This window comes from Colius striatus, chromosome 6 (assembly GCF_028858725.1).
Source record: "Colius striatus isolate bColStr4 chromosome 6, bColStr4.1.hap1, whole genome shotgun sequence".
NCBI lineage: Eukaryota > Metazoa > Chordata > Aves > Coliiformes > Coliidae > Colius > Colius striatus.
The window spans coordinates 34,074,036-34,134,983 of NC_084764.1; the positions used below are offsets into that span (position 1 = coordinate 34,074,036).

The 60,948-nt window shown below is 48.5% G+C and overlaps 3 protein-coding genes across 3 annotated transcripts; 2 read left to right on the forward strand and 1 right to left on the reverse strand.

Annotated features, from left to right (window-relative positions):
- Positions 1-38,661: 38,661 nt before the first annotated feature.
- On the reverse strand, positions 38,662-39,219 carry RPS29 (ribosomal protein S29). The gene is made up of 3 exons (XM_061998426.1): positions 39,108-39,219; positions 38,880-38,979; positions 38,662-38,781 (listed from the first exon to the last, which is right to left on the reverse strand). The coding sequence occupies exons 1-3, from the start codon at positions 39,167-39,169 to the stop codon at positions 38,773-38,775; spliced, it is 171 nt and encodes a 56-aa protein (XP_061854410.1). The 5' UTR covers positions 39,170-39,219; the 3' UTR covers positions 38,662-38,772.
- A 2,314-nt stretch (positions 39,220-41,533) lies between these two features.
- LRR1 (leucine rich repeat protein 1) lies at positions 41,534-50,595 on the forward strand. Its single transcript, XM_061998425.1, has 4 exons — positions 41,534-41,746; positions 41,855-41,953; positions 46,484-47,211; positions 49,605-50,595. Exons 1-4 carry the CDS (start codon positions 41,567-41,569, stop codon positions 49,855-49,857), a joined length of 1,260 nt encoding a protein of 419 aa, XP_061854409.1. The 5' UTR covers positions 41,534-41,566; the 3' UTR covers positions 49,858-50,595.
- An 8,243-nt stretch (positions 50,596-58,838) lies between these two features.
- MGAT2 (alpha-1,6-mannosyl-glycoprotein 2-beta-N-acetylglucosaminyltransferase) lies at positions 58,839-60,359 on the forward strand. The gene has a single exon (XM_010206149.2). It carries the CDS (start codon positions 58,903-58,905, stop codon positions 60,229-60,231), a length of 1,329 nt encoding a protein of 442 aa, XP_010204451.2. The 5' UTR covers positions 58,839-58,902; the 3' UTR covers positions 60,232-60,359.
- Positions 60,360-60,948: the final 589 nt, after the last annotated feature.

The window sequence follows — 60,948 nt, forward strand, 5'->3', positions numbered from 1 at the left end:
CGGAGAGGCTGACGGGAGCTGAGCGGAGTAAATCCCATTACAGTCACGCTCAGGCCTTTGGGCTCAGCTCCTTCCTACAGTCATTTGTCAAGTGCTTTTCATCTGAAACATGATTCTGGGATTCAATTACTTTATAAAGTCAATATTTTAGGTCACAGCTTGTGCATCAACAAAGACATCTCCAGGGATTAGAGTTTAGCGTGGTGGAGCTTTAAGTAATGTTCACTGTACTGCTCCAACAAAAAAAAGTCAATAAGGTAGGCTTGTTTCCCCCCACATTTCACTCTCTGAGGCTGGAAAATCATTGTTCACTTTTGTAAATTTAAACTATCAAGAAGAAGCAAATTTTCATGGCTTCTTTATTTCCATAGAGACAAGACAAGATCGTTCCTCCACCTCCTCCCCACATCCTTGGCAATCCTTCCCTCCTGCCAAGCTAACACACAGGAATGGGTCAAGCAATTCACCTGGGATGGGTTTTACCCATGCAAAGGGCCAGCATGAGGTCTGAAGCATCACTTAACCACCAGAAATCTGCCTCTGCACAGGGTATTTGAGATGGATTTTCAGTACTGGAGATTCTACCAGTCTTCCACCAATCTTCTAAATCTCCCAACAAGGTGGTGCTTAAACTGTGTTCCTGCTATGGGCAGCATATTTCTAAATCCAGTCAGAATGAGTCCTAAGCCCAGCATCTAAACCCTCTGCAGTAGGGTGCACGTGCACCTGAGAAAACAGAAGGCACTGCACTTTGGAATAGGTTCTGCAGTTAGCTGAGGTCTCCCAGGTAACTACTAGAGGGACTAAAGATAGCCCAAGATCAGAGAAATGTTTGGGCACAGTGAGGTGAAAGGAATTGTGCTGAAGACCATCTTACACAAGAAGCCGGAACATGGGTGTAAGGCAGCCCAGCTGAAAAGTAAATAAACTGCTTTCATGAACTGGACCTAGAGAAAGACTTCCAACAGTGATGGTAAAAGCTGACCTGGGATGCTGTGCAATCCAGACCACGCAGCAAAATGAGATGCACTGGACCTGGAGCACAAAGGAGGGTTAGGAGAAAGGCTGAGACCCAAAGAAGAGCCTCAGAGCAACCTCTACTCCTGTTCCTCTACTCCTGCAAAGGGCAGCTAGCAAAGGAAGAGAGAGTGGAAAAAAATATCTGTTTAGACTAAAAGACAACGTTGGTAAGGCAAAATACCAGGATAAGCTGATCACAGACACATTCAGGCTGGAAACTGAGAGTTAGTAATTATCAAAACAAGAGAGGAGCTTTATAGAGAGGAGTAGGAAACAGGAAAAGAGGACTACTTGGGGTTTGGGTGGCTCTCAGTGGGTTAAGGAAAGACAGTGGATGCTGCTGAGCAGCAATAACAGAAAACAAACTGGAGCCTCCCACCCTTAGCTCCAATATTTGAGGCTTTTTTACTAAGCAGTACAAATGTAATTCTACAGGGTTTTAATTAAAGGCTTAAGGCAATCTAAAAAACATAAATCACATTTCATTTGAGATGGGGGCTTTCTCCCTCCTTATTATGAAACTTAGCTCAATACTAAAATATTTCAAATTCTTTTTTTCCTCTGAAATCAACCAAACAGTAAGTTTTGAGTGTTTGTTTAACAGGCTATCTATTGATCTTTGCCAAGGCCACAGCACTTCATAAATCTCCACTGAACCCAAAAAATCATCCAAAAAAAAAACCCCAAAACAGGAATAAAGTTAATACAAGTCAGATCACATGCCAAGAAAAACTTCTAAGTCCAGAAGTGTGTTTTCAGCACAGACCCTGCAGAAGCCAGCCCTCTCAGTGCTCACCAAGGCATATCAGGGCCACAGTGCACAAGATGGTGCAGAAGCATGAATGCATCCATTGCAATCCCAGTTGCAGTGCTGGGACTCTCCCGTGACATTATCAGGGCATTGCAAGTGCTGCAATACCTTTCACAGCAAAAGCAGAACCTCAAACCTCTGCAACATCCTCCATGAAAGAACTCTACAAGCAAGAAGAGACTCAGGACGTTTTTCTGCTCCATCAGAACATGTGCAAGGCTTGATCCCAGGGTGCTGAGCCACAACTTGCCCCACGCTGCAAGGAGATATTTTCATCCCATGTCTATTGGGCTAGCATTGTTGGATTCTGACTAACATCAACAGCCCCTCCTCTCCTGCCTTGCATCTCAGTGAGGAGGAAGAAGAGGGATGAAATTGCCTTTATCTCTTCAGCAAAAGGAAAACCACAGTAAGAGAACCGATCAGCGTATTTAATTTAGGCTCATTAGAAAGGGAAAACAAGTTTGGCCAGCAGCTAATCAGAACTTGCTGTGGGCATCTTAATGTGATTGCATCAGCTGTTGTTAGGGCTTAAATCACCTCCTGGACCTGGGCATTGCAGGTAGGACTGAGGGCAGGCAGTTAACTATCCAGAATGTCCACCCAGAATTACTCCTGCCTAAAACCAGCCCCCACATGAAGGGATGGAAATCTTCAGCCCCTGCAGTGGATCTTTGTGTCAGCTTTCAGGAGTGCTTTAGCAGCTTGTTATCACCAAGACTGTTCAATTAATAGAAGTTAGTAAAATTAGAAGTTTTAATAGCAGCAGCAACGTTTAACACCAGATAGCAGAAACACTCTCCTTTGACACTCTTTACCCATTGATAAGGTTTGATAAAGCTCTAAGCTTCACAGGCATTTTCTGGCAAATGAGCCATAAAATAGGATAGTTTAAGTATTATCCCTAAATGGTAAACCTTCCAATTATGCTTGAAGAAAAATTACTATATCCTGCTAATTATAGCATCCATGTCTTGGATTTGTTTGAAGAGAGGCTCACTTCATTTAAAATAAATACCAACTTCGAAGGCAAGATGGGGGTGAAAAAAGAAGGAAAATGAGAAGTGAAAGACCTGGAGCATACAGAGCAACTGAGCTCCTGTGGGTGATGAGCACACGCTGCAGCAAGTGCACCCCACTGCATCCATCAGCCGTGGCAGACCCCATCTCCAGCAGCATTCTCCAAACAGGACCAGCCTGTTCCAAATCCAGCACTGTGGGCCTGCCTCCCTCTCAAATTGCTTCTGTCGTGCACCCATGCACCCTAGCTCCATCTGTATCCCAAAACAGGAGCCCTTCCCCAGGATCTCTGACTGTTGCATATCCAAGCTGGGACCTGCAGCCACCACAGAGGCAGCTGCAGCAGCAAGATGTCCTGCACGTGTCAGGATCTGCCCCAGTTTAGTGACTTTTCTGCTGCTGCACTGTGACTCCTGTCATCATAAGAATGGTGAGAAGCTCAAGTGGAAAGCAGAAGGAGAAAGTGTGAGTCTACAGACACCAAATGGCTCTTAGCACAGCAAAAGATTCTCCAGGACAAGCATGGATGCCCTCCTGCATGAGATAATAAAAGCAACAGGAGTCAATAATGAGGTTAATTTTCATTAAAAGAATAAATGGTTTAACAATAAAACTTTTTTCTTTATAAAATACCCAAGTCTGGCTTCAGTAGCTGCTCAGGAGGGAGATCCCATCAGCACACCTGGTGCATTAAGGGTGGACAGGACCCAAAGCAGAGCCAGGTTCAAAATAGCTGCATAAACACTGTTTGTTCATCACAGACTCTATTTTTAAGGCCATTTCCTCCCAGACAGATCAGGGGAAGGTTTGGGAGCTGCTATCGACTCTATTTACAGCAAGCTGGAATTAACCTCAGGACCTTCTCTACTCTCCAGAAGGCATCACAGTGTCAAGCCAATGGATCAAAATAAGCCCAGCACTGAAAGGCTGTCTGCAGCAGCTGAATTACAGGGAGAGCCAGGGCCACCGACAGCCACCCAGGCACAAGCACACACAGATCAAAACCAAAAATGCTATTGCCTTCAGTCATTAAATCTGCAGCACTAGCCTGGGCACAAAGGGATTTTTTGGGCACTTCGAGATGTTGCCCTGGGGTTTGCTGGTTGTCACCTGCTAAATTTGTTGGACTGTGTCACGCTTCATTTTCCAGCAGGATTTAGTGTCCCTGAGTGAAAGCAGACAGAGGGGTAAAGAGCAGTAGGCATAGGCAAGAGACCCATCACTGCCAATGGAAGAATTAAAGCTGTGACCATGCCTGGATAAACTAGGGCAGTGTTTTTTTTATTTCTCTCATTGAAACATCACCTCTGTGGTCCTGCACCCACTTCAGTCAGGGTTGTAGGCAAGAAGAGGTCATTCTTTTGTTTACTGGATGGGCAAATTTAGACTCAGCACTTCCTTCTGCAGAATGAACAACACCAAAGCTGTTGACCTTTTGTTGCTGCTTTTTCACTAGTCTTATGGACCAGATGGTGTCCTTCGTGTCAGGAGCCAGCTGCAGGTTTGACACGGGAAAAGTGAGCAAAATATGATCAAAAAGGCATAGTTTTTATGAAACATATTAAACCATCATTATGGGTTCCACATGCTGATCCTTTTGGGTTGAAAATTGTTACACTTTGTCAGGAAGGTCACAGGAGAAATGTTTCTGAAACATTCTGAAACGCCCTGTGTTTCCTCTTACTGCTTTGTAGGGCACATGCACCAGGCACTCTGGGGAGAGAAAGGAGAACTGATGCAGAAAAAGGCAATAAACTGAGAAAAGCAAAAATAAAACATAAGCAAAATAGAATCATAGAATCATAGACTTTTCCTGCTTTTGGATCATTTCTAAATAAAAACCTTAAAACCAAACTTCTAACCTTCTTCATTGCTCAGCCTCAACCTGAAATGTCACTCCAAAACTGACTCCTCTGCTCATAAACAGTGATACTGCAGTAGTTTTGAAGGAGGGTAAAGTTACTGGACTGGTAGACAGAGCTCACAGGACTGAAGGGGGCAAGGACTCAGTGCTCGTAGACAGAGTCAATGCCTCCCTCCTCCTGCAAGGCCATTTCCATCCATGCACATTTCCAGGAGCACAGATGCCCCACCCACACACTCGTCCCATGCCCATCTCCAGTGGTGCCACTCAGAGCAAATTTCTGGACACTTTTATCTTGGTTGTGAAAACAACAAAAAAATTACTTTCTGCAAGAATTCTCCAAAAGCCTCTGTTTTGACTGACAGTCCTGCCCAGAAACTCAGTTGCCCGAAACCAAAACAAGAGAGGTGTGCAAGTGGAGCCAACGGCAAATTGTTCCAAAATGGAAAGGGAAGAATATTCATGGCAATATTTTAGTTGCATCTAATCTATCTTTATAACAGATACTTCACTCCAGCACAGCAAGACTGGAGCTCTAAACAGCGACGGCAAGAAGGAACATAATTAGCATAAGGGCTAGTAATTATGGATGAAAATACAGTAGCTGCTGCTCAGTATTTCCTCAGGAGGGTGGGAGAGCTCTGGAGCTCCCTGGGGAGTGTGTGACGTGCTCCCCTCACCCGTTAAACACTGCATTGCACAGCCACGTGAACTATATGTACAAATGTAGTGTTTTGCTTTGCTTGCACAGATAGAAACACAGCCCAGCAAACAAAATGTGCCAGGAGGCTTCATCACACAGGGAAGGGGGGAGGCTGAATTTTGCATTCCCAAAGTGAATTGCTATGGTCCAAGAAGTGACAATGATGGCTTCACTGCACCAAGAGCAGCTCAAACGAAGCCCTGCAGTGGTACACAAGACTCCCCCAAGTTCATCTTTCCTGCCGAACCAGATGCCCGATGCAAGCCAAATGCAACGTGCATCCTTGTGGTACCCTAATCCTGACATGGATGCATTTTGCTGGAAGCCAGTTCATGTTGTTAAGTCATCAGGTTACGTGGCATCACACGTTGAAAGTGTCTGAATACTTTCAGTGATGTTCAGAAGTGATTACCAGTGTGTACAAATCCTTTATTTGGATGCTTATTTAACTGATGGGCACATAAATGCCAGTTTTACACTCTTGCATGGAAAGTACAGTGTATAAATGTCGGCTTCAGTGGGGCTGTTAAGGCAGATAGGTTCAGAAAGAGGGCTCGTTATGAGAGGAAAAAAGCCAAGAACAAATGGCATGTGCCCACAGAGACTTTTTAAAACAAAAACACGAAAAACCCAACTCACCCTAAAATTCAAGGTGCCTCAGTACAAGCAGTTCCTGGCAATAGGTTGTTTTTACTGACCCTTGCAGCAAAACAATACAAAGAGTGAAACAGGAGGAAATAATCTATTGCAAAGACTTATTCTATAGTACAGAACAGTAACACCCAGAGACAGCAGAGATCCCCTTCACAGACAGGCTCAAACACTGCCAGTACACTGTTTGGGATCTTCCCAATGGGCAAATTATTGCCTCAACAGGATAGGGAGATAAATTCTGTTAAAAGGTCCTCTAAGCATTGTAATATTCACCCAAACCTCCAAGCCAAGTGACAGCTCTCCCATATAAATGCACTTCCAGCTCCATGAAAGTGCTCATACTTTCTTCTGAAAAAGGGTATTGAGAAACCACGTATGTCACACAAAGACTGGCTATTTTGGAAACACTGAAAGTGCAGACTGTTGATTTTTAATATGCATTGAGTTTTATGGCTCAGCTACCAGGTTAATATGCAGTGTCAAGGATTTCAATGGGTCTATATTAATAAGTGTCATTAATTCACAGGAGTTCGTAATAATCCCATAATATGGAATTAGCAGCATTCAGGTTTATCCAAGCTACTATTAAGATATATATCATGCAGAGAGTAAGGTTATTCCACAAAGCAAAAACACAAAGCAAAACAACTTCAATAGCAAGTTATTATTAGATGCTGAACAGTTAAAGAAGAAGAAAAGCTTACTGAATTGAGGTGCAAGCTGTATTTTATGTGCTTTCCAGTATCACCACTGCTGTACCAGGAGGAATTAAAAAGCAGCTTCTAAAAGCCAAGGACACAGGAGGAACATTGAAACTCTCCAGGGTGCTGAAAAAGAGTCATGGAATCATAGAATCCTTTTGGTTGGAAAAGCCCCTTAAGCTCACGGAGTCCAAGCCCTCCCCTCACATTGTCAAGCCCACCACTAACCCATGGCCCTCAGCACCTCAGCTCCACGGTTGTGCAATAGCTCCAGGGATGGGACTCCCCCAGCTCCCTGGGCAGCCTGGCACAGGGGCTGACAGCCCTCTCAGGGAAAAAGCTCTTCCTCAGCTCCAATCTAAACCTCCCCTGGGGCAACCTGAGGTCATTTCTTCTTGTCCTGTCATTCATTATTTGGGAGAAGAGACTGACCCTCACCTCACTACAACCTCCTGTCAGGTAGTTGTAGAGAGTCTTCCATGAGGATGCTCTGGTGAGCAAGGCACGGCACCTCCAGCCCCTCTACTATCAACCCCAAGCCCAGGCAGCCCACACCCATCCCCACACCGCTCAGCTGCATTCCCAAACAGCACAGATCAAGCAAAAGAAGAGTTCAGCACCTTCCCAAAAAGTTCATTCAACTCTGAAAAATAGGCTCCAGCCCTGCTTGGGATCATATTAGTTATGCAACATTATTCAGCTGGGAGCAAAAAACCCTCCAGTATGCATTATTTCTTAACTGCCATTATGTACTCTGAGAGGGAAGCATTCAGGAGGAATTAGGAAAAAAGTAGATAAATGAGCAGGGAATTTAGGATCAGGCTCCTGGGACTGGAAGGGAAAAAACCCTGCAGCATTCACGATAAAACCTGTCTCTCAGGCTAAAGATGACAGCAGTCAGCTTTGCTTTTCCAGCTTTAGGAAAGGGATTTCTTTGCACTGTTTCACAGTTGTTAAGTTTGGGGAAAGCTGAAGAAAAGTCGTCCAGCACAGATTCAGTTCCTACTGATAGAGCTGAGCATCACCAAGCTAGAAAATTCCTGCAAACATCATGTGAACATGTCTGAGCTCCATCTCATCCACATGTCTGAGATCTCCCAAACAGGGTGGCCACAGGAACCATTCTAGTGATGTACCAAAACAGGCACCAGAGTTAAGGCACCCGGGGCTGTTCCCTGGGTCTGCGTAATTTGCTAAATCAGGAATAAGGTCTCAGTGGTGGAGCAAATTTACCTCCAGCTTTGCCACAAATTCACGGCATACAGATCAGAACTGCACTCCTGTCATTCAGCTTTTGGTAAACAGATGGAAAAGCCATTTTCTTTGATGAACATAGGGACTGCTGAGCTCAAGCATGGTTTCTTCAAAGCCCCATGTCACACACTGCTTCCTCTCTCAAGTAATTCACTGCAACATCTCAGGCCATCTCAGGCATCCAGCCTACTCTCCACTCCCAAAAACTTCCTCTCCACCTTGGTTTTTTGGCGTTTGTTTTGCTTTGTTTTGTTTTTTACCACCTAACATGTTGCTACAGCAACCCCAGCATTTTATCAGTGCTCAGGGGAATGTTCAGCTCCCGTTCAGCTGCTCCATGGAAACACGTCTCAGCAGCCCCTCTCTCCATCCCTGCTCTCAGAGAAGAGAAGCTGACCCCACCGCTCCATGGCTGCTGAAGAGTGGGGTCTACACTAGCTGGACAGAGACAGGGGTGTAAAAGGTGCTGTGGAAGGACTCTCTCAGCTTGGAGGAGCACCCAAAGCAGTCATGTAAGTAATTACTTAACATAAAATTACTAAAACAATGTATGCTTCTTCAGACTCTAAAGGCAACTTCATAGCATCACACAAAAGTCTCTCCATGGCAGTGTTTCCCCTCTCTGCTGGTCTCTCTCGACACCAGCAGTCTCAGGGTCATCCTTAGGTTCTGCATTCTCCATGGCTTTTTTTTGTATATCCAAATTCAAAACACCTTTAAGATTTCCTTGGCCAGGGCCAAAGTTCATTCATATTCCAAGCAAAATACTCAAGTGCTTAATAATAAGCAGAAAGGAAGTACAGTGTTGGTCTGCAGACAGTAAAACCATATGTCTCATCATGCCAAAAGCACAAGCAGAGTTCTTCCTCTTGATTTTGATTAATACTTTTTTTTCTTCATATCAGTCCTCTCATAGTTCCCAACATTCTGTTTTGTTCAAAGAATAAATGAATTCCCTCTGTGATACCTCAATGAAGGCAGGAGGACAGGGGTTATACATCCTTCCAGCCCCCTAGAATGAGTTTTCCTCTATTGTTTCCCCAATGCTTTGCTCATATCTCAACATTTTTCTTCTCTATGCTACTCATAAGCAGATTTTCAGCCTGTTGGAGTTTAAGATAAAATTAATATATTGGCAGATATCCACAGCAGCCTCTCAGGTGTTCATATTGAAAATTATTATTTTCAACAGTTCATGGCTCATTTCTTTAAAATTAAAATTAGTGTTGTGGCAGCCGGGGATAATTTCCCAGATGCCTGCCCAGAGGAGAGCACAAACCTGGAGGATGTGAGGGATGAAGCTCTACTGCCATCAGATGTGTCCATGGAATATTCTGTGTCTGTACCACTGAGGATGACCTTGAACATGGAACCCCAACCCAGAGACCAGTTGCAGATGAAGTAGAGGTGGTGATGCCCTTCATGTCTGTGTTCAGCTGTCATCAGTGAGGTGCTGGGTGAGAAGCATGATCTGAACTGGCACCACTGGTTTCATATCTTCATGCTACATCCTTTTCTCTTACCCACTTACATTTCATCATCCCGTGGAACTTTAGGCAAGGATTGGACCCAAAAGCTACACTAGAACACCAGAGAAGTGAGATCTGGTAGAAAATGTAATGAAAGGCAGGACTGAAAATAGTATGTGTGGACCAGCTCCCAGTTTCCCACGCCAGAGAGAGTTTAAGGAAGATATCTGGGTGCACGGGGAAGCACACTTAGGGCAAGTGTTTGGATTTGTTTGGATTTGGGGTGGCACTCTGTTAGGTGACCTGGCAGTAGAGAGGAGGACAGCTTCCATCTCCCCTAGTCCCTAGGGAAAACACAAGACAGAGACAGCATTTTGCTTAATTAACTGATCTTCATCCCATCATGCTGCACAGTCACCACCTCTCGCCACCTCCTGCCACAGCGTGGGGTCCCTTGGTCTTCATCGCGGTGAAGCACTGTGGTCAGGGTGGAGAGTTGGTGCCACAGTTGCCCCCATGGCACATGTCAGGGGCACTCAACATCCCAGGTATTCCCATGGGGAAGGTCCTGCTCCTGGCCACCCTCTCAGCCTCCACAGCAGAATCATCTGCTCTCCTGGGAAGTCAGGCAGGGGGTACAGCCTTTGCCTCATTCTCCCAACAGCCCCGTGCAGCACAGGGACAGACAGCAACCCTTCTCAAAGCCCACAAACACCTGCAGCCTCCACTCAGCAGTAAAGCTCCTTCTGCACTGTAAATCACTGGGAAACATTAATAAACAGCTCCATCTACTGACATCCTCACCTCCAAAATCCAGACCCCCACGGCAGCTGGGACACAGCATTCAGAGGCCAAGTAGGCACCTGCTTTCATCCCAGGTATGAGCCAAAACAGCCCCACCAGTCTCTTGCAGAGGAGCAAATCTCCCAGAGCAGCTCAGTGCCTCCTCCTGACCCAACTCTATTAGAATTCCTTTTGAATTTCAATTAGTTGTCATTAGTTAAATCTATTCTCATCTCATTGAGCGAAATAATATCTCTTTAATATTGTCTTTCAGACAAGATGAATATACATGATTTAAAAAAATCTAACAAGCCAAGTTGAAAAGCAGCATCAGGGAATGAGCAGCCTCATTACACCTGTGTGGACTGGGACATAAAATGCCTCCACCACCCAGAAGCCATCCTTTACTTCAACACAGAGCACTATGGTCCCTACGCAGTGCCCTTGGAGGACCAGAAATGGCACAACAAACCTCCCCATCATGCAGCCCTGCTTTCACAGCTCTGAGAAATTAGGCCAAAATCACAAAACCGCAGCCAGAGACACCCTGAGACATTTCAGCCTCCCTAAAGCTCACTGAGTAACAGCACACAGGCAACTCATAGAATCACAGAATGGTAGGAGTTGGAAGGGACCTTTAGAGATCATCTAGTCCAACCCCTTTGCAGAAACAGGTCCACCTAGATCAGGTTCCAACTCTCCCTCACCTCTGAAGCAACTGGACCTTCACTCTCATTTTTCACCCCTGCCTTTTCTAAAAAAAGGGGAAAAACCCACAAACGAATCAATGCTGACAAGGAGAACAGAGAGATTTGGGTTCAGGTAGTTTGATGGAATTGCAACAGTGCAATCAGACTGGGCATTTATTTTATAGATCACTTATTTTCACATTTGTAACAGGTCCTCACATTACTCTGAAAGCAGCCCTAACCCCAAGCACCTTCCTGGCCCCAGGGAGAAATAAGGAGGCAGGGTATTTGGCTTCCTGCAGCTTTCCCTCTCCTTGAGGTACAAATCCCGCTCTCTGCTCTACTGCCAAGCAGGATTTAGCTGTGTCAGATGCCCTGCAGAATGTGGTGATCAGTTCACAGAGGGATACAGTGACTCCCTGTCCACTTTGCCACCATGTCCATCCTTTATGGCTTTTTATTTTCCATTGATCAATGCCAACTCCATCTCTCAGATCCCACATTTGCATGCAGGCTCAATACAATAAGGAGGCTTTGGTCACTACGTCCCATAGGCAGCATCCTCTCCATTCCCAAAACCCTGGGCACCTCCAGGTTCTCATTGTCCATCAGCCAAAATTATAACTGTAGCTTCTTTCTTCCACATCACCTCTACCAAGCAGCAATTGCAAACCACCTGTGGGAGTGACAAGCTGCTCTCTGTGCTGCTCTGCCAGGGGAAAAGCCTTATTTACAGCTAACAACAGGATTACAGCTTCAAACTGCTTTTAAATTTGGAAGCAGGAGCGAGTGAAGGAGAAAGGAGGGGACTCTGAGCCACTTGGACTGAGCATCAGAGCAGCTGCAGCTGCAGCTTCCCTGGTGCTGACCCAGGGATGGGAAACATAGAGATGGGAAATTAAGATGGAAGAGGAGGGTGTCAATAGGACCACAGGTCACTCACAAAAAAAATAATCTGGAAAAATCTGTCTTTAGGGCAAATAGTAAAGTGTCTGGTATAAAAGTGTCTGAGTGTCTATCCTTCCTCATAGATATTTGAGTAGCAGCAGTCCTGCAGGGACTCACATTGTTTGCTTTCAAAGGGGTGGTTTTAAAAAGCCCAGCCCAATACATAGCTTGGTGCAGTCAGGTGGATCCTTATAGTTAGTCCTGATCTATTTATTAAAGCGTTTGTAACTTTTGCAAGCAGCTCAGGGGGCTAAACTCAATCCTCCGACAGGCAATGGCTGCTATGGAGTGGAAATGGCATCGCTCAGCTGTACTCATTCTTTCCAGAAAGGCTTTTGACCAAAATCTTCAGGCAAACCAAGAAGTGCCTGCAGAGCAGATGGTAAGCACTATCTAGGGAATTTCAAAACTGTCTTTCCTCACCATGCTGAGCAGCATAAGCTCTTCAATAGGTCTGCTGATATCCACCACGTCTCCTGCTTCCTTTAGGAACCGCCTCCCTACACGAATGTGGGATTAAGCCAATTCAAACTCCTTTTAAAAAGGGTTAAAACCCTTAGAAAAGGACCTGACTGTGAGCTGGCATCTGAGGAGGTGCTCATATCTCCCTGGCTGCATGTGGGCACAGTGAGCTCATTGCCCTTGTCACCAACAGCATCCTCAGCAGCTGTGCTGCCAGCCCAAACATGTTTCCCACTTTAGCTATTTGTGGCAGGATAGAGAGAAATGTGTCAGAGTTGTTAAAATCCCAGAAAAAGCATTTTGAGCTAATTATCACCTTATAGTCCCTGCCAAAAGACCTGCAGGGATGGAGTTGTGTTAATATAGGCAAGATATTCTATGATATTAAAAGCCGAAGTAAGCAGCTTGATGTGCGTATCACCCCCCACCCCAGGGAGCCAGGGATTCTCCCTCCTCCTGTCACATAGACAGCTCACCTGTATGCCTCTGCTTCACAGAGCTTCACCAAAATATTTGTAGCTGAGGAGATAATCATATTGGAGAAGCACCTGTGTCTCTAAGCGTGAGAGGGAGGGAGAAGCTGCTGGAAGAAAGGGAAGGGCGAAAGGTAGATCCCATTTGACAGCAGAAATCCTCACAGCAGCACTGCCATTCAAACATGCTTTGAGCCTGTTTTCTCAGGTGAGGTGTTAATGTCTGCACTTGAAGCTAAAAAACCCAAAACTGTGCTATTTTCTGAAACAAGCTTCAATTCACAGCAGCTTTGCTTGAGCAGCATGAGGGGCAGGCAACTGATGCATGATGCTCTTTCTCAAAACTAAACTGAGATGCCAGGGCTGTATCAAAGCTATTTGGGTTCCTCTGCAAGGTTTAAGTGTTTAATCCGGGTTTCATCCACACCCCAGTGAGGTGCAGCACTGCTGAGGGCTGCTGGGACACCCCCACCCTCTCAAGTGGGTTTTCAGCCAAGCAGAGATCACAGCAAATGCAGCACAAGAAAATGTTCCTTATGTAATTTTAACTCCATTTCCCAAACTTAGTTTCATTTACTTGTTAAAGTTTAATACATTCCTGGGAGATGGGGGGAGGGAGCTGTCAGCGCTGCTTTAACTCTCCCCATGGCTCAGCTGGCATTTTTTATGTGTGTTTCCACTCTCAACAGATAAATTTGCTTTTATCTCCTTCCTAGTTATCCAGTAGCCTAAAAAAATGACGAGGCAGGAGGAGGGGACAGACGTGGTGCAGGAAACTCAACGATGGCAAATTTACTGCAAGGAAACAGAAAATATGAGGAGGTGATTCTGCATCTTTGCTGAGGGTGACTTGAGCAGTGCAGGTCATTAGAAATATTAAAGTGAACTGAAAGTTAGCATGAAGGAACCCTCAAGAGTTTTGACCCCCTGTAAAACCCAAATGTAAGCTTAGGCTCCAAAAAGCAATGGAGGACTCCAGCACCCAGAGTTGCCACAGAAGAGCTGGGCTCTTAGAGCACATAAGCTAAAACACATGAAAACAGGGGAAGGATGTGAAGCCAAGTGCTAATGGACCTTTTCTTACTGAAACTACTGTCATGGACCACCTGAAATTCCCTTTGCCACTTCTCTTTATAAATGCCATCCTCAGGCAGATGCTCCACTATAAAGGGATGTGGGGTTTTTTTCACTTCTGAGTAGAGTACCTGTTTGTTTGAGCATATAAACAGTCACAGGCTCTGTCAGAGCTCCAGAGATGGCTCAGCTGACAACTTCTGCCCCTTGCAATCAGCATGCCCTGGCTTTCTCCGCATCCTCCATTCCCTTTCCCACAAATGCCCCTTCCCATCCTCCATTGTCCTCTCCTGCCAAAGCACAACCAAAAAGTTTAGCTTTGACCCATGCCTATATGTAAGGGTGACAGAGCACTGGCATAGACTGCCCAGGGAGGTTGTGGAGTCTCCTCTGGAGGTTTCCAAACCCACCTTGATGTGTGCTGCCTAATCTAGGTGGACCTGCTTTAGCAGGGTAGTTGGACTAGATGATCTCTTGAGATCCCTTCCAAACCCCACCATTCTGTGATTCCATGATTCTATAACAGATGTTACTGCTTGTTTTGGATGCAAAGTGGCTTTTCAGGGCACTCATCCTCCCCATCAGCAAGGAGGTTCTTGGCATGCTGGTTCAGGCTCATCAAGATTCACCACACAGCAATGGGGCTTTGGAGAAGGGAGGGTTTAGGAGGCGAGGGAGAGAGCCAGGCAATAAACATCTCTCTAATGGGCACATCTGTGACGGCAGTGGAGAAACACACCAGAGGCATTTTCTTTTTCAAGACGGCAGTCAGAGTTTACCCTGTGCAACGAGCCCCTGCAGCCTTTAATGACTGCAAGAGCCACTTCCAATAATTAGATTTTCATAGGTGAAATGAATTTAGGCAGGCGGCGGTGAGTGATTATGAGACTTAATGACGGTCACTTTCCGTGCCCACGAGGATGCTCAGGGAAAGCTCCATCCCCGTTATCTTCACCAGAGGCACGTGCAGCATCATTTGATATATTTTATGCAGTGAGTAGAATGGACTGCTGGTAGGCTCAACATACCTACAGCCCCTTACAGGCATGAGCGTTGAGAGACAGCTGTGATGAGGGAATAAGATACAACACAGGGAAATCTCTACCATCCCGGTGCATACATACACGACCTCCTCTGCCGCTGCCCAGGCAGACAATAGCAATTATTTACCCTCATTAACATCAGCTTGTTTAGCACCAATCTTATCCCTTCTATACCTGGGATGTGGGATACTGTTTCCTTAAGTTCCATCAACAGTCCTGCTATTAGAAATACTCTTTAAGGGAGCAGATTTGGTGTCTTTTCTGCTCACTCCATTTCTGACAGGGCTGTAGTAGCTCCCTGGGAAGCCAAAACAGAACCTATTTGGGTTTTCTTCTCCCAAAAAAATGCAGCCTGGGTTGGGGCATTTTTCATCTGTCTGCAGGAAGATAGCTTTCATAGAGCATCATTTTTTTTCAGCCTCCCTCATGAGCAAGATCACTCCTATTCTGACTCCTCCTGCATCTGCAGACTCAGTGTTTTGTGGATGTTGCAGCTTTAATACTTCTTTCAAAATGGGCTGTGGGCATAACGGGCCAGTTTGTGAATCCTTCAATTGCCCAGGGCTAATTCTGCTGCATTGTTGTGGTTTGTATTGAACAAGCTGGCTTTCCAAGAGCAAAAAATATTCTGTGCATCAATGCAGTGTTGCAGCCAGTCCTCCCTGATGTGGGCACGTTCTCCCTTCTTCCTTGGGAGTGGAACAAAAAGGTGACAAACCCACTAATGCAGTATCCTTAAATATACTCATTTTCCTTGTCTCTTCTGGAGTTTGTAGTCTCCTTTGCTGGCATCATGTCATCTGGAGAAGAGGTTGAGGGGAGACATGATCACTCTCTACAACTCCCTGAATGGAGGTTGTAGTGAGGTGGAGGTCTGTCAGACAAGAGGAAACAGCCTCAAGTTGCCCCAGGGCAGGTTTAGATTGGAGCTGAGGAAGAACTTGTTCCCTGAGAGGGTTGTCAACCCCTGTGCCAGGCTGCCCAGGGAGGTGGGGGAGTCCCCATCCCTGGAGCTATTGCAAAGCCATGGAGCTGAGGTGCTGAGGGCCATGGGTTAGTGGTGGGCTGGGCAGGGTGAGGGGAGGGCTTGGACTCCGTGAGCTTAAAGGTTTTTTCCAATCAAAATGATCCTGTGATTCTTTGATGTCACATAGTGTATAACTATGACAGCGCTATCAGACATGACAAAATCCCTCCTGTCAAAATCCATCCTTTGTGTCCAGTGCACAACAGGAGAACAGCTCTGTGATGTGGATTTTGAACTAGGGAGGGCTGCACCTGTCTGCACCCCTGTGTTCACCAGCTGCAGCCCAGGGAGCTGTGCCCAGGCTGGTACCACACCGCTCACCTTTGCCAGAGGGACTCCCTCCTGGGGATGCTGCAACATGCCAGTTGATGCCAGGTTTTCCATGGCTTTGGTATCCTGTTAAACCACCCACCTTGCCCCCATCACAGCACTTGCTTTGGGCTGGTTTTGTGCTCCCTGGTACCCACTTCAACCACAGCTTCTGAGATTTCCAAACTGTCAAGCAGAAAATGAGACATAATCAACTCTCAGACCTAGAAACACATAAAAATTAGCAATTATCTTTCAGATCTTATTCTTGCTCCTTCTTTCCCAAAGCCACCTCCAGCGGGATGCTCCTGAGGTGCTCCCTCACCTTTCACCATTCTCCCACCACCTCGTACTTCCTGTGACTTTCTATCCCAGAGTAATTCTTTCAGGAGGCTGTGAAAGGCAGTTTTACATTAACTAGCTTAAATAGCCACCCTGACTCCCTCTTCCAACAAATACAGCATTGTAAGGCTCCTGCTGGAAACATAACAAGCGCTTGTGGGGAAGTTCATGCCTGGGGGAGAACAGGGCTTTAAAAGAAAGAGAGAAATAAAGACAGAAACTCTTTCTGCAGTGGCAGTTGAATTAGACCTCTTCAAACACCAGCATCAAAGTGTGGAAACCGGTGCAGAATAACTGGAACAATCATCTACACCTGACTGCTGACCACTGACTTTCAAGAGAGAGCTATTTAAAAGTAAATTGTTGGATATTCCTTCGCCAGCATTTAGATGAAATGGCTGCCCTCCAAGGAAACAGTAAAATAATGACAGAAAAGCAGCCAGCTCTAAATACAACAAAGCACCAGAAGACAAAGTCAAGATTAAACCTATTCTCACGCTGGGGACTGGGTTCATTGAAGTGATGTATTGGTGTTCTCACTCTTGCCCAGAGCAGCTGCTGAAGCTGTGCAAGCCACGTGCTAGCAGGACATCCGTAATAACTAGGCTTTTAGATATGAGAGATGTATGAAATCGAGCATCTCAGGCTCTGCAGAGAGCAAAGATCTCTGTTCACTGACAGCAATGTAAAAAACGTGGAAGAGATCCTTCCAGGCTGTTTATTCCCAAAAATTCAGGAAGGCAAACAACTAGGTTTCCAGTAATCCCAGGGCTGATCCCTGTGGACATGAGCATGGGAGAGAATCAGAGCCCTATCAGAGCTGTCCATCCTGAGAATGCCTTCAGGGGGCGAGGTTTCTCCATTTGACCGTTGTCATCATTTTTTGTCAGTTTTGGCTGAGCCCATCCTTTATACAGCCTTGTGTTGCAAAACATTAAAAACTAGATTTTTCTCTGTTCATGGTGGCCCTTGCTCTTCTGTGCACTTTCTTTGCCTAATAAGGGCTTTGTAGATGCTTTATCCTTTGTGGCAGAGAAGTGTTATTAAAAGGCTTCTAACCAGCCAGCTGTCCTCATAAAACGTGGAAATTTAATAACTCTGATGAGCTCTGCTCTTCTGTCAAATAGAGTTGGATTTGGACAGCAAGTTAGAGAATTAAGTAAGAAGTCAGCAATTGCATTTGTTTCATTTTTTCAGGAATCCAAGATAGAAAACATAGAAACATGGACTCACAGAATAATTTCAGTTGGAAGAGACCTTTAAGATCATAAAGTCCAGTCTTTGTCTCAGCCCTATCAACCACTAGATCATTTCCTTAAGTGCAACATCCAACCATCTCTTAAACACCTCCAAGGACGGTAACTCCACAAAACATGGCGCAACCTACTAAAGGTCTGTCCTCACAGTCAGGACCTGGACCTCTGAGGACAGTGAGTCACCCCAAAGTGCTGTCCCACACACATTTCATGGGTGACCATGAGGCTGAAACATCCAGGATCACCAGGAATGTGTGAGTATGCTTGCACTGAGCTTTTGGTTCTGAACTTAAGAATTTTCATGTGAACAGTCTGTTATGGTTTTGCATGAAAGTTGCTGGTCCTACAGAACCAGCATAGACCTCAGGTGGCTGACCAGTCAAAGCTCTGCTCCAGCATTCACTCTTTCATGTTCTTTGTGATAGACAATAAAATTATTGCTGTCCTAAACCAGCTGAAAAGAAAAACATGATGCCTGGCAAAGCCCCTCTTGATCTCTGATGGCTGATAGCATCAGTGTTAAACCAGCCAAAAGCATATCCACATGAAATACATCACCTATTTCTGATTTTTGAGTGTTCAGATCTGAAGCCAACCCCAAACCACGGTGAGTTTAATGCACAGCCACATTTGGAAGCAGCCTCAATAAATCAGCTGTGAAGGAAAGGTGCAACTTTTGTTTTCTCCCTCTGCCAAAGAACTTTGAATAAACCAGAGGTAAATGAGTCCTTGGTGAGCACTGAAAACAGTTTTGATTCCAGAAGCATCCAGCTCACAGATGGACCACCTTAAAAACAAAAAAAACAAGAGTGCTACCACAGAGGTGTAATGAAAAACGGTGCTGTTGTATTTGATATATCATGAGCTGCATCTCCCCGTTGCGCCCACTGTAAGCGCAGCAGCGGCTGTAGCAGGTACAGCCAGATCTGTAAAATCTTCAAATGTCGCCTCCAGGCAAGCAGTTAATCTTCTTTCCCTTTGTTGATACTATTCCTTCTTTCTTTAAGTTATATCTGTTAAAATGCAATTTGCACTCCCCATATCCGAGGACAGCCTTCGTGACACAGAGAAGCCTCGTGCCCAGGCGCTGATGCGCTTTTTCCGTCTCCCAGCTCGGCAACATCGGCTGCCAGTACCACGTATTGTGTCTCTAAACACAATAAAGTTTCATTGTTCATTAGGACAGCTGCAACAAAGCATTGGCAGAGCAATCAAATAATTGTTTCTGAAAGCAGAATGTCTTTACGATGCCTTAACGCGACGCTTTAAAGCATTGATGGGAAACGAGTGCGGGGAGTGGGGGATTTCAGTCTTGTGAGCAGCATTATGCTATCTATAAATACTGAAACATCCATAGGGCTGAAGGTGATCAGGAAGTTACTGAGCTCATCCACCTCCTCAGCCACAATCAACTTCATCAAATCATTCCCATGAGAATCTTGTCTGACCCGTCTGACAAACCTTGTATGATTAAGAAGTCCCAGCCTCCCCGGCCATTGACCCCAGGCGCTTCTTCCTTTCTTTTTTTGTTTCATTAGTACAAATGCATAAATAAAACCAGCACATCTGAACAAACTTGAAGATTTAATTCCCACCCAGTACTGCATGTGAGTCTTCCACAGGAGCCCAGCAGAGACAACCTACAGCAGTTAAGGGACTCACACCCTCAGCTCTGCCCCTGGTCCTTCTCTACATTGCATTTCTACTGCTGAGTGCTCCTGCTGAAACCAGGTACTTCCCTCAATGTTGGCCATCCTTGTTTTCTCAGACCATTTTGTTTAGATAGTTTCGTTCCATGTTAGTTTTCCAATCTGGCTTCCCTGCACCTCCCAGGCTGATGCCAGCATGGTGAGACCATCCTCAGACTATCTGGCTTCCAGTGCCCCTGGTGACCATTTCCCCGCTGGTGTCCTTTGGTTCACATTTCAGCTTTTCAAATGTTGTTGACATAATCATTCTTTTCTGTTGGTTTTTAGTAATCAGGCTTATTGTCTGCTTCACATATACCTCTTTTTTTGTCTAAGACCAACGAAGATCTCATTGAGGAGTTGCTGATATTCCTTAACACCTTCCCCAGATAGTCCCATCTGTCATTTCCCAGAGCCACTGTGCTTTGTCTGCTGGAAAGACATCCCTTGTGCTCTTCTTTCCATGGTGAAGCTCCACTTTTCCAATCGCTTATTCCACTTTCTGTTATGCCTATGAAGATAAAAAAATCCAGCTTCTAACCACTCGCAGTTCTTGTGTTTCTCAGCTGACATCCTGCCAGGTGAAGGATATAAGATATAAGGATATAAGATGGTCTGTTAATTGTGTTTTCCAAACACACTAAGACACGGAGACTCCTGAACTAGCACATCTCCATCAGCTGTATGGGTTTTCTCTAACATGATATAGAGAGAACTGAAGCTGCCTTTCTCAGAACTTTCTGAACACGTTCAGAAAGAACGAAAATCCTTAATAGCCTGTGATTTGTCACAGGTGACGAGCAATGCAAGCTCACTAGCACATTGCTAATTACTATGGCCAAAAAAGCACAGAACTGGAGCCACCTCAGACTCTTTTAGGAGACACCACTGTCTGCTCAAGATGTCTGAGCAGCAAACTCTCTCAGATACATTTGTTGTGGGAGAAGCTCAAAGCAGAGGCACATCAGAGAACGGCTGGATCCCAAAGCCCATTGGTCACAACCAACAGCTTTCGGTATCACCTTAATCAAAGAGCTCAATTTTAAAGCCAGCAGCCAGACATTAAGTCAGAGGCATGTCCTTTTGGATTATTCTCATGCTTCAAATACTGCCAAGGAAGCTGTGTGTCACATATACCCAGCTTCAACATTTAGCTTGGAAAGTGGGTTCTGCTCAGCTATTTTGGATTCTGAATTTTGGTCGAGGAGCTACATTGTTTTCTCTTTGTGATGGCCCAATAAGGAACAGTGAATCCTACTGACACCAGCTCTCGTTTTGGTATTCACAGGAGCCAAGTGTCCATCTCAGGTCTGTTTGTGCTCCTCACAACAGGGCATAAGAAGACTTAACATCTGTTTTCTAACAGCCTGCTACCTGAGAGCATGGGAAGAAGAAAAAGCAGCCAGTTCATGGTCCAACAAAATAACCAGCTAGAGAGACATCTTTAAGATGTATAAATTATCATCACTTGCCCCAGTGCAGTTAAAAAAAAAATCAATCTTTATAGTTGGAAAATGACAGCAGCTTATTTAATTTATGACAAAAGCAAAGACAAGAGGAGAATAGCATTGAAGATTACACTTGCTGAGTGCAATGCTCTCCTGTAATGTAATGAAATGAGTTAAGAGCAAAGTGAATTAGTGCTACAGGCTGACCTTATCCCACTAATCCCAGAGAGCAATAAGAAATAGAAGGTTGCATTCGCCAGCTTGGTTTTCAAGGTCAGTGAGGACCAAAGTAGCCAATCCCTTCTCCCTGTGATTTTAGCATTAAGCGAGTAGCTGGCTGTGATCCTCATAATTTATTCTAACAATGAGAACTACTACAGTGCTTTTGCCAGGTGAGTAACTCCTTCAGGAGCAAGGAGACTGTGAAAATGAGGGGATGCAGGTATCAAACCAGCTCTCACAGCCAGGTACATGGTCATCTCTTGGTACTTGGTTCTTTGTACCAAGTAGATGGATAGGACTGCTGCAAGTGGTGACTCGCCTGGCACATCCTGGCTGCCTTGTTCTTGGACAGATCCTGAAATGGTCACCATCCATCCTGCTCTCAACTCCTAAAGAATTCCTTTCTCTCTCTTGTATCTTTGCTCAGAAAACTACAACTAGGAGGCTGTAGAGAGGTGGGGGTCAGTCTCTTCTCCCTAGTAACAGGTGATGGGACAAGAGGAAACAGCCTCACGTTGCTCCAGGAGAGGTTTAGATTGGAGCTGAGGAAGAACTTTTTCCCTGAGAGGGTTGTCAGCCCCTGTGCCAGGCTGCCCAGGGAGGTGGGGGAGTCCCCATCCCTGGAGCTATTGCACAGCCGTGGAGCTGAGGTGCTGAGGGCCATGGGTTAGTGGTGGGCTGGGCAGGGTGAGGGGAGGGCTTGGACTTCATGATCTCAAAGATCATTTCCAATCAAAACCATTTTATTATTCTAAAAGTCACAGATGCTTTAAAATGAGTTTTGTTTCAAAACTGTATTTCTCATGCCTTGACAAGAACTTACCCCTGAGCAACCTTTGGATAAATTTTTGATGGCTGTAATTAGCCACCTGTTGAGCTGGATGTTTCTGCAGGTAAGATGGTCCTCTGTGGGGAGAAATGCCTCAAGATACTGGTACAAGACACCAGCCAATAAAGTGTTTTGCAGATTTATGTACTCTGACTGCAGCTCCACTCTCACTCAGGGATGAGTTTCATGGTGTGCAGAAGGCTGTGTGGCACCAATCCACCACCCCAACTGGGGACAGGCAGGCACCAGTTAGACTGGAGAGCTGTTTGTCCCACTCACCACACCACCCCCTAATCAGGAGCCAAAGGCAGAGAATGGGGGTCTGGCAGGAGGGTTTGTTCAGGAGAAAGTGCTACTGGAGCATACTTGGCTGGAGCATACCAGAAAGGTCTCAGAGGAGACCTTACCAGACTCCACAACTACCTGACAAAAGGTTGTAGGGAAATAGGGGCCAGTCTCTTCTCTACCAAGTCATAAGTAAGAGGTAACAAGTAATAGCAGTTGATAGGGCTAGGATAAAGGCTGGACTCAATGATCTTAAAGGTCTCATTCTATCATTCTATGACAAGAGGAAACAGTCTCAAGCTGCCCCAGGGTAGGTTTAGATTGGAGCTGAGGAAGAGCTTTTTCCCTGAGAGGGTTGTCAGCCCCTGTGCCAGGCTGCCCAGGGAGGTTGGGGAGTCCCATCCCTGGAGCTATTGCAAAGCCGTGGAGCTGAGGTGCTGAGGGCCATGGGTTAGTGGTGGGCTGGGCAGGGTGAGGGGAGGGCTTGGACTCCATGAGCTTAAAGGGCTTTTCCAACCAAAACCATTCTATGATTCTCTGGTCTTCTGCATTATCCAACAAATAGAGAGGAAAGGTGCATGAGGATGGGCACTGCAGCTCATTTGAGACTGATAAATTTACCCAATCAGACTGCTATTGGTCTTCATAGAGTCAGTGCCAGAGCAGCTATCTAACAGAGAAAGGTTAAAGTATGCAGCATTATCTCTCTGGGAAGATGGACACCTGGGCTGGAAGCTTAGCTGCAGGAAATAGAGTAAATGCAGCATTTCTCTCTGATGCACACAAAGGATCCATCCTTCTCTCATTTTCATGACCATCACTATTGATCTCATTGAGTTATGCCTGAGCTGTGATTGAAAAGAAAGGGAAAAGGGAGAGATCATTGCAAAGTCAGTGAGAACACTGCTTTTTAAAAGGCAAAATCACCAGACCTACCAGAGTCATGTCCCCTGTATGCAATAGGGTGAGGTCCAAAAGAGGGAAAGGAAGGATAAATCACCAACAGATATTGTGCTGTTTACAGTTTGGGATATTTAAAAGACACATAGATAAGGTGCTGAGGGACACAGGTTAGTAATGGGCTTGGCAGTATGAGGAGAGGGGGTGGACTCAATGATCTTAAAGGTCCTTTCCAACCAAAATGATTCTATGATCCCTAGAGAAATGTGGAGGCTTCACTGGGAAGCCTCACAAGGAGCTCAACTAATCCATAGCCATCTCCTTTCCATGGGTCCAAAAGATGTGGAGATTTGCAGTAAGACCATCCAGCATACTAGCACCATTGACAGACTTCAGCCCACAGAAGGTTAATTTGCCATTGTGTGTCTGTCTTCCATACCCCAGGGGAACGACCAGAGATGCCTTGTGTCATGACAGCCAAGGGCAATGCAGTGGCAAATCACAGTGGGCAAGGCATGAAATGAATCCCAGCCAGAGGGAAGGCCAATAAGTGGAGATGTAATTTTCACCTGAAAGAAAAGCTTCTGAGCCTGATCTTCACCCCTAAGACAATCACCTTGTTCAGACAAGCAGAAAGTAGGGTTTGGAAAACTCCTAGGGGACCATCAGCCAGGTGGGGGCAGCCCCATCACCACCCTGAACAGCTATTTTAAGGCACTTTGCATCAGAATGACACAGAGGAGTAAGGTGAGGAAGCAGCCTGGTGGGCAAGCACCACTGCCCATGTGGCTTTTAGCACGCTCAGTCTCAGCTGGGCTGGCCCCAGAGGCACACAGCCAGTCTTTCGCCCCAAAACCACTGTTTTTCCAGGGCCAATGTTCACTCTCTCTCCAAGCGTCTGCAACCTTTGGCAGCATATGATTTTAGCTCTAGAAATGTCACTGCTGTTTCTCATTTATGTGTTTCTATTAATCATTTTCTCCCTTCACACATGGCCTAATCAACTGGGACTAGTGCACAGTCCTTCTAACTGATTCCTATTATTCCTCATTACACCCTTTGTTCCCCATCTGGCATTAAACCCTGAGACCTCCCCATCCAAAGCTGTCCTTTGACTGTCTCAACAGGAACAACTACGCTTTAGTTGTGTAATCAATTAGCCAGGAACCAGACCACTGGCTTCTCAGAGCAGCCTTAATTTTGATTAATATCTCTTCATGACTTTAAAACCATATAGGCATGATTCCTTACGCAGCCATGCTTGTTAAAATCATAAATCAATCTATTCCATTCCCCACGGACACGCCGAGGCCTTTCCAGTTGCAGCCATCCAGCTACCGCTGCTGCCACAGAACGTTATTTACTGGGTTTGCTTCATCCTTCTGCAGAGAAGGAATCCACCCATTGAAGTGAAAAAAAAAAAGCCAGAAACCTGTGTTTATTTTAGAGTAATTAGAAGTTACCTCCTGCTGACAGTACACTTTTGAACACCTCTGTCCATGATGATGAAGAGGCTGGGAGGAAACACCCTGATCACCCAGAGGGTCACCTCATCCACTGTCACCTGAAGATTTTGCCCATCATCACCTCCTTAGCACCTACCTAGAGAGGAAGTGGAGGAAAAATACAGACACATGCATGTGCTCACATTTCTATATATAAAAAGATGTCTCGAGTTGAGACACCAGCCAGTTTAGATTCTCAAAAGCCACGTGTCGCAGCTCAAGGAACCTTTTCAGAGCCTCAAACCACCCTATTTTATTCCTTCTAGATGTTCAGAGACCTTCTCATCCCAATTACAGCTCATTCACTCATCCCTCTGGGAGAAAAACACCAAAGAAATAATGTTTCTTTTTGTACCTCCTTTTATTGCCTTTTCTGTCACCATATCCCAAGGCACAGGTTTGGGAATCTGGTCCTCACAGAGCAATCCAGGGCACTGTCACTGGTAAAGGGGGAAAGTAAGGAGAGTGTAGCCATGGTACAAAGTGTTCTGCAAGGCTTTTGGACCTACAGCCCCCCAGAAGGAGAGGGGACACCCTTTAAGGTGGAAAACTGCAAGTGGGAGAGACGCACCATCTTTTGATATGTATCTTCTGAAATATGGCTCTGGCAGAGACAAGATAAAATGATGCTGTTCTGTAATAAAAGATCCAAGGGTTATTTGTCAGTTCTCCATTCCTTACCCCAGAAATGAGTTTTCAGCCAACACCTTGATCAAGTTCTCAAGCCAGGTAAATTTTTTGTATTGCAGTAGGACAGATATCCGCAGCCTGAGTCAGGGCAGAGAGGCATTGCTCCATCTCTTTCATCCATCCCCTGCTACTTTTGGGACAGCTCCCCTGAAAACAAGATGGTTCACTTAAAGTATCGTTTCCCCTTGGTTGCAAGGATATAACTAATAAAGGTATAAACAATAAATTGCAAAGACACATTTGGGCTTGTGTGTGTGCAGCAGGGACCATGGCCAAGTTCTGAGGCAGACATGGATGGATGAGATGGAGGGAAGGAGAGAGAGATGGATGGATGGATGGATGGATGGATGGATGGATGGATGGATGATGTGGGCTGAAGATCGGGGATGACTCCAGAATATCCCCAGAAGGATGGAGACAGAGAAAGGTGCTGATTTTTAACCAGCAATCTGGCTTGTAGCCCAGCCGCAGCAGCTGTGCCGGGGGCAGTGAAATACTGCAGGCTCCAGAGGGACAAAAAAACAAACTGAGATAGGGAGTTTCCCTGGAGAACCTGGACCACGATGCTGAAGCAGGTGTCTGCAGGTGGAAAAAGACCCAAAGAATCATCAAAACCATTGCATCTTCCAGTTGTTCTCCAGGGAGGGAAAGTCTCTCCAGCACAGGGATGGCAAAAGGCACAGTCAGAGAGAAAGTCTGCTGAGGCTGGTCCAGAGAGGACTATGCCTGCATAGCTCAGTGAAAAACCTGCAGACCCACCTGGCAGTCATATTTCAGTCTGGTTTCAGAGAAATACAAGAGGTTCACCATCATTTGAGAACAAAGTCTGAGCTCCTCACCAGGGACAAGAGGTCCAACAGAAAAGGCCTTAAAGTTCATATGAGTGATGGTCTATTTCTGTACCATCCCCATGAACATCTCACATCCCAAGTCTGCTTGAAACAAATCCATGTTTTCTGCCACGAGAGAAGGGACACGTGAGACCAAGCACTCAGTAGCACAGACGGGACTTTGTGAGCCACATAAAACCCTGTGCTGATAAGGCTCCTCTGCAGTCATTTGTCCTCTGCAGTCATTTGTTTTAAATGCCAGAATATGCTTCGGGAGCTCTGACATTTGGGGAATAAAAGCAAGCTGTGACCAACTCCCCTCTCTTCATTAGCTCCTGTAATTGGTGTTACTGGCACAGGGATGCAAGGCAGTTCAGGCAGAAGACTCTGTAAGTGCTGGGTGAGAAAGGGTCCATCTGGGACTAGTTCAGTCACCGATGGGTGCAGCAGCTTACCCCACTCCCCATCCCCTCCAGAAACAGAAGCGCCTCACTTCTCCCCTGGGCTGTCCTGCCTGCAGTGAGTTAATGTTTATATTACAAAACTCCACATTCAGCTCTCAGAAAATAATAACGTGCTTTGCTGCATTTATCACTGCTTTTGAATGTGGTTTTATGCCTGTAATCGTTAAAGGAGAGGAACCATTTGACGTGCCCCTCACCGCTCTGTTTTAGCTGGCAGACAGATGATTGCTCCATGCAAGGGGAGGCCAGATCTTCAGCCACGTGTTTGCACTCATTGTCCAAGGTGGACTTCAAACCTGACCACCAGCTGAAAGGGCAGGGACACATTTCTGAATGTGCATGACCCTAAAATACTATCTCCCTTCCTGCTACTAAATCTGCTTGTTTCAGAGGAAACATCTTGATCAGCCATAATTTCACATGTCACCTGGCACAAGGGGAACATCAGCACCTGCTCACGATCATTCAGGTCCAACCCAAATGCTCTCCCAAAATGTGGAAATGTCCCATATCCCTACAAAATTCATCATGAGCTCTGTGAGTGATGCACGGTCAGATCTGACAATATTTGCCTAAGAATATCCAGACTTGTAGGACCCAATTTGTCCCACAAAGTCTTCAGAAGGGAGAACACTGGAGCCCAAATCTCATGAGCCCAGCACAGCCCTGAGGCCCTAGCTGGGAAGAAGGCCTGGGAGAACTAAGCTGGACATTGATTTTGTGCCACCAGCTGCTGTGACACCCTACATCAAACGCTGGGAATGAGCAGGGGAAACATAACCAAGTTTTACAGCTCATGTGAACACACCAGTGTTTCAGACAAGATGCCATAAACTCGGGGCATAACTCCAGAGGATTTTCTGCTCTTCTAAGTCACAGACCATTTATTTGCCAGGGTTTGTATAGTGCTTACCCAGGGTACAAGCAATCATAGCAGTGATAAACAATGCCTGCACACATGCACAAAAAGTATCTGTGTTCCTAGATCTTCAAGAACATCAGCTAAACAAAAAGTGGTTCTGAGCAAAATCCTCAGGCAGGTGCTGGCTGCTGGGTTTCACCTGCTCTTCTGAGCAAGGGAATGTTTTTCCTGTCGTTGTGGGGGAGTTAACGAAGAAGCAAAAAGTAATTAAGCCATTAAAAGGCACTGCAGACACGTCAAGATCCCAGGTGTTTGGCTGGGAGGGGATTTCACAGCATATGTGAAATCCTAGTTAAAATTCTCACGTTTTCTGAATGAAATCCCAGTTCCGCAGAGTTACTGCAGGCACAGGAGAGGGAGGATGGAGGAGAGTAAGGCAGAGCACAGCAAGGACACTGTGCTGAATAAGCAAAGCCCCCACTGCAAAGTGTGAAGCAGAGGCAGGACTCCACGTACACTCTGTCAGATCACATCCAAGAAATTCCCAGCTTTGGCACCAATTTCCCTTTGCAGAGCTCACCCAGGAGCCCCACCTGGCAGAGGGCTGAAGGGAGCATCACACCAGTGGTTTTGCAGTTGTATTTATTCATTGTAAGCACAAGGTGTCAGTGCACCAAAAAGGGCCCCTCACTCCCACATGCCCTTACTCTGACGAAACGATCACCTTAAGCCACCACCACTGCCCCACGAGCCTCTTTCCATCTGGTGCCAGAAGAAAATGGGAAACACTCAGATGCTGCAACATGGCCGTGGGATAAAGGCAGACAGACAAAGCTGCACAGAGGGAGAGGAGGGGCAGTATCAGCCTCTCAAGTGATGCAAAATAAGGAATAACTCATCCTGTAGCCTACAATTTAATTAATTAAATCCCTCAGTCCTGTTCAGCAATGTGGTGATTGCATTTGGCTTCCAACCCCTCTCTGTGCAGTCTGTCACAACCGGAGTGGCCATGTCCTGGGGACCTCTAGCTGGGGTGGGACACGCTGGACTGTCAGGAGTCTCTGGTCAGGCAGCAGTGGCTGCTGGCCCAACATAGCCACTGTCTCCATCCCAGGGGCACAGAGCATTGGCTGTGTGCTGGACTGAGCCTGCACTGCTCTGTCCCCTGTCCCTGCAGGGTCTTTCAGCACAGTGGGGAAGTGTCCCAAGTTAATTTTCCCCGTAACAGAGTCTGTCAGTATTTCAGCTCCCCTTTCTGCCTGCCTCAAAGCCTTTTTTTGTTTGGTTGGTTTTTTTTCTTTACTCCAAACCCACAAACCTGAGCTGGGTGCCCCTCCTCTGCAAATGCTACAGACCTGATTTCTATCCCCACCGTCGCCCATCTCCCTTGCTCAAAAAAGCAAGGAGGTTTGTGGTATCATAGAATCATTTTGATTGGAAAAGCCCTTTAAGCTCATTGAATCCAACCTCCCCCCTCACCCTGCCCAGCCCACCACTAACCCATGGCCCTCAGCACCTCAGCTCCACGGCTGTGCAATAGCTCCAGGGATGGGGACTCCCCCACCTCCCTGGGTAGCCTGGCACAGGGGCTGACAACCCTCTCAGGGAAAAAGCTCTTCCTCAGCTCCAATCTAAACCTCCCCTGGGGCAACTTGAGACCATTTCCTCTTGTTCCATCAGTTTTCACTTGGGAGAAGAGACCAACCCCCACCTCACTACAGCCTCCTGTTAGGGAGTTGTAGAGAGTGATCATGTATCCCCTCAGCCTCCTCCGTTTCACATCTCAAAACAGCCCCAGCAGATCCCAAGAACGACTTCACAGCCTGACAAGAGCTCACTTGGAAAATCACAGGTGGGGCACAGAGATACAGACACGAGTGCAGGGAATGCACTCTGGGTACTTTTCAGCCACAATGTGCCACAGTGGCTGTGGCTCACATACTGGCCCAGGTGCTGCCTGTCCCATGGGAAGAGAGCATGGAAAACACACAGGTTTACCACCAAGGCATATTAAATTGTTTGTTTCACAAGCTGCAAATAGAGCATGCTCCCTCAGAGCATAAATACATTTTCCAAACTCTCAAGCTTCTGGGTTTCTCCTAATTATGAGTCTCTGGGACTTCACTATCACCAAAAAGGCAGAAACCTGGAGCTAACTCAGCATGATAATATTTAAGACTTAACACTGAGCGTTTGGTGCAATAAAGTACTATTTTAACTGATCTGACCTCATAAGACTAAGATATTTGAGAAGAGCAGCAGCTCTGTTGCAAGTCTAGTCACTCTGAGCATCAGTGCCATTAGAGGGTATAAATATATAGAAACTATTTGAGCTGAAGTCATAATAAAACACCCTACACTGCTCAGCACGCTGATGTGTGGAATACAGTGGAAATCCTGCTAACGGGGAAGACATCAATTTGACTTTTTAAGTTTGTTTAAAGCAGTTTTAACACTAAGCAAGTAAACATTTATAACTGAATAAATAGTTTTCAGTTTAGTCAAGGAGCATTCAGTGGATGTTGGCATAAATATTCAGTTATGGAAATTATTTGATTGAAATAGATTTTACATGCCATAAATAAACATTGTCTGCGATGAACACACACTCCCAACAAGCGACGAGAATTAGAGAGCCACTGATGCCTAATGCCAGCCTTTGAGAATGTTTTATTTAGAAGCACTTCTGCTCACCACACAGCCAGCCAAGTCCCATCTGCCTGGGCTTCTCTAGGTGCTTGTCTCACCCCGTTATTAAATGCTCAGAGCATGAGCGTGGCCGCAGGGGCAGCGCGGCGGGTGCTGCAGCCCTGTGCCGGGGATCAAGGCTCAGCCTGGCCCTGGGATGGGGCAGGTGTGACAGAGGACTGTGACAAAGGAGAAAAGAAAACTGTAAAACAGAAGCCTGCCACATGTGAGCATCACAGCAGAGACAGTCTGTCTGGTGTCAGCGACCTGCAGAAATCAGGGCTGAGAAATCCAGGTGTTTCACCAAAATCCACTGTGGCTTTGGTGCCAGCAGAGCTATAGCTGGTTTTGGCTGCAATAGGGTCAATTCTCTTCCTAGCAGCTGGTACAGCTGCTGTGTTTTGGGTTTTGGATGAGAACAGTGTTGCTCACACAGCGACGGTTTAGGTGTTGCTGAGCAGTGCCCACACAGCGTCAAGGCCTTTTCTGCTTCTCACCCCACTCCACCAGCAGAGGCTGGGGAGGCACAAGAAGCTGGGAGGGAAAACAGCCAGGATAGCTGACCTCAAGAGGGATATTTCAGACATCATGCACAGTATATCAACTGAAGGGAGTGGGCAAAGCTGGCTGGAGGTAGCTGACTGGCTGGGCACCAGTCAGCAGGTGGTGAGCAACTGCATTTGGCATCATTCAATTTGTGTATTCTCATTCTTTCATCTCAGTAGTATTATTTTGCCTTCCTTTTCTGTCCTACTAAACTGTGTCTATCTCAACCCATCAGTTTTGCTTTTTTTCCTCAATTCTCTCCCCCATCCCACTGTGGGGATGGGCTGCCTGGTGTTGGCTGCCAGACTGGTTAAACCACAGCACAGACACAGGAGCAATACTCTGCCCCAGGCAGCGAGAATCCTCCTGGCACTCAGCACAGCTCTCATACGAGGTGACACAGACACAAGTTAGACTTTTCTAAAATATATTTATGAATGAATGCCCTCAAGTTCAGGAGAATGTGGAGGGTTATCTCATATGGGAATAGAATCACAGAATTGTTTTAGTTGGAAAAGCCCTTTGAGATCATGGAGTCCAACCCCTCTCCTCTGCTGCCCAGCCCACCACTAACCCATGGCCCTCAGCACCTCAGCTCCACAGCTCCAGGGATGGGACTCCCCCACCTCCCTGGGCAGCCTGGCACAGGGGCTGACAACCCTCTCAGGGAAAAGGTTCTTCCTCAGCTCCAATCTAAACCTCCCCTGGGGTAACTTGATCCCATTTCCTCTTGTCCCATCACTTGTTACTGGGGAGAAGAGACTGATATCCCCCTGGCCACAGTGTCCTGTCAGGGAGGTGCAGAGAGTGCTCATGTCTCCCCTCAGCCTCCTCTTCTCCAGGCTGAACACCCCCATTCCCTCAGCTGCTCCCCATCACACTTGTGCTCCAGCCCCTTCCCCAGCTCCGCTGCCCGGCTCTGGACACGCTGCAGCCCCAGTGTCCCTCTGGCAGTGAGGGGCCCAACCCTGAACACAGCCCTCGAGCTGCAGCCTCACCATGGCCCAGCACAGGGGGACAATCCTGACCTGGGCCTGCTGCCACACCAGTGCTGACACAAGCCAGGATGCCCTTAGCTCTGCACAAACTTGCTTTGCTCTGCACAAAGTAGATGAGCTCAGTATTAACTTGGACAAAGTCAGGGATGACCTGACCAGGGATAAACAGCACTTTCCTGTTTGGAGTATATTTTTAAGATTTTTCTCCAAATGACAGCATGTGCAGGGTCAGAGTAGGAGTCTGTCAATGAAGCTGCAGGGAGGGGGAAGTGGGGTAAGAAAAAAGGAAAGGCAAAAACTGGAATTTCCATTCTGATGTCACTGTAGTCAAATAAGGCCTGAGCAGGAGTGAAGAGAGGGGCAGAGTCATGGGCTGTGCCCTAATCCTACCATCCAGCTCTAGTACAGTAGCAAGGATTCAAAACAGAGATTTCTTGTAAGCAAATGCAGAGCACTCATAGGACACCCCTGTGTGCTAGGGCTCACACAGAAAAGCCACATATTGCTGGATGCAGTGCTCAGGCAGAGCCGGCTGCAGGATTGTGTCTGCAAGCTCTGACAACGATGCAAAACCACAGGCAGATTGTGCCATCTAGCTTCTGCACTCACCCACAGGCTGCTGCAGTGGCTTCCCTCAAACATGCTGCTCAGGCCAACGCACTGAAGCCACCTGAGTCTGGGGATGGCAGAAACTCCTGTTACTGTTGGAGCTGCCACAGACCACAAGGTGGGCACATGGAAAGTCTGGGTGTCTGTCTGCCCAGAGACACTCTGAGAAAGTCTACCCAGCATTACACCTGAGCATCACCAAGTGCCACCACCAGTGACCTCCACTGCCAGCACAGGGTGACCCATTAGCATATCAGAGGGACCTTCAGTATCTTCCCATGGGCAGCAACTGGGCCTCACTCTACACCTGGACCAGACACCCCTTACATCAATCCTGCTTGACTCTCATGCCACCTGACTGCAATGCTACAGGCTTGGGGATGTGTGGCTTGGAAGCTGTCCAGCAGGAAAGGACCTGGGGCTGTTAACAGCAGCTGAACATGAGCCAGCAGTGTGCCCAGGTGGCCAAGAAGGCCAAGGGCATCCTGGCTTGTGTCAGCACTGGTGTGGCAGCAGGCCCAGGTCAGGATTGTCCCCCTGTGCTGAGCTCTGGTGAGGCTGCAGCTCGAGTGCTGTGTTCAGTGTTGGGCCCCTCACTGCCAGAGGGACACTGAGGGGCTGCAGCGTGTCCAGAGCTGGGTAGCAGAGCTGAGGAAGGGGCTGGAGCACAAGTTTGATGGTGAGCAGCTGAGGGAGCTGGGGTGTTCAGCCTGGAGGCTGAGGGGAGACATGAGCACTCTCTGCAACTCCCTGACAGGAGGCTGCAGTGAGATAGGGGTCGGTCTCCTCAGTAATGAATGACAGGACAAGAGGAAATGGCCTCAATTTGCCCCTGGAGAGGTTTAGATTGGAGCTGAGGAAGAACTTGTCACCTGAGAGGGCTGTCAGCCCCTGTGCCAGGCTGCCCAGGGAGGTGGGGGAGTCCCCATCCCTGGAGCTATTGCACAGCCGTGGAGCTGAGGTGCTGAGGGCCGTGGGTTAGTGGTGGGCTGGGCAGGGTGAGGGGAGGGCTTGGACTAATAGATCAAGATCTTTTCCAACCAAAATGATTCTACAACTCTATGAAGGCCCAGGGCACTCAGAAAGCTGCATTTGGAGAAGCAGCTCCCACCCCACATCTGATCAAAGCAACCATGGACAAACACCTCATTTCTTCACAAAACTCCTGAGTCTCTTTCCCTCAGCTTGGGCTGGTGTGATGAAGAGCTTTCAGCTCAGAGTACTCTGCTCCCAGCATCGCCTCTGGCTGACACATGTTGGAGCAGCCTCCAGGCCACCCCAGAGATGGAGCTGATAGTATTGTCAACATTGGGAATATTGTCGTCCCTGGACAAGCTGCTGTCCCTGCCTCAACACATCACTCAGTGCAGAGTGTTATCGGAGTTTCACAGCTGAGGAACTGAACCCCGTCACAGAGGTGCAGCTTGCAGAAGGCCAGGGAGCCTATCCTGATCCAGGTAATAGTGATCCACCTTACTGGAGCTGCCCCTCACCCAAGATGCTGCAAGTAAGAATGCAGCCCAAAGACCACCTCCAACCTGATCCCACAAGCCACCTGCTGCAATAAACCAGATCTTGGCGAGTCAAAAAACACCTCTGCACTCAGAAGGGTCATCACAGGCTTTCACAGCACCTGTGCTGCCACAGCTTACCTGAGGAATTATACTCTTTTCCTATCCGAGTACAACAGACAGCTTCATTTCTCTAGCCTAAGGATGAGTTTAAAAGCCAGTGTTTTACCAACAGCCTTGCAAATTCCTCCTGGAGCCTCTGACAACTGTAGATTTTATCTGGTGCATAATCTAATGCAATTTAGCTTTTTTTTCAACAGTCCAAATCCCCTATAAACTCTATTTCAGCAATTAGAGGTTCATCTCTTGGAAAGCTAAGGCATCACTATCTTTTACTTGGCTCCAAATAGGCAACATTATTTCCCTACAGGAAAACATGTATTGGTTGTTCACTATTAATGCAAAGTCCTTGAAGAGCACTTTGATTTTACCCGTTCTTTAGGGGAATCAGCAGCTCTTTATAAATCATTTTGCTTTCAAATAAGTTTGAGCTTGGCGTCTGTGCACCTTCAGAATCTGTAACCATCAGCTTCAGGAAGAAACAAAATGCAATTTTCACGATGAGCTCAGGAAATTCAAGGGTTTGACATCTAGTCTTCATAGTATATTGGGCAATAAACACCTAGTTAAGGCAGCAATAAGGTAAAAAGGCGTTACAGTTTGTACTATGCCACCTTCCCACTAGACTTGAAAGATGGGAGCAATAGAATAGGGAAAAGGCAAGAACATTTAAAGCATTTACAAAATTACAAGGTGACAATTTGGGTATTTTAATGTGTACAAAGTAATTCAAAAACATATTTTAGCTTTATTTTCAAGTATGAAAGTGCTTTTCAATTTCTATCCCTAGCTATTTAGTACAGAGGAAGGGGTTTATTGTTACTGTTTCCCATCATGCAGGTAACACAGATGCTGTGGCACTTTGTTTCAGGCCCAGAGTCTCAGCTGATTTTCAAGAGCAGCACAGTTCCCCTCCCTGCAACAGCATCCACAAAGAGCAGAGGGAGAAGGTGCCCCCAAAGCCATTTCACCACCAGAAAGGAGCTTTACTCAATAAAGAGGGACAGATACCTACAACTCCCTCTCGGACTCAAAACATCTCTTTGAAGCTCTGAGTGTCCAAATAATTCTGCCACTGCTGCCATCTGCAAAGCTCTCAGGCTGGTACCCAGCACAGGGGCATCCTGCTGTCCCCACCACGCTGGTGGGGACAGGAACACACAGCTGTTTCCCCCCAGGAAGCACCACGAGCACAGCTGTGCACCTCTAACAGGCAGCACTGCTGGTGAACCCAGCTCTGGGAATTGCAAAGACCTTCCCCTCCTTTTTCACTTCTTTACTGATCTTGTGTTTCACTGGAATTTTACATGACAGTCAGTTATTCAAAGAATTACAGGAAGAATGTGAAGTACAAATAAGCAGCATTTGCCACAGTAAGAAGCACAACTGGTTACTGGGTTCAGGCATCGGCAGGGAACAACAATATTTAACATAAACCCTCGGTGCAAGTCATCTGGCTTCTTCCTGGTGTCAGGGTGCTGCTCCAGACAGCGAGGCTCAGCACATAGAGGGTACTCACTTCCCTGGACACAGACAACTTATTAACACACTGGCAACAGCTCTCCAACCAGCACATGGATCATGCCCTCCTTGCCAGAGGACACGCAGCTCAGAGCTCTCAAATATAAAGCTGCCATCACACCCACTCCTTGCATTTCACCCTTCTGCCCAGTTATCCTTTCTGCAGAGCCCAAGCAGCAGTTTAACCAAGGGCTGCCCACTCTTCTGCTTCTGCAGCTGCTCAGCAGCCTTCATGGGGATTCACATCAGCTGCTAGGAAGCCGGTTTTTGCACCACAGCTCTCCCTTCTCTGCTGGGGATTGGGAACAGCCACCAGCAGATAAAGCCCATTGGTTTACTCAATCCTTCAAAAAAAAAGACCAAATCTGATTGTAACATGGGTTGAAACGATGCTTAAGAGTAAAAAGCTCTTCCCCAGAGAGAGGCCCCCTAACACCAAGAAATTCAGTAATTGGTGAGAAAAGCAATTATCTTTCTGGTTGTTCAGAATCACACCGAAGCCAAACAAATGCACCCCACTGGATTCAACTCTATGTATCAGTGGGAATTGGGGGAAAACAATCAGCACTAGAGGAACTAAGGTTTTTATTTAGTGTGGCAGCTCATCCTTATGCTGGTTCGCAGCTGGGAACCCAGGACTGAACCATCTCTCATTCAATGAGGATGACAGGACCAACAGCATCCTCCAGCTGCGGTGAGGCTGACCCTTCCCCAGGCCAGCACCAGACCTGGATCAGCACCAATCAGAGCTCCCCAGGTGACCCCAAAGCAGCATCCCTGGGTGCCACACCAGGCTGCCTTCAGCCACAGGAGCAGCCAAAAGTTGCTCTTTGCTCACCATCACCCTGCCAGGCTGCCACTGCTGCTCAGCACTTTCATGCACAAGGCTCTGTGTGGCATTTCAAGAGCTATCACAATGTAGAGACCTTTGCAGAAATCTGTTTGGTCTAATGTCATTGCCTCCAGGCAGAGGGAGGATGGAAATCCTCTGAGCATGACATCCTCATACCACTGACTCTGAACTTTTGTATCAGGCTTTTACTGTGAATTGATCTTTAGTGTCCCAGGATTTGCTGTTCCTCTCCCAGAGTCAGATGTGGGGTTAATCCCCCTTGCAATGGAGCCATGGCATGGCAGCAGCTCTTAGAATAGTAACACATTTTGCCCCAAATTATAGAATGGTTTGGGTTGAAAGGGACCTTTAAAGGCCACCTAGGCCAAGCCCCCTACCACTAGCAGGGACAGCTTCCACAAGTCCAGGTTGCTCCAAGCCCCATCCAACCCACCCTTGAACACTTCCAGGGATGGGGCATCTACCACCCCTCTGGGCAAGCTGTGCCAGGCCTCACCACCCTCATCCTAAGAAAATCCTCCCTTAAACTGAGTCTCAATCTACCCTCCTTTGGTTTAAAAGACCTTTCTTTTCTGACTGACATATCTGCAGAAGCCTTTCTTATGTTGCTCTCTGTATCCCTTGCCCAGTTCAGCCCCAGCTGCACCTTGGCCCTCCTGCCCCATCCCACCCAGCAGGCAGAATCTCGCTCCTCCTGCCCAGGCAAGGCTCTGCACACTCACCTTTGCTTTGGCCCACGTACCAAATATTGCTTCAGGTTTCATTTCAGTTGTAAACCATCATCCCCAAGTGACTGGTCACAGCAGCACAGAATATTCAGCCACCAGGACAGTGTCTGGGTTTGTTCCCATTCCTGCCTCACCACCCCACCTCCTCCAGCTTAGTTTCACAACCAGTGGGACAAAGAAAAAGCTGTGAGGGATTCCCAAACTTGGAAATAGAGTGAGTAGCAGGCCCAGGGCAGAGATTGTGCCCCTGTGCTGGGCCCTGGAGAGGCTGCAGCTGGAGTGCTGTGTTCAGTGTTGGGCCCCTCACTGCCAGAGGGACACTGGGGCTGCAGCGTGTCCAGAGCCGGGCAGCGGAGCTGGGGAAGGGGCTGGAGCACAAGTGTGATGGGGAGCAGCTGAGGGAATGGGGGTGTTCAGCCTGGAGAAGAGGAGGCTGAGGGGAGACAGGAGCACTCTGCAACTCCCTGACAGGACACTGTGGCCAGGGGGGATATCAGTCTCTTCTCTCCAGTAACAAGTGATGGGACAAGAGGAAATGGGCTCAAGTTGCCCCAGGGGAGGTTTAGATTGGAGCTGAGGAAGAACTTTTTCCCTGAGAGGGTTGTCAGCCCCTGTGCCAGGCTGCCCAGGGAGGTGAGCGAGCCATGGAGCTGAGGTGCTGAGGGCCATGGGTTAGTGGTGGGCTGGGCAGGGTGAGGGGAGGGGTTAGACTTGAGGAGATTAAAGGGCTTTTCCAACCAAAACCATCCTATGACTCTATGCAGATCACACATCTGGCAGGGACTGGCCCTGATGCCAGGGCTTTGGCACACCTTACAAGGGTTTCTTTGCCTCATCACACCACAGCCTTCAAAGTGGCTCAGCAAATGCCAGGTTGAAGAGGGACATTTGGCTCAATAGTACTCACTTCCTTCAGAGGGAGGTTAGGGAGAAGGTCCAGACTGCACCACACAGCACACGCGGCCTCCAGCAGACAACCACTCCCACAGGCTGCCACTGGCTCAGGACCGTAACTCTTTTTGTATCAGCTGTACCTTTCCTGACAGTTCCTCACACCATGAAGCTCCCTGATAAGCAAGGAAGGCTTAGGCACAGAGTCTGATGAACAGCTCTGCCCCACAGACACGTTACAACACTGTTTTCTATCTCAACAAGAGTAGAGTTTGGCAGCACTTAACCCAAGCAAGCTCAACATCATGGGCACTCCATGCAGACCACCTGGCTATTTGCTTAAAGCAGATCATTCTGATGCTCTGCCTGCAAGTCCCAAGGCTCAGGGACATCATACAGGCATCAGCACTCTTGGTAACACCTGACTTTGTGTCAGAAATTCAAGGGCAGCAGGGAAGGCTCATTTAGGCCTGTCCCCAGCCCAGCACCCACCTCTCTGGGAAGACCACTGAGGGAGCAGAAACCTCATCAACACCAGAACCTTTACAAAAGGCAAATGCACACAGGTCAGTTAAAGAAGAGAGTATTTATTGAGTAAGGCTGTGCTGAGATGCTGTAGATGTGTTGGGCAGACCTCGGGTTACCCCGGGAGCTTCTGGCGACAGCCTCATTGTTCTGGAGCTCAGTCCAGCTGCAAGAGAGAGAGAGAGAAAGGCGAGGGGAGTCGGCACAGAAGGGTCCATCCGGCCCTCCGGCCCTGTGCGTGTTTACCGAGGCGCCGGCGCCCACCTTGATAAAGCCGATGTCCTTGGCGTACTGGCGGAAGCACTGCCGGCACATGTTCAGGCCGTACTTGCGGATGAGGCCGTGGCGGTTGGAGCACACGCGGCTGTGAGGGGAGAAAGGGGGGAAAGGCCCGTCAGGGCGGGTAATGGTGGCGCGGGGCAAGGAGAGGGAGTGCGGCCCGGAAGCCAGGGGGCAGCAACCCCACCAGCAGCCGCCTGGACACAGACTGACCAGGAGCGGGAGCCCTGTCCGAACTTCCTGGGGTGGCTCCAGTAGAGCTGCTGGTGGCCCATGTTGCTGCCGCCGCCGCCGCTCGCCCGAGAGAGGAAGATGGCGGCACGCGCACGCGCTAATCAACGGCGGGCCGCATCCCGGCATGCAGCGCGGGAGCCGGCCCCGCCCGCGCCCGCGTGACGTCAGCGCCGTGAGGGGAGTAGAGGCGGCAGCGCGCGCTGCCCAGCGCCGGGCGCGGTGGCGCGCGCCTGTAGTCCCAGCTACTCGGGAGGCTGAGCCCGCCGGATCGCTTGAGCCCAGGAGTTCTGGGCTGCAGTGCGCTATGCCGAGCGGGCGTCCGCGCTAAGGCCGGCATCAATATGGTGAGCCACGGGGAGCCGAGGCGCACCAGGTTGACTAAGGAGGGGTGAACCGGCCCAGGTCGGAGACGGAGCAGGTCAAAGCTCCCGTGCCGGTCAGTAGCGGGATCGCGCCTGTGAATAGCCACTGCAGCGTAGCCTGGGCAACACAGAGAGACGCGGGTTCCTTTTGCCCCGCTCCACACCGCGTCCTTTTGCCCGCCACGGCCCCGCGCCGCACCGCCCCCTGCCGGCCCGCGCCGGTAACGCGCGGCACAGCGCCCCCTGCCGGAGGGGCAGCAACCGCCTCCCGGCGGCGGCGTGTTCACCGGCCCTGCGCTGCGGACGGGGCGAGAGCGCGCCCCGTGTACCTGGCAGGGGAGGGAAGCCGTTCTCTTGTTCGGGGCACTGGGGCCTCGCTGGAACTGTTTGTGAGTTGTTTGTAAGCTCGGTCCCGCTACTCAGCCAAAACGTACTGTCCTGCCGCGAGCACGCCCCCTCCCTCAGCCTGGTTTAGACGGCGTCCCGCTCACTGGGGTCTGCACAACACAGAAGCAGGTACGTTTAAACACTCGTCGTAACCTTGTGCTTGTCAGTTCTCTGAGCGCAAAGCCCGGCTCACGCCTGTGTGAGGGACGCGGCGTCCATGAACGAGACACCCCGGCGCTCCCGCCCCGCACCGACGGGCGACGGGCCCCGCGCGCACCGCCCCCTGCTGGCCGGCAGCGGCCCCGGGCCGTGTGCGCATGCTCCGAGCCCGGAGCAAACCTTGCGCCTGAAACACCGAACGTGGAAAAGCGATACAGAAAGCGTTCACTGAGGTTTATATGTATGTATGTATGTATGTATGTATGTGGTGAATGCGGTGAGAAATGACTCTCCGGGCGGGGGATGAGGCAGCAGTGGGGACAGCCACCACGTATCTCGGTGGGCATGGAAGGGAGCACCGAGTGGGCACTGGCTTGTGCCTTCGAGGCTTGTTTCATTTGGTGATGGTATTTCCAATCTCTGCTGCAGCCCAGCTTAAAGCAACTCTTCCCAGGTGCTGAAATTCCACTACCAGAAATCCCCAGGCTGCCCTGTCTCTACCATGCCACTTTTATATCACTAACTCTTTAGGGTTTTCAAGCTATTTGCTTTATTTTTCACTACTACTTAGATAATAAGTTGTTCATAAGGTGCCAAGTTCACCTGTTCTGAAGTCTGAGCTGCTACCGAGTAGGGGGAGGATAAAGGGTGGCACTGGCATTTAAGTCAACCAAACGGCAACTGCACGTCACGGCAGGCAAATGTGTTTCTCTCAAGCCTGGTTTCTAAACACCCAGAGCGCTCATTTTGGTAGTGCCACCTAATCCTCTATCAGCAGCAAACCCACTCTTCAGCTGCCCCATCTCTGCCACACTGCAGACTCGAGGCCATCGCTGAGGCAGTCATTTCTGCTGTCCCTGCACAGGGGACAGAGGGAAAGCCGGTACCTCTGCAAATGAACACGCAGAAGGATTTCTGGTGAAACTTGTGTTGCACTGTTACAAAACGCCCCAGATACGCCTGTAGTGCTGGCCCTGCAGCACAGAGCCGCTCGCCCTGCTGAGGAGCTGTGGCCCACCACTGCGGCCAGACAACCCGCCTGCTCGGTGCCATGTTCCTGCCGTCCTGCTCGGGCCCGTCCCTGCCTGTGTGCAGCACTCTGGGGCCGGCAGGGGCCGGCGTGCCCACAGGAGCGCTCCCCAGGAGCACAGGGTCTGCTCACGCCCACCGTGCCTTCAGCTTCTCCACGTTCCTTCGCGCCTGCTGCCTCTTCGTGCTTCTCGCAGCCTTGCCGAGCCGAGCCGAGCCGCCGCCTCCTGCAGGGGGCGCCGGCGCACACCCCCGCGCTGAGGGCCCCCTGCTCGGGCTGTCCGGTGCCGCCGCCGGTGTGGCCGCCACCACCGCCACCCCCCTCCCTCCCTGCCGTGCGAGCCCTCCCGCCGCGCGGCCCCGCGGCCCCTGCCCGCCCGCGGCGGCCGGTGAGAGGCGCGGCACGCAGGCGCGGCGGCGGGCGCCTGTGCGCGGGGCGCGCGGGAGGCCCCCGGGTGGTAACGGCGGCGGCGCCGCGAGTCGGCGGCGGGGCCCGCGGCGATGCGGCTGCAGTGCGAGGTGGAGGTGGTGAGCCGGCTGCTGCCCACCTGCGGGCTGCGGGGCCGCGGCCGCGGCACCAGGGCGCTCCTTTCGCTCGGCCGCCCGCCCGGGCGGGCGCGGGGCGGCGGCGTTTACCTCATGGTGTGCACGGCGCGGGACCGGGTCGGTACTCGCTACAAGGTGGGACGGTGACGGCGGGAATGGACCCAAAACGGGGTGGGGTGAGGGGGCGGCGAGGCGGGTTTCCTCGTCCCGCCGCAGCTGCTGAGCGCCCGCTGTGCCCCTTAGGTGCAGGAGAACATCGAGCGGTTCTTCACCCGGTTCGTGGAGGAGGGCAAGGCCACCCTGCGCCTGCGGGAGCCCGCCGTGGACGTCTGCCTCAGCAAGGTGTGTGCGGGGGCCGCGGCCGGGAGCCCGGCGAGGAATCGGGGCCGTGCCCGTGCTGGAAAGCGAGCGGCGTGCGGAGGCGGGAGCGGGGCTCGCCGGGGCGCTGGGCGGGCTCCGGAGGGTCCCCGTGCTGCCCGCCCGGGGTCCAACCCACCACACAGGCACTAAGCCTTGTTATAACAGTCTTCTTTGGTGTAGGGAGGTGTAAATGAGGCAGCATGAGGGAGCTTGGCTTGGTACGTCCTAACAGGTGACAGCGGGAAGGGAGGCGTAAGGGGGCTCAGTCACTTTGTGCCGGGAAGGCTCAGTTCAGCCTCTTTGCTGGGCTGTGTTCCAGTTCTCCCTTCAGAGAAACAGCAGGAGCAGAAAAATCCTTTTTTTTTCATGTTGTCTCTTGTTTAGAGAAAAAAACCTTTTTTTTCATTTGCCTTTATCTTGTTCTGGCTGTAAATTCTGTGAGGCACTTACTGCTTAGAGCCTTTCTGATGAGGAAAAGAAAACGAGAATACTTTTTTTTTTGTAATCAACAAGCAGTGTGTCCACTGGGGTTTTCAAAGCTGGAGGCATGGGATGTGGATCAGTAACACAGGCACCATCTCACCTTATTGCTTAGCTGGTAGCAGGACTCACCAGTATATTTATTTACAGTTTGTAACACTTGAGAGCTTCCAACTCTGCTTTTATTAATGGTAAAATCCCCCAAAGAATCACAAATTAATGTTCAATTTATTTGTTTTTCTGTGCCTATTCCAGTAATCTTTTGTAGCCCTTGTAGAAGAGGAAATCAGGACAGCCTTTCTAAAACCTTGGGGTTAGGATATGTAAATAAAAGGAAGTCATTGACTGGAAAATCGTTTAGACGTTCTGTTGGATCTGTGGTTGTTTGGCTTGAAGGAGATCCTTTTGGATGTCAGATTGAGCAGCTGTAGTGACGACAGGAGATGCAGGATCTTCACAAGCAGAGTGCTTTCTCAAAGGGCTTGAGGAGAAGGGGTGGTGAAACTGCAGCTGCAACAGGCTCTGACAACAGTCCTACCAGAGTGGAGTGGAGCTTGGGGCAAGATGCAAGGTCTGCTTGAGAAACAATATGAACAAATCTGTACTCGGGACAGTGCATTACTGAAAAGGAAACAAATACAACCCAAGAAGCAAGATAAAGCACTTATTTTGTTTGGAATAAGAGCAGTAACTGAATAGAAGCCTGAATGTAGTTGTGGTAGCCTAAGACTTTGCAGAATGTGGCACAGTGCTATAGTTGTAAGGAAGTACCTTGTCTGGGCAAGAGCGTAGGCTGTGGTAGTAAGGAAAGCAGCCTTGGTTTGATAATGAGAGCAGTTCACCTTACAGGCTTAGGTGGAAAAGAAGCAGTATGTGTCCAAATTAAGGTTTTCTTGTCAGAAGCAAATGTGGTCAGTATCTCACAGAAAACTCGGGTTTTCTTTTTTTCTCCTGTTTAAGGCACATTACATTAGATGCAGAATAACTTCTTGTCCTGAATCCTTTACTCTGAACACTTCTGCTGGAGCTTGAGTACTCAGAAAGTTCTCTCTCAGCACACAGGTACAAAAGCAGGCCTGTTATGAGAGGATCTGCCAGTAGTATAAACTTACAAGAGCAAAGAACTGAGTCTTAGTGCTATGAGATGTGATTTAGACCATTTTGAGAGCCTGTAAGGAAGCTGTGACAGACATTCTTTCGGTATGGGTAGTAACTTAGTTAGCAACTACATGTGTTGTTTTCTGTTTGAGAAGATAGTCCATGATGATGTTAGACTGAAAAGAAAGTCTCATCGAAGCCTACTGAACCAGGAGTTAGAATAACAACCAGAGTTGTTCTGAGGAGGCTGAATCCTCACTCCCCTTTTTAAGATAAGGCTTACCCTCGTACTGGGGAGCTCCAGGAACAAATCCACTAAACTCTTCCAAAGCCAGTAATATTATATATTGTTCTTAAATGCTTCAAATTCAGGAACCAATTTAAGGTGGCTGCTAACTTTTCTGTACTGTTTCTGCTAGTCTTTCATGATCTCATTACAGAAGGGCAAAAGCTTTGAGAAAAGCCATTTGTAGGTATGACTGTACCAGCTGTGCACCACTGTCATGCAAAACCCCACTCTTAATACTCTGCCAGGCAATATGAGTGGCTGCATTCAGCCACATCAGAAATTAAGATGAGATATGTCAGTCTAGAACATTCAACCCTGGAGCAAAAATAATCAAGTCACCATGGGTTTGGGGTTTTTTTCCCCCTTCAGCAAGCCTGTGCCTGCTGTGTTGCACACAAGGTCTGAAATCCATGTAATCTCTGACTGTTGTGTCATCACTCATTTAGTTCTGAAAGAAGAACTACTAAGGCATCAACATAGATTAAACTCTTTTTCTCTGACACCTTTTATGTGGCTGACACTTCAGACTTGGGTCCTGACCTCTTCCAACTAATTCTTTGCTTTTATTTTTCTTAGGTGTGTCTTAGTGTTTTTCTCAACACACTTGAGTTTTATCAACAACAAGGTTTACAGATACTTCTTTGCCTTTATGGAGGAATTCTGAAGGAAAGTTGTCTCAGGGATCCAGAACACAAAGTATTCTTATTTTGAGGTCATGTGGACAGCCCATAAACTACTTCTTAACAACCTTAGAGCTTTTGGGTGGAATAAACAAGTTATCTATTGGGTCTCAGGCTTTGAGATCAAAGAAACATAGCCTGTAGTTCAAATCTAATATATAGTTATGTATTTTCATAGAATCCCAGCATGGTGGGAGTGGGAAGGGCCCTGCAGAACTCATTCAGCCCAACCCCCTGCTAAAGCAGCTTCCCCTCCATCAGGGGGCACAGGAACGTGTCCAGGCAGGTTTGGAAACCTCCCGAGAAGGAGCCTCCACACCCTCCCTGGGAAGCCTGGGCCAGGGCTCCCTCACCTCAACAGCAAACAAGTTTTTCCTTCTGTTTAAGCGGAACTTTTTGTGTTCCAGCTTGTGTCTGTTACCCCTTGTCCTGTCATTTGAGACAACAGAAAAAAGTGCTGCCTCATTGTCTTGACAAACACCTTTCAAATACTTACAAGTGTTGATGACATCTGCCCTCAGTCTTGTCTAGGCTGATCAGCCCCAGGTCCCGAAGCTTTTCCTGTTATTCTGTTTTCAGACCAAGTTTTTCTTGGTCTTTGCAGAGCTGCAGGGCTTTTTCTCCTTCTTTCCAAATGGAATTAGCTACTTATTACCCTCGGAGATGTGATAAATCTATCTGTAGTCATGGGGAGTCCCATAGCCAAATGTTTTAGTCAGATTGGCTGAGATATGAATGGTGGTGGTGTTTGATACTGAGATATCAAACTCACTTGATATCACTTCAGGAGCGAAAAGAATAGGTGTGCAGGGCATGCTTAAGGAGAACAGGAATTTTAGGTTACTGGTGCAGTCAAGTATGTTTGAGCTTTGTTTTTATTTCTATCACTTTAGCATCCAGAAGTCTCCATGATTGTTGCTCTGTTGTGCTAGATGCTTATAGCATATTACGTAAGCTGTTTCTGGACCCTCTAGAGTTTGATACAATTTAGGAGCAAAATCATCTTTCAGGTACAGAAATGAGTGCTGCCAGGCTTGCGCAAGTTACAGCTGGGAGCAGAGTGCTGACCTCCTGACTTGCAGAGCCGTGCCAAAACTCCAAGTTTGTTCTTTGCTGCCATGGGAGATGACTTTCACTTGCATGGATGCATCATGCTGTTTATTTTAGAGTTCACTTTGCAGCCTAGTGTCTGCCAGCTGCACTGTCACCTTGACTCGGGACCTGCTGCGAAATTCAGAAGACAAATATTTGGTCACGCTCATAATCATAAGAGTTAATTATATCAGTACAACAAATGTATCACAGCCTTCTTGACTTTTATTTAAAATACAGATCATCTGATACTGTATTGATTTGACTCTCTGTCCTTACTGCCATTGTATTCTATTCCACATAAAGCAAAATTGGACCATTGTTTGCAGGACTGCTGATGATTACCCTCATGTTTGATGCTGGCACAACCAAACAGGGTTCTGTGTGACCAGAAGCACTTCCTTAACCTGTCTTGCAGCTTTCCACCTTCCTTGATGCTGAATTTAACCTCGGCTTCCAGCCTTGTCCTTCCTCAACTTTCAGAAGTGATTGCCTGAAGTTTCAGATCCGATTTTTCCCATGTGTGTCTTTATAAACTATCCCTTTCAGGTGTTACAGGTTAGGAAGGTTAGAGGGATTCGGGCCTTTTCTCTGTACTTTGTTCAGTGAACTCAGTGCTTTGTTCCTTTACTGAACGATGCAGTTGGTTTGATCTAGATTGTTCAGAGAGGTCGTAACTTCTCATTCAGATTGCATGCCATTTGTTCCTAAATACTGTAAACATCACTTCAACCTAATAAGCAGTTGTTTCCCATGTCATTGCCCTGCTGACTTAGTACCTCCCGATACACGTACAAAATAGTTCAGAAAGTGTGAGTGCAAATGAGCGTAAGAACAATGTGCTTTTAGTTCCATATTTGTGTTTTTCTGTAGGCAAATGCCAGCAATTTGAAGAGTTTCCTTTCAGCTGTGAGACTGGCTCACCAAGGGACCGACGCAGGAGCTCTCCCGCTCTCATCTCTGGTACCAGCAAAGACCTCAGAAGTTGAAAAACCCAAGACAAAAATGATCATAACTTCAAGAAGGGACTATCCTCTCACCAAGAACTTCCCTTACTCCCTCGAACATCTCCAAGCCTCCTACTGCAAACTGGCTCGCATCGACATGCGCGTGCTCTGCTTGAAGAAACTCCGGAAACTGGACCTAAGTCATAATCACATCAAGCAGCTGCCAGCCACTATTGGTGACCTGACGTGTCTTCAGGAGCTGAATCTGCACGACAATCACCTGGAGTCCTTCAGTGGGGCTCTGTGCAACTCCACCCTTCAGAAATCCCTACAGTTCTTGGACCTCAGCCAAAACAAAATCAAGGCACTTCCCATTCAGTTTTGCCAGCTGCGAGAACTCGTTAATTTGAAGCTGGATGACAATGAGTTGATTAGGCTGCCCTTCAAGATCGGCCAGTTGGATCGTCTACGCTTTCTGTCAGCAGCTAGAAACAAACTTCCTTTCTTGCCCAGCGATTTTAGGAAACTCTGTCTTGAGAACTTGGACCTCTTTGGAAATCCTTTTGAGCAGCCTAACCTGCTTGTTCCCAACATACAGCTGAAAATACCTTTGACTCTGTTAGAGTGTGCTGCAAGGGCAACCCTGAATCACAGGTAAGAGCAGCATGGTGGGTACATATCACACCTCCTCCATTTCAGACCTCTCAAGCCTAAACAGATTTTTTTCCTGTCAGTGGCTATAGTTGCTCTTCACCCATTAAAAATCTTAAGGTTAAAGTTGCTTTGAATTCCGCTCTTAAAATCATCCCTTTGTTATACGGGATAGTGCAGTAAATTGGTGACTCACAGGCCCTGAGAGAAAGCTGTAGGTTGAAGTGGATTTACCCACAGAATGAGAGTACCATAACAGAATACTCTTGCCCAGCAATCCTGAACCATTTCTGGCCTTTTATGTTTGAGGAGTTTCCGTTACAGTGGATTTTATGGCACTTGACCATATTTTGTGTTGGGCTGTAGCTTGGAACTTGCTTTCAAACATGGTTGCCTTCCTCTTGTGCTCACATTAAACTGCTTATGTGGAGAAGCCCAGTTCTGAGGTACCTCTAAAATCGTTGTTTCACTATGTAAATGGCATCTTTGCCAGGCTGCTGTTTGTTACCAGTTTTCTCCCCTTCCTCCATGCTGCTTAAGTAGCTCTGTCTGCATGCTGCTGCCTGGGATCCTTCTGGGGCCAGCTGCTGTTACTCCCACCCTGTTCTGGGCAGGAAGTGAGCAAGAATATGAAGAGTCTTGTGTACAGAAAGGGGGTGAGTGACAGACTTGAAGTGTTCCTCATTTACACTCTGCCCGTTCCTGCCTTCGGGGTGGGGAGTGTCCTGTAAACCTGGGCTAAATGCTCAGCAGTCCATGCTGAAGGTCTCCACAGGTATGCACGGCACACCCTGGAAATGAACTGAGCAACCAAATGTTCTGCTTCAAATCTTACCCACTTCTGACATTGCTGTTTTTATTAGAGTCATTAAACTCCACATGTCTGTAGGAATTGCAGTGGGTTTGACAGAAATATTATGAAGGCATGTTTTGTTTTGTTTTCTGGAGACTGTAATCCCTCAATCACTGGTCAGATTTTGGTGCTTGGTTACCAGAGGAGTACCTGAGGACAGGTAGTCATTAACGCAGCGTGTGGCCTCCATACAGTGGGCTTTAAGAAAATGGCACCACACAGAACAAAACACATTTTCTGCTCCAGGTTTCAATGAGATAAGGGGCAGTGGAAACAGTCCTCTTGCCCATGGGCCTGATGATCGAGTGACAGCATTGGTCAGAGCAGTCCTGATCAGCTTAAATAGAAGAGAAAAAAAAAACAAGTCTAGCAAGTGGGCAACAGACATTCTGTCTGGCATTCACTGGATGTGAGAATTAACAAAGAATGAGGTACAGGAGTGATGACAGGCTGTAAAAACCTTGAGAAGGAAGAAAGCAGAAGTAGGGAAGATGCAAAAAGCAAATGTTTGTTTGGAAATCCACCTTCATAGTGGCATTCTGGGCAAGTACCAGAGCTGTGATTATACCTTTCCTGACCAGAAATAAAAGAAGTTCTGAAAAAAAAAAAACCACAGGAGTGAAGGATGGTGTGCAGAAAGATTTGTGAATATGTAGGTGTAGTCAGGATGTGAGTCAGCGTGAGCTCTCCTGTGAGTCTGGAGTGACAGCTGAGCACTGGCGGTACCCACACTTCAAAGTCAGTTCTGCCAAGTGCTTTGAGGAAATGGTGTGTTTTGTAGCCCAAACACAGTGCTGCTCTGCTGTGGATTTAACAAGCAGCAGTTCTTGTTCCTGTCTCTGGATGTCATCATTGGCACGGTGGATGAAAAGAGCGGTGTATCAAGAGAACCTTCACTTACTGGCTGTGATGTAGTGCTGCTATAAAAAGGCTCATTTTTATCTCCTATCTCCTCTGGATATGGTGCTTTTATACTACTACCACTCCATATTACAGAATGAGGAGTAAATTTTGTCAGGCCAGGGTTAAGTACCATGATCTTCCTGGCAAATAGGAGGGAAGAGCAGCGAGTGCCCAGTTGTCTCATTATGGCTGCCCCATCCCTGTAAACATTCAAGGGCAGGTCAGACAGGGCTCAGAGCAACCTGATCTGGTGGAAAATGTCCCTGCCCATGGCAGGGGGTTGAATGAGATGAGCTTTGAGGTCCTTTCCAACCCAAACTATTCTGTGATTCTATGATTCTTTTTAATCTCCTTTTTAATTCTCTGTCACTGTGATAGAGGCTGCTATGGTTCGTGTGAACCGGTTCTTGTTGCAGTGTCTGATGGAGTTCAGGGCCTTGGTACTTGGGGGTCAGTAATGTGGTTGCATGTTGTAGTGACTGTCTTGGAAAGTAGTATTTCATTCCAAAATGTCAAGCCTATCTTGTCTGTGATCTTGGAAGAGCATTTCTTGCAAGCAGTGCATATGGTGTGTCGCTGTGTTTGAGTGGCATCGGCTAATTCTGTAGCAAATTCACACTTAACTCCTCTTGTTCAACAGAATCCCTTATGGTTGTCATCTCCTTCCATCTCACCTTTGTGAAGATCTGGAAGTGGCTAAAACCTGCCAGTGCGGAAGCGCCTGTCTGAGCAGCTTCATTCAGATCACGGTGACCATGAATCTCCATCACGTAGCTCACACTGTGGTCCTCGTGGATAACATGGGAGGTACGGAGGCACCCGTCATCTGCTACTTCTGCTCTCTAGACTGCTATTCCCAGTTCCTGGACAGGTACCTGCAGAGTAATGGGTGACCCTTACTGGGCACAAAAGCTCTGCCTGAAGTCCTGTCCAGTGACAGAGGAGTCTGAAATGGTTTTCTGCTTGTTGCCCACACATACTGTCACAGGATAGCAAACGTCAGTCTTGCAGTGAGAGACACTGTCAGCCTGATCCGATCGCCTGAGTATTCTTCCACTGCTAGGATCTCATTGGTTGGAACAAAAAGCAATGTGTAGCTTGAATGAATCTTCCTCAGAATGTATTTTGCTTCCTTTTTCCTGTTACTGTGAGTTCTGGTGTGTTCCCTTTGTTTTGTGGTGCCAGTGGTTTCTCCTGGCTAGGAGAAGGAAGGTGACCACCTAATCAAAGTGCTTAGCTTACTCACACTTGAGGCTCTGAACTCTGCCAGCAGATGAGTGTTTTATCACTGAGCTGAGCCCTTCCCACCTTGTTCACTGTCAAGCAGCTTGGTGGGCTGCTGTGAGAAGAGATTGTGGTGTGAGCAGTTCGAAACTGGTCATGTCAGTCCAGGTGTTTCTTGATAAAAAAGTTCTGTTGCAGCGTTCTGACCTCAGGCAGGGACCAGCATTGCTGGGTTTTTTTACCAGAGCAAATGTTTTGGGGTTTATCTCTTTGTGATACAAGAAATGTCTTTTTCTATATATATGTGACCGAAACTTTTTGTTTCTTAATTCTCATGTTTTAAAGTTCCTTGAATTGTTCACTGTGTCTACTCATTAAACTTGGAAACCCTTCTGTGTACACATGAACTGTGCTTTCTGTCGTGAGCTTTTCATCCAGTGTATTCTAGGGATTAGCTCCTGGCCTTTTTTCTACTGAAGATACTGAAATGCTTGGGAGTATCCACACATCCTTATGTCACAGCTTGCCAGCTGGCCATGGCTGAAGTATTGGAACAGAAGCCTCTGGAGAAGCCTTTAGCATCCGTGGCTTGGGAACACTGTGATGACTGGGAGGGAGCTCGTTGCACTCTTACTTCTGAAGCAATATTGACTGCCCAGGAGTGAATCAGACACATTGTGTCTCCTGGGGTCACAGATAAGTACACTGCTATGGCAATTGTGTCTAGTTTCCATGGGAGAACAAGCATCTGCAGTTACTGAGTGCAGGAGAGATTGAGACTGGGCTTAGAATGGCAGCTAAACGCAATGTCCAGCACAAGGTGCAGCCTGAAAGGCAGCAGCAGGCTTTGGAAGAAGGCCCTGGCTTGCAGGTATCCCCTAACGTCTCCTACACAAGCACAACCTTCATCCACATTTCAAAAGTCACCAGTTTCAAACTCTTTCCTAATCTGAGGCATTCCCAGCACGATAAATACCAGAGCGTGCCCAGGGAAGGGCTTTGCTCTGACAAGGCTGAGGGACACACTTTCCTGCAGAAGAGGAACCTTTATTGTAGAGATGTTGAGGACTCATTAAAACTTTCTGCAAACATCGAAAGAACTTGACCATATTTGTAAAACTGTACCTTTCAAGAGACTACAGGAAGATTTGGATGAATCATTCCTTAGATGTTGCTTTTTAGCTGCAGAGAGCATGTGAGGGAGACAGCCAAGCGTGCCTGTTTACCTCACCCTGCGCTGCAGCACTAACCCTGCAAGGCTTTAAATAGTCCTGTGCTAATACTGGTGTAAAGGGAGAGAGATCCCATCCTCATTGCAGCAGCCTGAAGATTACTCATTGGGGAAAAATACCTTTTAGGTGGAGCCCATCATTAGGAGGAGGGAAGTGGAGTAGATGCGGAAATTTGTCATCCTGTGGGACTCCTCAGGAATTCTGGATGCAAACCTGTGGGTGTCTGGGCAGTGGCTGGGAGGACAAGGAGGAAACCCTGACCCAGGGTGCAAGCAGCCTGTGAGCAAGGGGTGGGCTCTGAAGTCCTTTTTGTGGGGGAATACTTTGCTGTCAGCTCTGCGTGTGCTGCTGGGTTTTCTTAAATCCTCTGTGTGTAGCCTGAGCTGCCATTGTCTCTGAAACGTATCGTCCTCAGCACTGACTTGGCTTCCCTTAGTCCACAGGTGCTGGCACAACATCGAGGAGGGGGCTGGAGCCCTGTTCTGCAGAGCTTCTTCCCCACCTGCCTCTGCATTAGTAGCAGAGCCCCTTCCAGCAGCACAGCAAGGTCTCCAGCACACTGTCATCTAGCCACAGAGGTCTAATGTGCAGGGGAGCTTTCTAAACTCCATGCTTTCCCACCTTCCAGCGAAAGAAAAGGGAAGTCTTGTGCAGCCAAGCAGAGGTGTCAAAGGTGACACCAAAGACACAAAGGATGAAAGAACAGACTCCCTTTGACAGATGATAAGCAAGTTTTAGTGAGAAACAGACCCGCCATTGTATAGTTATTATACAAGGAAAGGAAGGAAAGACCCCGTTGGTGTAAACTTTGCACAAACAGGATAAGCCAGTCTGGCGATGTGGGTGGGTGCCAGTCAGTGCTGAGCGTCCTGCTGCTGCTGACTGACAATAGCACAAATTGCAGTTGTGACCATATGTGAACAAACTGAGTTAAAGTGTACCTCAAACAACCACCAGAGACCTTTCCCCAAATTCAGTAACATATGCATTAGCTTTCTATGAATATTTTTCTTTTTGTCTATAATGAGTGTGGTTTTGTCACTCAATGTGCACATTAAAAGGAGAGATTCCCCACGCACCTAGCACTGCAATAAACCAGTGTCAGCTTCCTAAACTCATGTGGTTTGGAGAGTTTCCTGGGTTTGGATTTTCAATGACAGAGTTTGGTGACTCAGGTGGGACCAGAGAGATGGATTCTGAACGTCCCAGAGGAATTGTGAGAACCCCAACAGTCACTGGTTTCGGGGGGGCCCTGCAGGTCCCTGCTGAGAGGAGTTTCTGCAGCAGCTCTCTGGGAGATGAACGACATCGGTAACAAGGCTTGGTTGGTTGCAAGTGAGTCACATCTCAATTAAGCAGGTGTTATTGAGCTATTGGCTTTGGTATCTGGTGTTTTGGGATGCCCAGAGTTGGTATTTGCGTTGCACAATCAGTAACCTGTTTGAGTATTTTATTTGTGGTAATTGTAAACCTTCGTGACGTGGGAGCTGGACAAGCTGTTGAAGGGGAAACTGTTACATGCTCTCCCTTGGGTTCTTGGGTTGGAACAAATTTGGTGGTGACTCTAGTCATTGGTGGCCACTGTATACTTTATGCAATCAAGTAAAGTGGCCTGATAGATTTTAAACACCCCATTGCTCAATGAGAAAAGGAGTCAAAAGATAACACTATGTTGCAATTAATGGTGGCCTGGGTGTAAAAAGACTGTCCAGAACTTCCAGGAGTGAGAGAAGCACATCAAAAATAAAAGAAAAACCTCAACAAATGAATGACTGGTATGTGGTAACCACCAGAAAGGAGCTGCTCACAAATGAATGTGAAAACCTAGAGGGGAAATTTTAGCTGCAGCAGTTGTAATTTAACTGAAGGCACCTGCAGAGCCAGTCTCTGCACCAGCCTCCCCTCTGCTGGCTTTTCCAGCCAGCATGTCCGTGTGAAATGTTTTACAGCCAGTTGTGTGAATGTGTATGAAAGGTTTTAACCCCCTTCCAGTGTTACACATGTGAGGAAATCAGTGCCCAGATTATGGAAAAATGTAGGTAATGTGTGTCATTATTTTGCAATATTTGCTCAAGATATAATCTTGAGTCGATGTTAATGTGTGATTGGAAGTTCTTCTGTCCAGAGAGAAAGAGAATTGGCAAGAACGTGAAATGAACCCCCTAGACAGGGAAAAATCACTTTTGCTCTAATTGGGATCATAATAAATAGATAATTTGTTGAACAATGGATATAAATCTGATATATATGATTAAAGTTTGCAAAGAGATAAGAGTAAATTGAACTAAAAGTACAAAAATGTAGACAGAGGCCAGAGGAACACCCCAGCAGCCTTGGGGGAAGATTGCAACAGGCCTTGTTAATCTATGGGAAAACAAATCTCCAGAATTTTGGTAATGAATGGGCAGCCAGTGTGTTTGTAGGCATCAGACTCATCTGCAAGCATCCAATTGGGTGAGTTCACCTGAGAACTTTGGAGATCAGAGGTGCTGGGCAGGACTGTACTTGTACAATGTGTAGATGATATTTACTAGCAAGATATATGGAAATTGATTAAGAGATACCATTTGTTTATGTACTGCTTTAGCAAGAAAAAAAGAGTTGCTACAAAGGATGCCAAAGGGCTGCCTGTGCTGCTGAAAGTGTTGAAATGGAAAAGGAATGAAAACCAAGACTGTGATACATAAGTGTTAAGGACAATTACAGAGGCTGAGGATGTGCAGATATTGGTCCCAAAGGGGATCCCAGTAAATGTGAATGAAATGGAGTAGGTCTAGAAAGGGGGTTAACAGCACCCCTGTAGGTCCTAGTCAGGAGAGGGTTTTGCAGGAAAGAAAGACACTGGGAAAAATAGTGAAAGGCATGGCTGGAATCAGATGTTAACTTGGTTGTGCAGGGGCATCTGGTACCGACGGAAGGGGACTGGGAAAAGACTGGAAAACAACCCCAGCAGAGCCCCTGGCTGTAATAAAGTTAGAGAATGAGAAAGTGAAATTTTTAGTAGCTACTGGAGCTACATATTTAGTATAAAATAAACATAGTTTATGATAGTTTAAATAAAGTATTATTGGTGCCATGGGGAGAAAGGAAGACAGGCATTTCTTTCAAATTTGGAACTGAGAAGCAAGCAGGTGTTTACCCATCACTTTCTTTCTATACCTGACTGCCCTGTGCCTTGCTGGGCAGATAGATGCTTGGTGAGCTCACTGTGCAAATTACCTTTGACAAGGGGAAAACTCAAGTAGAAGATTAAGGCCCTGGAGGCCCAAGTGTTTATGTTGCAGGATGAAGCTGGTATGGGAACATAACAGAAGATTGATGAGGATGATTGTAAACACACTCAAGTGACCCACAGCCAGGGTGTCCAACAACACAGATATTGTCGATGCTCATTGTTGCTTAGCCCTGTGTGCTTGGCAATTAGAACATCCCTGGTTACATAACATGGGCCTGTGATGGACTGGGAGGCACCTATGAGACAGTCTCAAGATTCTTGCCCTGCTGTGGGAACGGTCAAAGCAGAGTGGAAAATTACACCTAAAAACCCATCCCTGGTTCACAGGCAACAGCAGCAGGTTCTACATGTTTGCCTTTTCACTCTGCTGCTGGCAGGACCGAGCTCCACGGTGCTGCATCCCCACTCAGTGCCTCTGCCCAGGAGCTGCTTCGGACATCTGCCAGATCATGAGGTAATGAGAATAAATTTGCCCTTGGTATTTTATCTGTGGTTCTGTGGTTGTTCCTGTCTGGGTCGGCTCACACAGCTGGGATCCCAAAACCTTGGTGTTCAGGATGAGCTAGTACAGTCAGCTCTTGCTGACTGCTGTTAGCTGACAATGACACAAGCTGTGGAGGCAAGACTTGGAGAGGATCACAGTTTGGTTCTGCCAGTACTGGTAAAACAGATTTTGTGAAGGCTCTTGGACACCAGCTTGGCTGCTTCGTGGTGGTTTTCAACTGTGATGAAACATAGGACTTCCAGGGAACAAGATGTATCTTTGTGGGACTTTGTCAAGTGGGTACATGGCTGCGGGACTGCTTTGATGAGTTCAGCAGGTTGGAGGAGCTCTCTGCTGTCTCACAGCAAGTTCAGTGAATCCAGGAGGCCTCGTGAGAGCGTTCCAGCCCCTATGGCAAGGCTACAATGCCTGCTACTCGTGAACTGCTGAACAAACAAGTCAAAATGAGCCCTGGCATGGCCATCTTCATCACCATGAATCCTGGCTACACAGGCAGATTCTGCCTGATAATTTGAAGTTGTTCCTTAGCTTGGCAATGACAAAACCAGACCTTTGGGAGGGTATCGGAAGTATAGAAGATATGTAGATTGGTGCTTTAACTAGAGATAACATTAGCAGAGACAATTGGAGGTGCCCTAATGTCTTCCTAAACTCTACCTCGATTATGATAAAATAATACAAAACCCCCAAAATTCTTAGAGATTGTAGACAAGAAATTCCATCCCCGGGTTACACAATATGGGTCATGTCAGATGGATGTTGGAATACCTGACTACAACTTCATACAGTAACTAGACAAGTAGCCTTAGGATTATTGACCCTATGTCCTACATGGAAAAGGGTCCATGTTCGGAGAGACACCCCATGCACCCAGCACTGCCATAAACCAATGTCAGCTTCCTAAACTATCATTTGGTTTGGAGTGTTTCCTTGGTTACGATTTTTGGTAATGGGTACGTGATACCCCAGGTTCCCGTGGCAATCTGTTCAGCCAACTTCATTTTCTGTGTCTTGCAGTCAGGTACTCTCTGTCCTACAAAGCATTTGTTGTAGCAGGGTGAACTTCACTTGCAGCTCCATCCCAGAGGCAGCTCAGTGCTCGATGGGTGAGTTGGCATCTGTGTCTTGCAGAGGGGTGAGCAGCTTCAGCTGCTGTGCCTGTGCTCCAGCAGGTGGCAGGTGGTGAAAGAGCCATGAGACGAAGCCATTGGTCAGCGTTAGGTAAAGCCAAAGCAGAGATCACCCCTTCCAGGAACCTCTTCTCCAGAGGTTTTTCTTGCTTGCCCACCAGCAAGACAGCTGTGGTGTCTCCTAGGCCTCCTCCCTCCAGCTTCACACTGGGGAAGAGTCAGCTCGCAGACATGACCCCAGCGCTGATGGCAGAAGGTAGGCACAGCCCTGTTGTCTGATATGACAAGCACCAGAGCATGTGTGACCCAACTGCTGTGCCTCAGGCTTGTCCTGGGGAAAATGGGCAAAAAGTGTTTTTATAAGAAATTGTTCTATCTCATTTGTCACAGTTGATTCAACATCTGGTTGAATCAAACAGTTGCAGAGAGCAGCTTCTGTCTTTTAAGGAGGGCTCTTTTTTAATGTCTCACTGGAAAATCCTTCATCATCCAGGTGACTAAAAGGAGCTCGATGAGCTATGCTAATGCCTCTTTGCATCCCCACAATCCCCAGCCTCAGCTCAGGGGCAGCTGGGAGGTTCATAGAGGTTTTTGGAGGAAAACTGGCACAATTTCTGCAAGCGCAAAGTGGAGCCACAGTGGGGCTGAGCTCTCCTCCTCCTGCACGTCCCAGGGACCTGCGACAGTGACAGCGATGGTACATGAGCTTTGTGAGCACACCATGGCACAAAACCATCACCAGATGTGACAACTGGTCTGTGCCCACTGAAGAGAGGTACTGGGATGCAACATATGGAATTGCAAGAGAATTCTTGCAATTATTTGTAATTGTCAAATTATGTTATTATAGATTGTTCTTGTCATCTTGGAATGGTTATTATTTTCTTAACCCATTGCAGTTCTTGGAATTATTTTCTCATGCATTGTTTTTGCAAATCTAGAATTATTTCATCTTACATTATGCTTGCAACTTGTCCTTGCAGTTCTAGAATGACCTTATATCATTTAGAAAGGGAGAAAGGACACAGCCAGGAGGCAGGCTGAGAGGATGATGATCTGAGGGGATGGCAGGCTGAGGGGAAGTTGGCTGAGGTGCCAGTGCTCTGAGGCAATGGCAGGCTGAGCGGAAGGGGAGCTGTGGGGATGATGATCTGAGGGGATGACAGACTGAAGGGAGGTGGGCTGAGGTGATGGAGGAGGAGACAGGAGGAGGGCTGAGGCTGTGACGGACTGAGGGGAAGAGGGCTGACGTGATAGAGGTACTGAGGCAAAGATGGGCTGAGGTGATGGGCTGACAAGGCAGGCAGAAGAGAGGATGCCTTGAGGCGCCGTTGGGCTGAGCAGAAGGCGGGCTGAGGGCAGATGCCGTGAGGCGCCGTTGGGCCGAGCAGAAGGCGGGCTGAGGGCAGATGCCGTGAGGCGCCGTTGGGCCGAGCAGAAGGCGGGCTGAGGGCAGATGCCGTGAGGCGCCGTTGGGCCGAGCAGAAGGCGGGCTGAGGGCAGATGCCGTGAGGCGCCGTTGGGCCGAGCAGAAGGCGGGCTGAAGGGATATGCCGTGAGGCGCCGTTGGGCTGAGCAGAAGGCGGGCTGAAGGGATATGCCGTGAGGCGCCGTTGGGCCGAGCAGAAGGCGGGCTGAGGGCAGATGCCGTGAGGCGCCGTTGGGCCGAGCAGAAGGCGGGCTGAAGGGATATGCCGTGAGGCGCCGTTGGGCCGAGCAGAAGGCGGGCTGAGGGCAGATGCCGTGAGGCGCCGCTGGGCCGAGCAGAAGGCGGGCTGAAGGGATATGCCGTGAGGCGCCGTTGGGCTGAGCAGAAGGCGGGCTGAGGGCAGATGCCGTGAGGCGCCGCTGGGCCGAGCAGAGGGCGGGCTGAGGGCAGATGCCGTGAGGCGCCGTTGGGCTGAGCAGAAGGCGGGCTGAGGGCAGATGCCGTGAGGCGCCGTTGGGCAGAGCAGAAGGCGGGCTGAGGGCAGATGCCGTGAGGCGCCGTTGGGCTGAGCAGAAGGCGGGCTGAGGGCAGATGCCGTGAGGCGCCGTTGGGCTGAGCAGAAGGCGGGCTGAGGGCAGATGCCGTGAGGCGCCGTTGGGCTGAGCAGAAGGCGGGCTGAGGGCAGATGCCGTGAGGCGCCGCTGGGCCGAGCAGAGGGCGGGCTGAGGGCAGATGCCGTGAGGCGCCGTTGGGCTGAGCAGAAGGCGGGCTGAGGGCAGATGCCGTGAGGCGCCGTTGGGCAGAGCAGAAGGCGGGCTGAGGGCAGATGCCGTGAGGCGCCGTTGGGCTGAGCAGAAGGCGGGCTGAGGGCAGATGCCGTGAGGCGCCGTTGGGCTGAGCAGAAGGCGGGCTGAGGGCAGATGCCGTGAGGCGCCGTTGGGCTGAGCAGAAGGCGGGCTGCGGCTGCGCGGGCCCTCCCCCTACTGGCGGAAGACGGCGATGAGTGACGCCGCCGCTGACCAATCGAAAGGCGGCGGCGGAGACGGCGGCGGCCTATGCTGTGCGGCGACGTGGGCGCGTGGGGCGGTGGCAGCGCGCGCGCTGCCTGCGGGAGCAGGAGGAGCGGCGGCGGCGGCGGCGGCGGGAGGGTGGCGGAGAGCGGCGGCCGCCGCCGCCGGGAAGGATGCGGCTGCGGATCTACAAGCGGAAGGTGTTGCTGCTGGCGCTAGCGCTGGCGATCTGTGCGCTGGCGCTGTGGGGAAGCGGCGGCGGCGGGCGGAGGCGGCAGCAGCAGCAGCAGCAACGGGGCGGTACCGGTACCACCGGGGAGCCACCGCGGGTCAGCGAACCGCCGCCGCGCCGCCCCGCTATGAACGTCTCGGCTGCATCTCTGGCACCGCCGGTGCTTACTGAGAACGGGACGCTGAGTTACCGCTCGCTCGTTTACCGGCTGAACTTCGACCAGCCGGTGCGGAACGCCGGGCGCTTCCCGGCGCAGTCCGCAGCCGCCGCCGACGTGGTGCTGGTGGTGCAGGTACACGATCGAGCCGAGCACCTGCGGCTGCTGCTGGAGTCGCTGCGACGGGCACGGGGAGTGGAGAACGTGCTGCTGGTGCTGAGCCACGACCTGTGGGCCGAGGAGCTCAACCAGCTGGCGGCACAAGTGGACTTCTGCCCTGTCCTGCAGGTCTTCTTCCCCTTCAGCATCCAGCTTTACCCACGCGAGTTCCCCGGCCACGACCCCCGCGACTGTCCCCGTGACGTGGGCAAGGCAGCGGCCCTGCGCCTGGGCTGCATCAACGCTGAGTACCCCGACTCCTTTGGGCACTACCGCGAAGCTCGCTTCTCCCAGACCAAGCACCACTGGTGGTGGAAGCTACATTTCGTCTGGGAGCGGGTGCGGGCGCTGCGGGACCATGCCGGTCCTGTCCTCTTCCTGGAGGAGGACCACTACCTGGCACCTGACTTCTACCACGTCCTCAAAAAGCTCTGGGCCCTGCGTGAGCAGGAGTGCCCCGAGTGCCAGATTGTCTCCCTGGGCACCTACAGCCCTGTCCGTGGTGGCTTTGCTGGCCGTGCTGACAAGGTGGAGATGAAGACGTGGAAGTCCACCGAGCACAACATGGGCATGGCCTTTGGTAGAGACACCTACCAGAAGCTCATTGAGTGCACGGATGCCTTCTGCACCTATGATGACTACAACTGGGACTGGACTCTGCAGCACCTGACTGTGTCTTGTCTTCCAAAGTTCTGGAAAGTGCTGGTTCCCGAAATCCCCAGGATTTTTCACACAGGGGACTGTGGCATGCACCACAAGAAATCCTGCAGACCGTCCACCCAGAGTGCCAAAATCTACTCCCTCTTGAACAGCAACCAGCAGTACCTGTTTCCTGAAACAATGACTGTCAGTAAAAGGTACTCCATGGCACCCCTTTCCCCTCATGTGAAAAACGGAGGCTGGGGAGATATTAGGGACCATGAACTCTGTAAAAGTTACCGCAGACTTCAGTGAGGATCATTCTCACAGCCTTTTTCTTTTTGAGTTGATCCATACTGTCTTTTACAGGCACACGTGTATAAAAAAAAGCATTTATGAGTTGGTTTCTGCTTTAATATGAATAAACATTCTTGTAAAAGGTGTCCCAAAATAGTAATCGTTCCTGTTCAGCAACCACACTCTGGAAATGGGTTACTGGCTGCTGCTGGGCTGCTCGGAGCAGCCCCTACGCAAGAAGTGACCGCTGCTGTGTCTGCTGGGAGGAGAAGGACAAAACTTGTATTGAAGTGCATCTTTTCTGGTGCTTATCATGCTCTGGGGTGGGATTTTCCCCCGTGGGGCTGCCTCGGGTCCCACTGGCTGTGCCATCCTGCCTGGCGTCGCCTCGTGCCCCATCCCTGCGTCCCGGCTTGGTTGCGATGTGTTGATGGATATATGAAGGATTAAAAAAAAATCATTGTTTTTACTACAATGTAGAGAAAGATATGATTTTTTTAGTTCTGCCGAAATAAAATTCAGTTGTTTTGTAATAGCAGAGAAGTTCTTCATTCTCAGAAAATGATGATGTTGCCTTGGGTCACTAGAAAGTCAGACCAGGGACGGGGAGGGTCTTTAATCTAGAGGGCTGAACCCATGCTGTCCCCTGCCCTAGTGATGAGCATTACTTATCAATTGAGTCAGAGTAACAAATGAGTGGCAGGGCACTGCTTTTTGGTTGGTAAAGAAACCCCA

Bases quoted from the DNA above. Each gene is read 5' to 3' on its own strand.
- RPS29 (XM_061998426.1), bottom strand. From the start codon at position 39,169: ATGGGCCACCAGCAGCTCTACTGGAGCCACCCCAGGAAGTTCGGACAG. The intron at 38,980-39,107 runs GTCAGTCTGTGT...CTCCCCTCACAG, and splicing joins GGACAGGGCTCCCGCTCCTG to CCGCGTGTGCTCCAACCGCC.
- LRR1 (XM_061998425.1), top strand. From the start codon at position 41,567: ATGCGGCTGCAGTGCGAGGTGGAGGTGGTGAGCCGGCTGCTGCCCACC. The intron at 41,747-41,854 runs GTGGGACGGTGA...TGTGCCCCTTAG, and splicing joins GGGTCGGTACTCGCTACAAG to GTGCAGGAGAACATCGAGCG. The intron at 41,954-46,483 runs GTGTGTGCGGGG...GTTTTTCTGTAG, and splicing joins TGGACGTCTGCCTCAGCAAG to GCAAATGCCAGCAATTTGAA.
- MGAT2 (XM_010206149.2), top strand. From the start codon at position 58,903: ATGCGGCTGCGGATCTACAAGCGGAAGGTGTTGCTGCTGGCGCTAGCG.